The 72,089-nt window shown below is 41.8% G+C and overlaps 1 protein-coding gene across 1 annotated transcript; it reads right to left on the bottom strand.

The window, feature by feature from the left end:
- Positions 1 to 22,900: 22,900 nt before the first annotated feature.
- On the bottom strand, positions 22,901 to 52,570 carry LOC311120380 (NLR family CARD domain-containing protein 3-like). Its single transcript, XM_084194987.1, has 10 exons — positions 52,442 to 52,570; positions 52,084 to 52,312; positions 49,894 to 51,691; positions 46,878 to 47,046; positions 46,320 to 46,326; positions 46,126 to 46,228; positions 41,506 to 41,679; positions 30,468 to 30,645; positions 23,934 to 23,952; positions 22,901 to 23,490 (listed from the first exon to the last, which is right to left on the bottom strand). The coding sequence occupies exons 2-10, from the start codon at positions 52,292 to 52,294 to the stop codon at positions 22,964 to 22,966; spliced, it is 3,186 nt and encodes a 1,061-aa protein (XP_084051113.1). The 5' UTR covers positions 52,295 to 52,312; positions 52,442 to 52,570; the 3' UTR covers positions 22,901 to 22,963.
- Positions 52,571 to 72,089: the final 19,519 nt, after the last annotated feature.

The following is a 72,089-nucleotide window of genomic DNA, read 5'->3' as shown; positions in this document are numbered from 1 at the left end:
CATTAACATTGCTACCGGTATTTTGCTAAGGCAGTTGATTGTTTTGGAGATGGGACAAACAATGCCCACGATAGCTACATCATTAATTGTGTGTGTGTGTGTGTGTGTGTGTGTGTGTGTGTGTGTGTGTGTGTGTGTGTGTATGTGTGTGTGTGCCTGCCTGCCTGCGTGTGCCTTAGTCTACATCATAAATACAATGCAAGGTGGCAGGCTGTTGTGATGATGATTGTGTGTGTGCGTGTGAGTGCAATGTTGTAGTACACATTTTTCCATTGTGATGTTTGTAGTGAGAGGACTCTATGCCTGCATTAATTTTGCTCCATCAATGTTTTCTCTTCCCCTTTTTAGATGCTCCAGAAACCTGTCAGCCTGTCTGTGAGGCCGAGCCTGCTACACCAACATTTCGAGATGGCCAGACCCAATGGGAGGATCCGTCACATATTGATCACATTTACTGTTCAACAACACAGTCTGTTAAAGTAGACAAGGCCACACAGTGCGAGGCAGAAATGGGTCCTACTGTGACCAGCACCACGGTCATTGATGATGCTAGGTCCCGGCTGTATACAGGAGTGCTTATGGTTCAATTCTTCACCCTGGTGACGGTGTTGTTGCCTTTCAGTAAGCCATCAATTACCCTTCCTGTTGTTGACCAAATACTTATGACGTTGATGAAACTAAAACTAAACCTAATATTAGGAGATATTGCTCACCGCTTCAATGTGTCTACATCCATGGCAAGCATTGTGATTAGTCACTGGATTGACGTGATGGGTGAACAGTTCAAAGTCCTGATCCCCTGGCTTCCAAGAGAGACCATTCGTGCCACCATGCCCTTGTCGTTTCAGAGGAACTACCCTCGAACCACCTGCATCATTGACTGTGCCGAAAGTGCCATGCAGAGAGCCACAAACCACGACTCAAGGAGTGACACTTTCAGCCAGTATAAATCACGCAACACTGTGAAATATCTCGTCGCTGTGGCCCCTAATGGGCTAATCATGTTTATATCTGATGCCTATGCTGGCAGAAGCAGCGATAAGTTTATCACCATGGACAGTGGGTTCCTAGACTATCTGAGGGCTGGTGATGAGGTCATGGCGGACCGTGGGTTCACCATTCGAGCCTTGCTTGATGAGAGAAGGGTCAGTTTGAACATCCCTGCTTTCACCTACAGGCGCAATCAGTTGACCAATGAGGAGACGACACGCACCAGGCAAGTAGCCAATGTCCGCATACATGTGGAAAGAGCAATCCAGAGACTGAAGGTGTTTAAGATTTTATCCCAGAATGTTCCCATCAGCATGGCACCGAAACTGGACAACATCTTAACCATCTGTGCTGGCCTAGTTAACCTGAAGAGTTCACTGATCAGTGAGGTTTAGAATCTTGCCCTGTGTCCCTGTCTACCAACACCCAGCCATGTTGTTCATTAAATACAGATAAACACAACAAATACTGCGTGCATTGTATTTTTTTATATTATATATGAATATTTTCATAGTGATGTAATTGTGTGGGCTGCTTTTGTATTTTACTTTTTAATACCTGTTAAGATTTAACACGCAATCTTTCTTGTTGAAGCCATTTGTTTAGTTTCCTCAAAACAATTAATTAATCCAGTGTTATGTATGTACAGTATGAGCTTACTATGAATTATGAACTGTGTTAAAATAAATTGTAGCACTCTAAGGATTGAAATTTCATCAAACTTTATTTTCACTCAAACAGTAGGCACACTGATATATTGCACAGCATAAAGAGATCATGTAAACAATGGACATCTGTTGGCTCCTGTGGGCATGACCTAAATAAGGCAGTTTATTTTGGTTTTAAAATGCTGAGATATTTACTGCAGAACTGTAACCTTCCCTCAACAAAATCATCAACAATTTTCGGGAGCATGTGGGCAAAGCCTTATGATATGCCCCTGGACAAAGCCTTGGTCGTAGGGTACTTTGATTTCTAGGTGCTCAGTTTTGTTCCAGATCACCAACTTGGAGTGCTGAAGCCCTGTGCAGTGCATCCCAATTTGTACCTGCATGTAGTAGCCTTTTGGACCATTGCAGGCAATATGGTAATCTACCCTATCTCCGTTTGCCACAGTTGTGATTTCGCAGTTCTTTGTTGCCAAAAATTCTGCAAGTGACTTGTTTCCCATCACAGGTGATTTGATCTCCAACAGAATGTCGTTGTTTATCACTCCATCGGGAGATGCTGCAAGCCACGGTTCCTTTTCGCACACCACTAAGCCTTTGGTTTCAATGCTGTTGCCCAGAGTTTCCAAATAGTCCCTTGCAAGTTCCTCCCCCTCCGCTCCTTGACGGGTTGCGGCATAGTAGTAGAACCGTGTTCCCAAGCTAGCGTCGACATCGCTGTGTTTACACTTGCAGACGTTGTGCCAACAACTTCCGGCGGAAATGAAATGCATTTGTGTAGAGTTATGGCGCCACCCGGGATACAGCGCGTAAACTTGTGTATAGGAGCTGGTAGGGTGAAAAATACCCAAACATAAGGCCTGTTTTTTCGCGATTACTTCATAACCAGGGACAGAAGGTAATATTATGAAACTGGGCTCCATGGCGGATGCAATGAACTCATTTTATCAGAAATAAACGTTGTAAAAAATGTCACTTGAGGCTCCCCGAAAATAATATTCAAAAGTTCAGTCCTTGGACACAGAGGGGTTAAACACTAAAGTTACCGTCCATCTAGTGAAGAGAGGAGAACCGGACAGAGGGAGCGTAGGAAGCCAGCATCCGTCAACGAGAGAGGGAGAAGCCCTCCACGGTATTTAACAGGTGGAAGAAACAACCAGGGAGCTCCATCGGTCCACAAGAAATGCAGGCAGCCGGTGATGATATAGTGGTAGCTAGGATAACTAGGATGCTGCTGGTAGAGTAGCTAGCTTAGCTAGCTGTACCGACTAGCTTGGCTAACTACCAGGTCGTTTGTCTGTCCCTCGAGGATGATGACGAATCCGGTGAACCACACAATTAAACAAGAATAGCGAGTGAAAAGGATTGGCAAACACTGATACTGTCACTGAACAAAAAGGAAATTGAACAATACACTTCGGCGTCTCAACACTGTAACAAACTACGTCGTTATTCCGCAAGATCACCTCAGCCCACTCCTGTACGTGGACGCGGACAGTTCTGTACGGGGACGCGGGCAGTTCCAGAACGCGGACATGAGCAGAGCAACACAATAAACTAAACCAAGTCTTTACAGTGGCTTACATTAGTAATATTCATTTATTTATTTTTATATGTAAAACAAACATTCAAAGTTTTTTTATAACAATATTTTGAGATCTGTCTAGTCGTATAAGTGCTGAGAATTAAGACATTTTACTCTTATGGGTATAAATGAATGCATAGAATTTTGTCTTCATTTTGGCATATTAACTCATGCTTATTTCTGAAGCTAAACTCAGGTTTTCGCCCAGCGGCTAAGGAGTTGGAGCAGTGGCAGGAGTTGGACCTATGGCAGAAAGGTGGCTGGTTCGAATCCCGGGCCGGGCGCTGGAAAAAACGGGTGGACTTGATCTGACCACTGGAGGGCTGCTGGGTTCACATCCTCAAAACATTCACCTTTCGTTGATCAGAACTCTAGAGGTTCTTCTTCACTGAACCCCAAAATATATCTAACTTTTAGTGGTTCCATATATTAAGGAAGTGATAGAAGCCTTTTTGGTTCTATAAGGAACCTTATTTTCTAAGTGTATAATAAACACGCTTTTCTTTTGATTATTTAATTACCTACATCATTGTTTTTTCAAGTTATCCCTTTGGAGCGCAACATCACGTTGTTAAAAATTGAATCATAAATTGGCCATGGCTATAAATTGGGCAATTGAAGGCATCTAGGGCGAAATATGTGTTCGATGAAAATGAACATTGTATGCAACGTAGTAGGCAACATTATTGGCAAGGGACTTGATGCCTACGATGCCAAAGCTATTTAGAGTTGTTAAACGGGTGTGAAGAGTGTGTTGGTATAACGGTAATATTGTCAACATTCCGCTTGTAACATCCATCAGAATTGGTTAAAGAAATATGCATTCCATTATATTAGGCAATAATGAAGAGTAGGCAAAGTGTTCGTGTCGTATTAAAATTCTATCAAATGTCTTCCATTACAACGAGTCCAGTCAGGGTGCCGCGGAACCCCTGCAGTACCTCCACTGACCCCGGATTGAGAACTCCTGATTTAGCAGATGCTCTTATCCAGAGCGATTTACAGTAAGTGCATTCATCTTAAGATAGCTATTTATTTTGGAAATAAATGTAAATAAAATTGTCATCTCACCTCTTAGCTTTGGTGTCATGTTCCCCAGAGAGACTCATTTTAGAGGCAGGGCCCCCCTCCTCTCTCTCCCCAGAGAGACTCATTTTAGAGGCAGGGCCCCCCTCCTCTCTCTCCCCAGAAAGACTCATTTTAGAGACAGGGCCCCCCTCCTCTCTCTCCCCAGAGAGACTCATTTTAGACCACTGACCCCTAAACAGAGATGCAGCATGTTGGTTGTAGTTAACACAGTGACAACTAATTCTAGAATGTCCATTGTTCTCATTTAATAATTATCTCTTAGAAATAAAACATTTACTAACAGACATATCGAAACAGTCAGGTGATTTAATGCAATCAGATGAACATCTGGTTGTGACATCTCTTCTCCATGTTAACTGTCAGTAATAATAATAAGTCACTGTTTGTTAAGGTAGTTATAGACAGTGCAGCAACACAAGGTCATGTCTCACACTTATTTGTATTCATTAAAGGTAGGCTATTTATTGTCTTTCAATCTGAGAATGTAGACAGAAGGGCTAAAACGGGCATGATTAATCTGAGGGGAAATCATTGACCCATTCAGAATGGCTTTTTGCATCAAGTAAGAGATGTTATATTATGTAAAGTAGGCTAGGTTATAATATATAACAGAGGTTTGATAGTGATATGCAGATGGAGGTCTATACCTCAGCTATAGCCTACATATCCTAGATGACCAGCCTAAACCTGTTCAAATCAGTTCCCATAACGTTACAGGCCTACCAGCAGCAGGACAGAGCATGTAGCCTAGGCATGACATGTTTCACATTTCCAACAGAGACCATCAGGTTGGTCAGCATGATAAGTGATCATATATCAAACCTACTCTGACTATTGAATGTCTGTAAACGACCTAACTTTCTAATATAATAGTTCTATGTAGCCTAGACTTACCAGAGTCTGCCCGTCTTTCCTTCAAATCAACACATTTATCCTAATTTTAATGTTGCCGAGAAATGTGTCCCACAATTTCAACAGCCATTTTGTAAGTGCGTAGGCTACACACTTACTTTTAATTTCATATGAGGAAACTGGTGCGGCCGCCTGTTTTCTTGCAGATGAAGTAGCCTCTCATAGGGAACTCATTCAACCAGCCTAAACAACAGTAAATAAAATATGTAAAATGGTCAAGAAACAATGGTGTAAAGAGAATCCTGTCCTCCTAATATAGCCATGTACATTAAAGAGAGGTGTATTGCTACATATGTAGGATCTTAATTTGAGCCCGTTTGCTACAGCAGGAAAAGAATCCTGAAGCAACACGACATTTGAATTATTATGTGGATTATAATGAATTGACATTTTTCAAAAGGGAAAGGTGGAAAAGTGGAAATTACAAACTTCCGAATACTTTTTAACCCTCAAATACACAACAAGTTTTAGTTCTCCTGCAACAGGCTGATTAAATTAAGATCCTACATCTGTACAGAGCATGTCATTCTCTAAACCAAGGCAGTTTGCATTATTAGCAATGACGTTGCAACTGTCAGCTGCTGTAAACCTATGTGATTGGATGTTATAGACCCCCATCTGAACAGTTTCTTTCCCCATGCTGTAGCCCTCACCGACTGGCCATCTGGCCCATAGAGACTAAAGGACTGTATAGTCCTTTAGTCTCTATGGGCCAGATGGCCAGTCGGTGACACCACATCAAGCCATCTCTGAACTGTACACTACCATCTGGCCCATAGAGACTAAAGGACTATACACTCTATGCTGCTCACCACATCAAGCCATCTCTGAACTGTACACTACCATCTGGCCCATAGAGACTAAAGGACTATACACTCTACGCTGCACACCACATCAAGCCATCTCTGAACTGTACACTACCATCTGGTCCATAGAGACTAAAGGACTATACACTCTATCATACTATTTCATCCTTCCACAAGATATAGTCCCGAGCCTGCTGGTCTTTCGTTCTATCGGTTCGGTTACCATTAGTTAAGTATTTTCGTTCTAAATGTTCCAAATTAAGATCCTACATATGTATGTTTAAATGTACTTGGTGAATAAAGGTGATTTATTGATTTAGCAAAAGTTGAGTCTCTAGATTCCCTTGCTGCGCTGGGGAAATAATGAAATGGTTGTCATGGTGATTTAAACTGGGACTGGTTATCTCCAAACTCTGAGACCATGTCATTTGTTATATTTCACCCTATTGATAAAGGCAGCTAGAAGGCTGAACCCAGAAGACAACTCTAAATCAACACTAACTGATCCTCAAATCTTTTCGCTGATATTATTGTGTCTCTGTGTTCAACAGGTAGTCTATGACATCAGTAGTGTATCAAACAGGGCAGGGAAGAGAACCCAGGTCGATGGTGAGAAAGGCAAACACCCTACGCATCGCACCAATAGGGTTAACCCACATGGTGGGAATTGGAATGTGGCTCACACTGCCCCCTCCGAACGGGAAGTCGACTACTCACACGTCCGGGCCAGTCTGATGGCCTCACAGCCGCCATTTCACTTCTGACACCAATGTAGTGAACAGCAGGGCAGGGAAGGAAACCAGGGTTGCTCGTGTGAAAGGCAATCACCCTACGCATCGCTCCATTGGCACCAATAGGGTTACTTGGTTGGAAATGTTCCCTCTAAGCTGTGCCCGTGCGAAGGCTCACAGCTCCCCCGGGACTGCCACGCAGAATAAATATCAGCGTGCGCAGTGAAGCATGAGATTGAACTTTACTGAACTTTCTAGAGATTTCATCATTAGTTATCACTATCAAAGTTTCCCTTTACTGTGGGAATTGTGATCGTATCAACGCAATTTTAGCCACTCAAAAGTTTGGACACGCCTACTCATTCAAGGGTTTTTCTTTATTTTTACTATTTTCTACATTGTAGAACTATGTAGAAACTATGAAATAACACATATGGAATTATGTAGTAACCAAAAAAGAGAAACGACAGTCCATCATTACTTTAAGACATGAAGGTCAGTGAATCCGGAAAATGTCAAGAACTTTTAAAGTTCTTCAAGTGCAGTCGCAAAAACGATCACGCGCTATGATGAAACTGGCTCTCATGAGGACCGCCACAGGAATGGAAGTTCCTCTGCAGCAGAGGATATGTTAATTAAAGTTACCAGCCTCAGAAATTGCAGCCCGAATAAATGTTTCACAGAGTTCAAGTAACAGACACATCTCAACATCAACTGTTCAGAGGAGACTGCATGAATCAGGCCTTCATGGTTGAATTGCTGCAAAGAAACCACTACTAAAGGACACAAATAATAAGAAGAGACATGCTTTGGCCAAGAAACATGAACAATGGACATTAGACCGGTGGAAATCTGTCCTTTGGTCTGATGGGTCCAAATTTGAGATTTTTGGTTCCAACTGCCGTGTTTTTATGAGACGCAGAGTAGATGAACGGATTATCTCTGCATGTGTGGTTCCCACCGTGAAGCATGGAGGAGGAGGTGTTATGGTGTGGGGGTGCTTTGCTGGTGACACTGTCTGTGAATTATTTAGAATTCAAGGCATACTTAACCAACATGGCTACCACAGCATTCTGCAGTGATACGCCATCCCATCTGTGTAAGGGCTATTTGACCAAGAAGGAGAGTGATGGAGTGCTGCATCAGGTGACTTGGCCTCCACAATCACCCGACCTCAACCCAATTGAGATGGTTTGGGATGAGTTGGAACGCAGAGTGAAGGAAAAGCAGCCAACAAGTGCTCAGCATATGTGGGAACTCTTTCAAGACTGTTGGAAAAGCATTCCAGGTGAAGCTGGTTGAGAGAATGCCAAGAGTGTGCAAAGCTGTCATCAAGGCAAGGGGTGGCTACTTTGAAGAATCTAAAATCTAAAATATATTTTGATTTGTTTAACACTTTTTTCGTTACTACATGATTCCATATGTAGAAAATAGTAAAAATAAAGAAAAACCCTTGAATGAGTGGGACATTTGTTCATATCCTTTGATAGTTAGTGAGTTATTATCCCAGTTATAGATAATTTGTTCATATCCTTTGCTAGTTAGTGAGTTATTAGCCCAGTTATAGATCATTTGTTCATATCCTTTGATAGTTAGTGAGTTATTATCCCAGTTATAGATAATTTGTTCATATCCTTTGCTAGTTAGTGAGTTATTATCCCAGTTACAGATCATTTGTAGTCAGCAATAGGGGATTGATTACTTTCTACAACAGCACAAAACGTGTACATTTCTAGACATCTTTGAAAAGCGAGTCAGGTAAAGAGTTTTTTCTGTCTTAAAGGGGCAGTGTTGTATTTTGAGACATGCTTGAATAAACTAAGTAGCCAATAGGCAGAGGGTAGCATAATTTGTCTGATTCTCTGAAATAATGGTATGAGATATTGATGCATTTTATTTAGTAAAGTGGTTTCTTGCATCAAACACAACAACATTTTCAGTCACCTCCTCCTTGTGTGAAGGAAAAGTAGATAAACAGGTTAATGTCAAGCTCTGCATGTTTTGTTCAAAATTCTCATGGAATGTAGGCTTACATTGAACACCACACATTGGCTGCTACTGTAGGCTGAATGATAGAACAGCTATTTCCATGTTAAATGTTATTGGAGGCCTTTTTTACATTATGATCAAATAGCCTACTTGGTCTCTGTTAAAATTGTAACTCAAAGTGGGTACAGCCTCAGTGTTCACAGTAAACTCACGCCGGAAGTTGCACAGATCGCTACACTATAGTAGAACTATGATACAATTACATTTATCATACGAAATGTGAAATGTAGAACCAGGATGAATTAATATTGATATATTGAATTCACAGGAGGTTGGTGGCACCTTAATTGGGGAGGACGGGCTTGTGGTAATGGCTGGAGCGGAATAGGTGGAATGGTATCATTAATATGAGCCGTCCTCCCCTCAGCAATCTCCACTGATTGGATTTGACTTGCCCACGTCCAGTTAGCGCCATTTTGTATGCTTAAACTGTCATGTCATTATATATTTTCCGTTCTGCTGAGAGAGCACCTTCCTGATGACTAGCACTCTGTACATTCCAATGGATGAGGCCTGTGCTGGAATGTGAAGCTAACTGAAGCTAGCTTTAGAAAACCAGTATATCTAGCTAGCATCATAGTCCACCCCTCAGGCTAAGTTCAGGTTACAGCATCAGGCAGCCATCAACAGCCGAGTTGTAGGCTACTACCTTGTTCGTATTCATTAGTTTACACAGCAGCCAACAGTTTTGCAACAATGCATAAACAGTTTACTCCAAACGCTGTACAACGTGACCTAAACGGTTTCTGTTGCCAAACGTTTTGCTACGGTGGGCACTAATGAACACACACAACCTGTTTTGAGGAAGTGTAAGTTGTTGTTAGTCTTTCCACAGTATTTATTTGTCTCTCTTTCACACAACATACCTTCCTGAGTGAAAAGAGTTAACAGTAGATTAGAAAGAGAAAATGTTGTTGCTTGTTGTGTTTTAAGCCTGTTTTAAGAAGACAAGTCTATAGACCTATGATACAGTACACTCTTAGAAAAAATAGTTCCAAAAGGGTCCTCTGGCTGTCCCCATAGGAGAACGCTTTTGGGTTCCAGGTAAAACCCTTCTGGCTTCCATGTAGAACCCTCTGTGGAAAGGATTCTTCATGGAACCCAAAAGGGTTCTACCTAGGACCAAAAAGGGTTCTACAAAGGGTTCTCCTATGGGGACAGCCAAATAACCCTTTTAGATTCTAGATAGTGTAGGAGCGATCTCCCTGGGGCACACAGATGGAAACAGAACGAATTCACCCCACGCATCGAATTTATATCCAAAACATTTTAAGGAGAGTAGGCCTATTATAACACTGTCCACAAAACATATAATCAACTATATGAATACACATAACAATATCATCAACTATATGAATACACATAACAATATCATCAACTATATTAATACACATAACAATATCATCAACTATATTAATACACATAACAATATCATCAACTATATGAATACACATAACAATATCATCAACTATATTAATACACATAACAATATCATCAACTATATTAATACACATAACAATATCATCAACTATATTAATATCATAACAATATCATCAACTATATGAATACACATAACAATATCATCAACTATATGAATACACATAACAATATCATCAACTATATTAATACACATAACAATATCATCAACTATATTAATACACATAACAATATCATCAACTATATTAATATCATAACAATATCATCAACTATATTAATACACATAACAATATCATCAACTATATTAATAAACATAACAATCGTCGTCTTACCTTTTATGTGTCTCTCAATAGAAGTAGAGTCTGGAATGATCATTCGGTGGTGGAAAGTTCCTTTAGTTTGTTCTGCTCATTTCCATATCAGGTTCTACCTGTTCTCTCTCCCACTCCCTGTCTCTTTATAGCTCTTACAATGTGCCTTGGCATACATTCTACAAGTGTCTGGAACTCCAAATGTAGTTCTGATTTAGTGTTTCAAATGAAAACAATTTGATTAAACAGGTTGACATGGTTAAAATACATTAAGACTGAGTAATGCTGAAATATTGGTGAGGGTTAGGCCTACTCCAATACAACATTGAAAACATGAAAACACGACTACATAATACCATTAAATACAGTTGGAATATAGTTACAACACTCAAACTGTTTCCATCAAACAGAAAAACAACAAGAAAGCTGGATAAACACATTTAGATTTTCTACATACTGCACTTTGCTTGTGCATTACCCATACAGCTGTTTAAGGTCATACAAAGGCAGAGTGCAGTATCAGCATTTAAGGGGTCATAGGTCAGATCAGTGGTCATGGTTGATATGATTGGACCAAAAAACCCAACTTTAAAGCCATTTTTCTCAGATTCACTGTTTGCGTAGACTGCTCTTTGCCTTTGTAGGGCAGTAGTTCAGGTGGCTTCCCTTGCCCTTAGTCTGCCTCCTGTCCCTCCTATCGCCATGGAGACACCTTCCTGAAAACAATGACTCCATACTTTGCTGAAACCTGTTCTGCCAGTTCATGTCCTTAAAGATGAATGTTGGAATGTTCCAATGTGGTTACCCCAAAAAGATGCCAAGATAGATCACGCATCCACAACTTGTTTCCTGCTTGTAGCAGGCCGCATTTACAGGAATCCTTTTCTCTAACTATGAGTCATATGATTTCATGAGAATATTTTTCTGGAGTGAGAGTGTAATGCAAGTCAAGGCGTCCTTGGATGAATGTCAACAAGATTTATAACCAGCATTGTTAAATTAACTGTTGTAATAAATAAATAAAATATTTGTAAATGTATTGTCACAGACACCGGATAGATGCAGTGAAATGTGTTGTTTTACAGGGTCATAGTAGTACGGCGCCCCCTGGAGCAAATCAGGTGTAAGTGCCTTGCTTAAGGGCACAGACAGATTTTTACCTTGACGGCTCAGGTATTCGAACCAGCAACCTTTCAGTTACTGGCCCCACTAGGTAATCTTACCATACCAGTTCACGCCCTCAAAGAAGACACTGTTCAAGTGCTCAAATGTAGTCCATGAAGAGGTATTAGGATTATGTGCACAGCTATTCTGCCGTACAATTGCAAACTGCTGCTACACATTTGGTCAAATATGAGTTCAGACCTAAATCAGGCTTCATAGTATCTGTTATATCTTGTGACAAAGTGTCCTGGTTCAATTATCTTCTGTTTCAGAGAAAATGGAGGGTCAAATTTGATGTAACTACAAAATCCCAGTAAAAACCAAGGAAAGAGCAGTAAGTGAAGTTACTGCCATCTGGCTTTGTTCCACCATGTTCTACTGCAGTTACTACGGTTTTCCTTGGTATTCTATCAGGCTCTGAGTTCAGGCCATCCCGACCATGACACTCACCCTCACACACTCCATGAGACAGCCAGTGATCCAGTTATCACCAGAATAAACACGGCACAATCACGCAGAAAAATTATGGTTTAACTCGCATTGAAATGCAAAATACCCAGATAATGTTAAGAAAGATAGCAAACAAAATATTGAAACGCTCGCTAACATAAAGAAAAGGACAGCATTGATAGTAATACAAAGTCACATAAGTATAAACATTCTCCGTGATGAAATAGTTCTTACCTTATGGATAAAAACAGCTTGAGGGTTGCTACAATACAACATTCAAAACATGAAAACACAACTACATAACACCATTAAAAACAACAAGAAAGCTGGATAAACACATTTAGATTTTTTAGATACTGCACTTTGCTTTTGCATGACCCATACAGCTGTTTAAGGTCATACAAAGGCAGAGTGCAGTATCAGCATTTAAGGGGTCGTAGGTCAGATCAGTGGTCATAATAAGATGATACATCAGTGCATTTACACGTATCTACCTACGACATATTTGGCTGAACAGCAAAAACAACTTTAAAAGCTTTTTTGTCTTCAGTTGGACTGTTTTCTAGTTGATGCTCTTTGCCTTCGTAGGGCCGTTTATTCAAGCAGTCAACAGACAACAACTCTTAATGCGATCACGGGGAAAACACTTTTGAAAGCAGTTTTGACCTTTGTTAAAAAAAAAGAGGGGGATCCAAGCTTTCCATTGATAACACGTTTATTTCTATACTCCTATAATTGCGCTAATGCATTGTTTTTAAAAATGCAGTTACAACTGGAGTATCAAGCATGGTTTAGGCACATTTGCAACAGAGCTCTTAAAGGGGTAACGGCATCTTAAAACCGGAGTGTCAAGCATGGTTTAGGAACATTTGCAACAGAGCTCTTAAAGGGGCAACGGCATCTTAAAACCGGAGTGTCAAGCATGGTTTAGGCACATTTGCAACAGAGCTCTTAAAGGGGCAACGGCATCTTAAAAGGGCAACTTTGTAATAGAAACCCCCCCAACAACAATTCTGAGTGAATAACAATAATAATAATAAATAATAATAGTAATCAGGAAGTTGTGTCCAATGGGGTAAATGCAAATGGATAAAACCCCATGCTTCATTTATAGCCACTATGCTGCATCCGTTGGGCTACAGGTGATCATGCTTATTGCTAATAGAACATCTGATAATAGACCATGAATATAGGATATATGGTTCAATATGTTAAAATCATTTAACATCTGATAATAGACCATGAATATAGGATATATGGTTCAATATGTTAAAATCATTTACCATCTGATAATAGACCATGAATATAGGATATATGGTTCAATATGTTAAAATCATTTACCATCTGATAATAGACCATGAATACAGGCTATATGGTTCAATATGTTAAAATCATTCACCATCTGATAATAGACCATGCATACAGGCTATATGGTTCAATATGTTAAAATCATTTACCATCTGATATTAGACCATGCATATAGGCTATATGGTTCAATATGTTAAAATCATTTACCATCTGATAATAGACCATGCATACAGGATATGTGGTTCAATATGTTAAAATCATTTACCATCTGATATTAGACCATGAATACAGGATATATGGTTCAATATGTTAAAATCATTTAACATCTGATAATAGACCATGAATATAGGATATATGGTTCAATATGTTAAAATCATTTAACATCTGATAATAGACCATGCATACAGGCTATATGGTCCAATATGTTAAAATCATTTAACATCTGATAATAGACCATGCATATAGGATATATGGTTCAATATGTTAAAATCATTTAACATCTGATAAAAGACCATGCATATAGGATATATGGTTCAATATGTTCAAATCATTTAACATCATCTTTACCAATATCTTATTGGGCTCATTCATGGAGGTGGAAATGATATTTTAGATGGTGTCAGCATCACTGTATTTCCATTCATTCTGGAGTAGAACAGCCTTTTTCTTGTCACCAGAACTGAGCTTCTTAGAACTGAGCTTCTCAATAAGTTTCCCCAGGAGCACCCTGGGAACCCTGGGCAAGGGGACTGGAATTGGTCAAATTTGCAGTTTTAATACATTTACAGAAAATGATCCTCTTTTCCTAAAAGCATGACGGTCATGACTTGTTTACATGAAAGGGGAGATGAATTTAGCACAAGACAATCAATCTGAGGTTGACGTAAGGATTATTTTTTGTTGCTTTAACCCCTGAGATTTGGCTGTTCTATGAGTATGAATGGTCTGAGGCAGGCGTTAGATTACAAGCGTTATCCAGTGTAACCTTAATAACGATGGTTTTGGGGAACAGCTCAGAGATTTAACGATGCTCCTACAAAGGTTCTAATGATTAACTTGGCCTTAAGATGCTTTTGGGAAACCGGATCCTGGACAAAAACATCTGCTAAATGACTAAAATGTCAAATGTAAGGTTTTAAATACAAATATCATATTACTGTATTTTTTGAAAACTTTTTTAAATATTGATTTCACAACTATAATATTTGTACAGTTCTTTATTAAAAATGTAGTTATTTTTACATTTCACTGTGTAAAACCTAGTAGTGCTACTTATTTCTCTGAGAGTGAGGCAGATATATTATTACTGTGTAAAACCTAGTAGTACTACTTATTTCTCTGAGAGTGAGGCAGATATGTAGCATTTTGCAAAAAAAAACATGATTATTTGTCTATCTGAAATGAAAGCATCAAATTATAGATTTTAAACAAATACATGTCTGTCATTGAACAATCCCATACCATGATTAGATAGTGAAAAAACACACCAATCTCTTTCATAATTTCTTTCAACAATAAAGGCAAATTTACCAACACTTCTGAAAAGTGATATATAGCGTTTTGGAATGAAACTCTTCTCATGTTTCCCCATCTGAGCTCAGAGTAGATGAGAGACTGAGGGGCGGTTTCCCAGACAGAGTTTAATTGAAGTCAGGACCAGGTAAATTCTACTGAAGTACCTCCCCAATATCCCCACACGTCTTATTACCTGTTCTGTCTGTGTCCCGTATACTCCCTCTCCGGCGTTCCAGGTCACCAGTCTGCTCATTATTATGCACACCTGTCACCATCGTTATGCCACCTGCGACCAATCAGACTCACCTGGACTCCATCCCCTTCCTGATTACCTCCCCTATATCAGGCACTCCCTTTGGTTCCTTCCCCAGGCGTTATTGATTCTGTTTCGGTGTTTCATGTCTGTACGCTACTCCTGTTTCTTGTTTTGTTCTATGTATTATTCAATTCACTTCCTGTACCTGCTTCCTGACTCCCAGCGTTCACGTTGCAGTCTGGCTGTAGCAGGCTGCCTAGTAAATTAAATGTCTTTGGCCCCATTACACTAAAACATGGAGGCACAATGTTGTCCTCATCCATGTCATTTACAAGAACAAAATATTCAAACCGTTCTGTATATGAGCTCCACTGCTCAATACTTTCATCAAACTGTCCAATGTTTCCAACAATTCCAGCCATTTTTCATTTCTCAATAAGCTCCTGATTGTCACTCACTTCAATATTGTCCTCAACCATGGCAATATTTCCCTCAGTCACGTGATCTTCATTTACTTCACTCACTGACGTTTCCTCCTCAAGTTCGCTCATTTAGCAGATTTAATTAAAAGGTTTGTCTTCACATTTGAATAAATGTCCTTTCCTTTAATCATTGTATATTCCTCCCTTTTTAATCAAGTTGTTTTCCCGCTCCGACATCAGTCTCAAGTCCTTTTCTACCGTCCATGACGATGCTAAATATGCTTTAGTATCAAAAGTAAATGTCATTGCTAAAGTAGTATTTTTACTTAAGTACTTCACACCACTGGTTAATGCGCTTTCTTAGCTAGCTCGACTATGCACTTGCCTCTGCTAGCAATACACTGTGCTAACATTAGCCTAGACTGGACCACAGAAAATAACAGTTTTAAACAGTTGTAAAAACCCACTTCTTCCAGACAGAATAGTTCCTGTAGATTCAGACTTACTCATCACCATTCTTTCGTTATGTCTCGTTGGATTCATAACCACGTCTGTACAACAATTGAATAATGATGAGACAGGAGACAGGAATCAGTTCAACCATTTATCTGGAACGTGATCATCTCAACACATACAAACACCCATGATGCTCTGCAGCACAACCCCAATATACAACAAATACATAAGTAAATGGACACAAAACATAACTCATAGAGGAATTTAAATGTTCATTTCTAGAAAGTAGGGCCATGGGATAGGGTCAGAAAGGTCAGTATGTTTGATAACTGGTTACAGAGGTGACATAACAAGCATAAGGTCCATTATAACACAGTGAAGTAGAGGTGGGAGCTAAAAGCAGACATGGACAGTGAGACGGTGTGAGGAGGTCAGGGGTGAAACACTAGATCAGGACAGGTAGAAATGGCAGGGCTGGTTGTGTTCAGTGTGTGTGTCCAGTGTGTGTGTGTGTGTCCAGTGTATGTATGTGTGTCCACTGTGTGTGTGTGTGTGTGTCCAGTGTGTGTTTGTTCATTGTGTGTGTGTGTGTGTGTCCTGTGTGTGTGTGTGTTCAATGTGTGTGTGTCCAGTATGTGTGTGTGTTCAGTGTCAGTGTGTGTGTGTGTTCAGTGTGTGAGTGTGTGTGTTTCCAGTGTGTGTCCAGTGTGTGTCTGTCCAGTATGTGTGTGTGTGTGTGTTTGTGTGTGTGTGTGAGTCCTGTGTGTGTTTGTCCAGTGTGTGTGTGTGTCCAGTTTGTGTGTGTGTTCAGTGTGTGTTCAATGTGTGTGTGTCCAATGTGTATGTATGTGTGTGTCCAGTGTGTGTGTGTGTGTGAATCCAGTGTGTGTATGTGTGTGTGTGTCCAGTGTGTGTGTGTGGATGCGTGTCCAGTGTGTGTGTGTGTCCAGTGTGTGTGTGTCCAGTGTTTGTGTGTGTCCAGTGTGTGTGTGTGTGTTAAGTGTGTGTGAGTGTGTGTCTAGTGTGTGTGTGTGTGTGTGTTCAGCGTGTGTGTGTTCAGTGTGTGTGTGTCCAGTGTCCAGAGTGTGTGTGTGTGTGTGTGTGTGTGTGATCAGTGTGTGTGTGTCCATTGTGTTTGTGTATCCAGTGTGTGTGCCCAGTGTGTGTGTGTGTGTTCAGTGTGTGTGTGTGTGTGTGTGTGTGAGTGTATGTCTAGTGTGTGTGTGTGTGTGTGTGTGTGTTCAGCGTGTGTGTGTTCAGTGTGTGTGTGTCCAGTGTCCAGAGTGTGTGTGTGTGTGTGTGTGTGATCAGTGTGTGTGTGTCCATTGTGTTTGTGTATCCAGTGTGTGTGTCCAGTGTGTGTGTGTGTTCAATGTGTGTGTGTCCAGTATGTGTGTGTGTTCAGTGTCAGTGTGTGTGTGTGTTCAGTGTGTGAGTGTGTGTGTTTCCAGTGTGTGTCCAGTGTGTGTCTGTCCAGTATGTGTGTGTGTGTGTGTTTGTGTGTGTGTGTGAGTCCTGTGTGTGTTTGTCCAGTGTGTGTGTGTGTCCAGTTTGTGTGTGTGTTCAGTGTGTGTTCAATGTGTGTGTGTCCAATGTGTATGTATGTGTGTGTCCAGTGTGTGTGTGTGTGTGAATCCAGTGTGTGTATGTGTGTGTGTGTCCAGTGTGTGTGTGTGGATGCGTGTCCAGTGTGTGTGTGTGTCCAGTGTGTGTGTGTCCAGTGTTTGTGTGTGTCCAGTGTGTGTGTGTGTGTTAAGTGTGTGTGAGTGTGTGTCTAGTGTGTGTGTGTGTGTGTGTTCAGCGTGTGTGTGTTCAGTGTGTGTGTGTCCAGTGTCCAGAGTGTGTGTGTGTGTGTGTGTGTGTGTGATCAGTGTGTGTGTGTCCATTGTGTTTGTGTATCCAGTGTGTGTGCCCAGTGTGTGTGTGTGTGTTCAGTGTGTGTGTGTCCATTGTGTTTGTGTATCCAGTGTGTGTGCCCAGTGTGTGTGTGTGTTCAGTGTGTGTGTGTTCAGTGTGTGTGTGCCCAGTGTGTGTGTGTGTGATCAGTGTGTGTGTGTCCATTGTGTTTGTGTATCCAGTGTGTGTGCCCAGTGTGTGTGTGTGTGTGTTCAGTGTGTGTGTGTGTGTGTGTGTGTGAGTGTATGTCTAGTGTGTGTGTGTGTGTGTGTGTGTGTTCAGCGTGTGTGTGTTCAGTGTGTGTGTGTCCAGTGTCCAGAGTGTGTGTGTGTGTGTGTGATCAGTGTGTGTGTGTCCATTGTGTTTGTGTATCCAGTGTGTGTGTCCAGTGTGTGTGTGTCCAGTGTTTGTGTGTGTCCAGTGTGTGTGTGTGTGTGTTAAGTGTGTGTGAGTGTGTGTCTAGTGTGTGTGTGTGTGTGTGTGTGTATGTGTTCAGCGTGTGTGTGTTCAGTGTGTGTGTGTCCAGTGTCCAGAGTGTGTGTGTGATCAGTGTGTGTGTGTCCATTGTGTTTGTGTATCCAGTGTGTGTGCCCAGTGTGTGTGTGTGTGTGTGTGTGTGTGTGTGTGTGTGTGTCCAGTGTGTGTGTGTGTCCAGTGTGTGTGTGTGTCCAGTGTGTGTGTGTCCAGCGTATGTGTGTGTGTCCAGTGTGTGTGTGTGTTTGTGTGTGTCCAGTGTGTGTGTGTCCAGTGTGTGTGTGTGTGTGTCCAGTGTGTGTGAGTGTGTGTGTAAGTGTGTGTGTCCAGTGTCTGTGTGTGTGTCCAGTGTGTGTGAGTGTGTGTGTAAGTATGTATGTGTGTGTGTCCAGTGTCTGTGTGTGTGTCCAGTGTGAGTGTGTGTGTGTGTGTCCAGCGTATGTTTGTGTGTCCAGTGTGTGTGTGTCTGTGTGTGTGTCCAGTTTGTGTGAGTGTGTGTGTAAGTGTGTATGTGTGTGTGTCCAGTGTCTGTGTGTGTGTCCAGTGTGAGTGTGTGTGTGTGTGTCCAGTGTGTGTGTGTGTGTGTGTCAGGTGTGTGTGTGTCCAGTGTGTGTGTGTCCAGTGTGTATGTGTGTGGGTCCAGTGTGAGTGTGTGTGTGTCCAGCGTATGTGTGTGTGTCCAGTGTGTGTGTCCAGTGTGTGTGTGTGTTTGTGTGTGTGTGTCCAGTGTGTATGTGTGTGGGTCCAGTGTGTATGTGTGTGGGTCCAGTGTGTGTGTGTGTGTGTGTGTGTGTGTGTGTGTGTGTCCAGTGTGTGTGTGTCCTGTGTGTGTGTGTGTCCAGTTTGTGTGTGTCCTGTGTGTGTGTGTGTGTCAGGTGTGTGTGTGTGTCCTGTGTGTGTTTCCTGTGTGTGTGTGTGTCCAGTGTGTGTGAGTGTGTGTGTCCAGTCTGTGTGTGTGTGTCCAGTGTGTGTGTGTGTCCTGTGTGTGTTTGTTTGTGTGTTTTTCCAGTGTGTGTGTGTGTGTGTCCAGTGTGTGTGTCCAGTGTGTGTGTGTCCTCTGTGTGTGTGTGTGTGTGTGTCCAGTGTGTGTGTGTGTTCAGTGTGTGTGTGTGTGTCCAGTGTGTGTGTGTGTCCAGAGTGTGTGTGTGTGTCCAATGTCCAGTGTGTGGGTGTGTTTTTCCCAGTGTGTGCCCAGTGTGTGTGTGATCAATGTATGTGTGTCCTATGTGTGTGTGTGTGTGTGTGTGTGTGTGTCCAGTGTGTGTTTGTCCGGTGTGTGTGTGGTCAGTGTGTTTGTTCAGTGTGTGTGTGTGTGTCCAGTGTGTGTGTGTGTCCAGTGTGTGTGTGTGTGTCAGTGTGTGTGTGTTTGTCCAGTGTGTGTGTGTCTAGTGTGTGTGATCAATGTATGTGTGTCCTGTGTGTGTGTGTGTGTGTGTGTGTGTGTGTGTGTGTCCAGTGTGTGTTTGTCCGGTGTGTGTGTGTTCAGTGTGTTTGTCCAGTGTGTGTGTGTGTGTGTGTCCTGTGTGTGTGTGTGTGTTCAATGTGTGTGTGTCCAGTATGTGTGTGTGTTCAGTGTGTGTGTGTGTTCAGTGTGTGAGTGTGTGTGTTTCCAGTGTGTGTCCAGTGTGTGTCTGTCCAGTATGTGTGTGTGTGTTTGTGTGTGTGTGTTTGTCCAGTGTGTGTGTGTGTCCAGTGTGTGTGTGTGTTCAGTGTGTGTGTGTCCAATGTGTATGTATGTGTGTGTCCAGTGTGTGTGTGTGTGTGAATCCAGTGTGTGTATGTGTGTGTGTGTCCAGTGTGTGTGTGTGGATGCGTGTCCAGTGTGTGTGTGTCCAGTGTGTGTGTGTGTCCAGTGTTTGTGTGTGTCCAGTGAATGTGATTGTGTGTGTGTGTGTGTGTGTGTTCAGTGTGTGTGAGTGTGTGTCCAGTGTGTGTGTGTGTGTGTGTGTGTGTGTTCAGCGTGTGTGTGTTCAGTGTGTGTGTGTCCAGTGTCCAGTGTGTGTGTGTGTGTGTGTGTGTGTGTGTGTGTGTGTGTGATCAGTGTGTGTGTGTCCATTGTGTTTGTGTATCCAGTGTGTGTGTCCAGTGTGTGTGTGTGTGTGTGTGTGTGTGTGTGTGTGTGTGTTCACTGTGTGTGTGTGTGTGTATGTGTGTGTGTCCAGTGTGTGTGGGTCCAGTGTGTGTGGGTCCAGTGTGTGTGTGTGTGTGTCCAGTGTGTGTCCAGTGTGTGTGTGTGTGTCCAGTGTGTGTGTCCTGTGTGGGTGTGTAAGGTGTGTGTCCAGTGTGTGTGTGTGTCCAGTGTGTGTGTGTGTGTCCAGTGTGTGTGTGTCCAGTGTGTGTGTGTCCAGCGTATGTGTGTGTGTCCAGTGTGTGTGTGTGTTTGTGTGTGTCCAGTGTGTGTGTGTCCAGTGTGTGTGTGTGTGTGTCCAGTGTGTGTGAGTGTGTGTGTAAGTGTGTGTGTCCAGTGTCTGTGTGTGTGTCCAGTGTGTGTGAGTGTGTGTGTAAGTGTGTATGTGTGTGTGTCCAGTGTGTGTGTGTGTGTCCAGTGTGTGTGAGTGTGTGTGTCCAGTGTGTGTGTGTGTGTGTGTGTGTCAGGTGTGTGTGTGTGTCCAGTGTGTGTGTATCCAGTGTGTATGTGTGTGGGTCCAGTGTGTGTTTGTCCGGTGTGTGTGTGTTCAGTGTGTTTGTCCAGTGTGTGTGTGTGTGTGTGTGTCCTGTGTGTGTGTGTGTGTTCAATGTGTGTGTGTCCAGTATGTGTGTGTGTTCAGTGTCAGTGTGTGTGTGTGTTCAGTGTGTGAGTGTGTGTGTTTCCAGTGTGTGTCCAGTATGTGTGTGTGTGTTTGTGTGTGTGTGAGTCCTGTGTGTGTTTGTCCAGTGTGTGTGTGTGTCCAGTGTGTGTGTGTGTTCAGTGTGTGTGTGTCCAATGTGTATGTATGTGTGTGTCCAGTGTGTGTGTGTCCAGTGTGTGTGTGTCCAGCGTATGTGTGTGTGTCCAGTGTGTGTGTGTGTTTGTGTGTGTCCAGTGTGTGTGTGTCCAGTGTGTGTGTGTGTGTGTCCAGTGTGTGTGAGTGTGTGTGTAAGTGTGTGTTTCCAGTGTCTGTGTGTGTGTCCAGTGTGTGTGAGTGTGTGTGTAAGTGTGTATGTGTGTGTGTCCAGTGTCTGTGTGCGTGTCCAGTGTGTGTGTGTGTGTGTCCAGTGTGTGTGAGTGTGTGTGTCCAGTGTGTGTGTGTGTGTGTGTGTGTCAGGTGTGTGTGTGTGTCCAGTGTGTGTGTATCCAGTGTGTATGTGTGTGGGTCCAGTGTGAGTGTGTGTGTGTCCAGCGTATGTGTGTGTGTCCAGTGTGTGTGTCCAGTCTGTGTGTGTGTTTGTGTGTGTGTGTGTCCAGTGTGTATGTGTGTGGGTCCAGTGTGAGTGTGTGTGTGTGTGTGTCCAGCATATGTGTGTGTGTCCAGTGTGTGTGTGTGTTTGTGTGTGTCCAGTGTGTGTGTGTGTCCAGTATGTGTGTGTCCTGTTTGTGTGTGTGTCCAGTGTGTGTGAGTATGTGTGTGTGTGTGTGTGTGTGTGTGTCCAGTGTGTGTGTGTGTCCTGTTTGTGTGTGTGTCAGGTGTGTGTGTGTGTGTCCTGTGTGTGTTTCCTGTGTGTGTGTGTGTGTGTGTCCAGTGTGTGTGAGTGTGTGTGTCCAGTCTGTGTGTGTGTGTCCAGTGTGTGTGTGTGTCCTGTGTGTGTTTGTGTGTGTGTTTGTCCAGTGTGTGTGTGTGTGTGTCCAGTGTGTGTGTCCAGTGTGTGTGTGTCCTCTGTTTGTGTGTGTGTCCAGTGTGTGTGTGTGTGTTCAGTGTGTGTGTGTGTGTCCAGTGTGTGTGTGTGTCCAGAGTGTGTGTGTGTCCAATGTCCAGTGTTTGATCAATGTATATGTGTCCTGTGTGTGTGTGTGTGTGTGTGTGTGTCTGTGTGTGTCTGTGTCCAGTGTGTGTTTGTCCGGTGTGTGTGTTCAGTGTGTTTGTTCAGTGTGTGTGTGTGTGTCCAGTGTGTGTGTGTGTGTCCAGTGTGTGTGTGTGTGTGTCCAGTGTGCGTGTGTGTCTAGTGTGTGTGATCAATGTATGTGTGTCCTGTGTGTGTGTGTGTGTGTGTCCAGTGTGTGTTTGTCCGGTGTGTGTGTGTTCAGTGTGTTTGTTCAGTGTGTGTGTGTGTGTGTGTGTGTGTGTACAGTGTGTGTGTATCAAGTGTGTTTGTGTGTCCAGTGTGTGTCAGTATGTGTGTGTGTGTGTCCAGTGTGTGTGTGTGTGTCCAGTGTGTCAGTGTGTGTGTGTGTGTCCAGTGTGTGTGTGTGTGTGTGTGTCTAGTGTGTGTGTGTGTGTGTGTGTGTGTGTTTGTGTGTGTGTGTGTGTGTATGTCCAGTGTGTCCAGTGTGTGTGTGTGTGTGTGTCAGTGTTACCATGGTTATTATCTACAGGGACACTGAGGAGTCTCCATAACAAACCCTAAACCCTGGATAGAGGGGCTCAGTGAATGTGGAGTGGAATGTGTTCAGGTGGGTCAGTGTGTCAGAGGAGACTCTGTAGAAGGACAGAGTGCCGGCTGGCCAGTCCAGATACACTCCTACTCTGTGGGGGCTGGAGGAGGGGACGTCTATGGTAGTGAACTTATTATTGTGCCTGGCAGAGTAACGGTTGCCAGAGCAGATCAGACTCCAGGACTTGTCATTGTATCCAATCCTACAGTCATCACCCCATCCTCTCCTGCTGATTCCTTTATATGCCACTCCTATATCAGCCCCACTCCCCCTCCACTCTACCTCCCAGTAACAGCGCCCAGTCAGACCCTCTCTACACAGCACCTGTTCCCAGTCCTCAAATCTCTCTGGGTGATCAGGATACGGCTGCTCCTCTCTCCTCCATGTCACCTTTCTGTTCTCCTCAGACAGAGAGAGGAATCTGTTTACTGTGTTTGGGTCCAGTGTGAGATCACAGACATCTGATGGATGAAACCAGACACAATATTAGAAATCATCATCATTCACATTAGAATGTTAACTCACTTTTCACTAATTCATTTAATGTAGATGTTTCTAGGTATCAAAAGGAGAAGTTAAGGTAACTTGAGACTTGTTGAATGATCATATGTTATACTGTTTGGTAATATAAAACACACTTATTCCCATTAATTACACACACACACACACATCCTGAACACACACACACACATTTCTAAAGTAACACAAACACGCCACATACACACAGACACACACATTGTCAAAGCAACTCTTTGTAAACTTTAGTGTCCCTGATTTGTGCTTCTGTAGAACTACAGCTGATATTTAATATGACAAAGTAAGTAATGATGGTGGTCTTTGACTTTGACTTCACTTGAATTAAGACTTATTCTTAGTCATATTCTTCACAGCAGTCAACACTCACATTTTCTAAGTCCAGGTTTCATTGTGTTCTCTCCACCATGTTCCACACTGTAGCGGTAAGCAGAAGAACACACAGTCATTGAGGGATACACCTGAACTCACACACACACACACACACACACACACACACACACACACACACACACACACACAGTCAGCATATAACTTTGTCCAAGCGGTGGTAAGAATGCTTGTCCAGTGTGTGTGTCCAGTGTGTGTAACTTGTGTGTGTGTGTGTCGAGTGTGTGTGTACAGTGTGTGTGTGTGTCCAGTGTGTGTGTGTGTGTCTAGTGTGTGTGTGTGTGTGTGTGTCCAGTGTTTGTGTCCTGTGTGTGTCCTTTTTGTGTATGTGTCCTTTTTGTGTATGTGTGCGTGTGTGTGTGTCCAGCGTGTGTGTGTGTGTCTAGTGTGTTTTTTTCCAGTTTGTGTGTGTGTGGATGGGTGAGTGTGTGTGAGTGTGTGTGTGTCCAGTGTGTGTGTGTGTGTGTGTCCAGTTCGTGTGTGTGTGTGTCCAGTATGTGTGTCTCCAGTGTCTGTGTTTGTGTGTCTTCAGTGTTTGTGTGTGTGTGTCCAGTGTGTGTGTGTGTGTCCAGCGTGTGTGTGTGTGTCTAGTGGGTTTTTTCCAATGTGTGTGTGTGTGTGTGTGTCCAGTGTGTTAGTGTGTGTTGGTCCAGTTTGTGTGAGTATGTGTGTGTCCAGTGTGTGTGTGTGTGTGTCCATTTGTGTGTATGTGTGTCCAGTGTGTTTGTGTGTGTGTGTGTGTGTGTCCAGTGTGAGTGTGTGTGTCCAGTGTGTGTGTGTGTGTGTCCAGTGTGTGTGTGTCCAGTGTATGTGTGTGTGTCTCCAGTGTGAGTGTGTGTGTGTGTCCAGTGTGTGTGTCCAATGTGTGTGAGTGTGTGTGTGTGTCCAGTGTGTGTGTGTGTGTTTTCAGTGTGTGTGTGTCCAGTGTGTGTGTGTTTTCAGTGTGTGTGTGTCCAGTGTGTGTGTGTGTCCAGTGTGTGTGTCCAGTGTTTGTGTGTGTTTGTGTGTGTATGTGTCCAGTGTGTGTGTGTGTGTGTCCATTGTTTGTGTGTGTGTGTGTCCAGTGTTAGTGTGTGTGTGTGTGTGTGTCCAGTGTGTGTGTGTGTGTGTGTTTGTGTGTTTGTGTGTGTGTGTGTGTGTGTGTCCAGTGTGAGTGTGTTTCCAGTGTGTGTGTGTGTGTGTGTTTGTGTGTGTGTGTCCAGTGTGTGTGTGTGTGTCCAGTGTGTGTGTGTGTGTGTGTGTGTGTGTCCAGTGTGTGTGTGTGTGTGTGTGTGTGTGCGTGTGTCCAGTGTGTGTGTGTGTGTGTCCAATGTGTGTGTGTGTTTGTGTGTCCAGTGTGTGTTTGTCCAGTGTGAGTGTGTGTGTGTGTGCGTGTGTCCAGTGTGTGTGTGTTTCCTTTTTGTGTGTGTGTGTGTCCAGTCTGTGTCTGTGTGTGTGTGTCTAGTGTGTTTTTATTTCCAGTTTGTGTGTGTGTGGGTGGGTGAGTGTGAGTGTGTGTGTGTGTGTCCAGTATGTGTGTGTGTGTGTGTGTCCAGTGCGTGTGTGTGTGTGTGTGTCCAGTATGTGTGTGTGTGTCTGTGTGTGTGTCCAGTGTGTGTGTGTGTGTCCAGTGTGAGTGGGTGTGTGTGTGTGTCCAGTGTGTGTGTGTGAGTGTGTGTGCGTGTGTGTGTGTCTAGCGTGTGTGTGTGTCTAGTGTGTTTTTTCCAATGTGTGCGTGTGTCCAGTGTGTGTGTGTTGGTCCATTTTGTGTGAGCATGTGTGTGTCCAGTGTGTGTGTGTGTGTCCATTTGTGTGTATGTGTGTCCAGTGTGTGTTTGTGTGTGTGTGTCCAGTGTGAGTGTGTGTGTGTGTGTCCAGTGTGTGTGTGTGTGTGTGTGTGTCCAGTGTGTGTGTGTGTGTGTGTGTGTGTCTCCAGTGTGAGTGTGTGTGTGTGTCCTTTGTGAGTTTGTGTGTGTTTGTGTGTGTGTGTTTGTCTAGTGTGTGTGTGTGTGTCCAGTGTGTGTGTGTGTCCAGTGTGTGTGTGTTTTCAGTGTGTGTGTGTCCAGTGTGTGTGTGTGTCCAGTGTGTGTGTGTCCAGTGTGTGTGTGTGTGTGTGTGTGTGTGTGTGTGTGTGTATGTGTCCAGTGTGTGTGTGTGTGTGTGTGTGTGTCCAGTGTTTGTGTATGTGTGTGTCCAGTGTTAGTGTGTGTGTGTGTGTTTGTGTGTGTGTTTCCAGTGTGTGTGTGTTTGTGTGTGTGTGAGTGTGTTTGTCCAGTGTGTGTGTGTGTGTGTCCAGTGTGTGTGTGTATGTGTGTGTGTGTCCAGTGTGTGTGTGTGTGCGTGTGTCCAGTGTGTGTGTGTGTCCAGTGTGTGTATGTGTGTGTGTGTGTCCAGTGTGTGTGTGTTTCCAGTATGTGTGTGTGGGTTTGTGTGTGTGTCCAGTGTGAGTGTGTGTGTCCGTGTGTGTCCAGTTTGTGTTTGTGTGTGTGTGTCCAGTGTGTGTGTGTGTGTGTGTGTCTGTCCAGTGTGTATGTGTTTCCTTTTTGTGTGTGTGTGGGGCCACTGTGTGTGTGTGTGTGTCCAGTGTGTGTGTGTGTGTGTGTGACCAGTGTGTGTGTGTCTGTGTCCTTTGTGTGTATGTGTCCAGTGTGTGTTTGTCCAGTGTGTGTGTGTGTCCAGTGTGTTTGTGTGTGTTTGTTCATTGTGTGCGCTTGCATGTGTGTCCAGTGTGTATGTGTGTAAAGACACACACACAGACACACTGGACACACACACACAGGACACACTGCACACACACACTGGACCCACACACACACACACACACACACACCACACAGTCTTCATATAACTTAGTCCAAGTGGTGGTCAGAATGTTTGTCTTAACTAGCCTGATAACTCCAACATGTCTGATATGAACATTGACATAAACCCTCTACATACTTGAGTTTCTCCAGTCTGCAGTGTGGATCCTCCAGTCCAGCAGAGAGCAGTCTGACTCCTGAGTCTCCTGGGTGATTGTAGCTCAGGTCCAGCTCTCTCAGGTGTGAGGGGTTTGACTTCAGAGCTGAGACCAGAGAAGCACAGCCTTCCTCTGTGACTAGACAGCCTGACAGCCTGCAAAGAGTCAAATCATATTAAAACCACACTGCTATTCTTTGGTGGTCAAAATAGTGGCAGTATATTTTTTCAAAATGTTCAGATACATCAGTGTCCTGAAACCTGCCGTATCTATTCATAAATGAATGTTTCATTATTAGAAATGACAAATTATCAAAGTATTGCTTGTAGATAGAAAAATGTATATGACAAATATTTGAGTAGACTGACCAGAGCAGTTTAAAAAGCAGTATCAGTCAAAAGACAGACAGTGAGGTATCAGATTTAGATTGTATTGAGTATACAGTCCACACCATATCTAGTTTGACAGTGAAACTAACATTTTAAATGTGGCTCTATACTCCAGCATTTTGGATTTAAGATCAAATGTTTCATATGAGGTGACAGTATATAATGTCACCTTTTATTTGAAGGTATTTTCATACATATCTGTTTCACCGTTTAGAAAAATGAAAGCACTTTATGTATCAAGTCCTCCTATTTGAAGAAGTCATAAGTATTCTGACCAATTCACTTATAGTGTATTAAAGTAGTCAAAAGTTTAGCATTTGGTCCCAAACCCGTTGGTTGCATTTGCAGTTTGTTTTGGTTGTGTTTTGGGTTATGTTTTGCCCAATAGTAACTGAATGGTGGATGATGACTGGAGTAATTTTCTGTCTAAGTGAGTAGATAACATGTTTCTAAAAACTACTAAATTAATCCTAATGATGCCATGATTAATAAAAATAATGAATGAATCATGAATAATAATGAGTGAGAAAGTTACAGAGGCTACAACAAAACATGCTAACCTCTCACCATTAACCTCAAATAAAAGGTGATATTCTGTTCTGTTGCCTAATATGAAACATTATATCTCAAATCCAAAATGCTGGAGCATAGCACCAAATTTAAAACTGTAAGCTTCACTGTCCAAACACATATGGTGTGGACTATGTGTGCCTGGTAAACACATGTGGATCTGGTGAACAGTTATCACTTGTTGACCAACTACAGGAATACTGACCTCAGAGTCTCCAGTTTACAGTGGGGATTCCCCAGTCCAGCAGAGAGCAGCTTCACTCCTGAATCCTTCAGGTCATTGTTACTCAGATCCAGCTCTCTCAGATGTGAAGGGTTTGACTTCAGAGCTGAGACCAGAGAAGCACAGCCTTCCTCTGTGACTAGACAGCCTGACAGCCTGCAAAGAGTCAAATCATATTAAAACCACACTGCTATTCTTTGGTGGTGAAAATAGTGGCAGTATATTTTTTCAACATATTCAGATATATCAGTGTCCTGAAACCTGCCATATCTATTCATAAATGAATGTATCATTATTAGAAATGACAAATTATCGAAGTATTGCTTGTAGAGAGAAAAATGTATAGTACAAATATTTGAGTAGACTGACTAGAGCTGTTTAAAAAGCAGTATCAATCAAAAGACAGACAGTGAGGTATCAGATTTAGATTGTATTGAGTATCCAGTCCACATTATATCTATTTTGACAGTGAAGCTAACATTTTAAATGTGGCTCTGTACTCCAGCATTTTCGATTTGAGATCAAATGTTTCAAATGAGGTGACAGTGTATAATGTCACCTTTTATTTGAGGGTATTTTCATACATATATCTTTCACCATTAGAAAAATAAAAGCAGTTTACGTATCTAGTCCCCCTATTATAAACAAATATAAAAGTACAAATACAGTGGTGTGAAAAAGTGTTTGCCCCCTTCCTGATTTGTTATTTGTTTGCATGTTTGTCACACTTAAATGTTTCAGATCATCAAACACATTTAAATATTAGTCAAAGATAACACAAGTAAACACAAAATGCAGTTTTGAAATGAAGGTTGTTATTATTAAGGGAAAACAAAATCCAAACCTACATGGCCCTGTGTGAAAAAGTGTTTGCCCCCACTGTTATAACACAACTCAACTGTGGTTTATCACACCTGAGTTCAATTCCACTAGCCACACCCAGGCCTGATTACTGCCACACCTGTTCTCAATCAAGGAATCACTTAAATAGGACCTGCCTTACAAAGTTAAGTAGACCAAAAGATCCTCAAAAGCTAGACATCATGCCGAGATCCAAAGAAATTCAGGAACAAATGAGAAAGAAAGTAATTGAGATCCATCAGTCTGGAAAAGGTTATAAAGCCATTTCTAAAGCTTTGGGACTCCAGCGAACCACAGTGAGAGCCATTATCCACAAATGGCGAAAACATGGAACAGTGGTGAACCTTCCCAGGAGTGACCGGCCGACCAAAATGACCCCAAGAGCGTAGCAACGACTCATCCAAGAGGTCACAAAAGACCCCACAACAACATCCAAAGAGCTGCAGGCCTCACTTACTCAGTTAAAGTCAGTGTTCATGACTCCACCATAAGAAAGAGACTGGGCAAAAATGGCCTGATGGCAGAGTTCCAAGAGGAAAACCACTGCTGAGCAAAAAAAACATTAAGGCTCGTCTCGTTTTTGCCAGAAAACATCTTGATGATCCCCAAGACCTTTGGGAAAATACTCTGTGGACTGACGAGACAAAAGTTGAACTTTTTAGAAGGTGTGTGTCCCATTACATCTGGCGTAAAAGTAACACCGCATTTCAGAAAAAGAACATCATACCAACAGTAAAATATGGTGGTGGTAGTGTGATGGTCTGGGCCTGTTTTGCTGCTTCAGGACCTGGAAGACTTGCTGTGATAAATGGAACCATGAATTCTGCTGTCTACCAAAAAATCCTGAAGGAGAATGTCCGGCCATCTGTTTGTGACCTCAAGCTGAAGCAAACTTGGATTCTGCAGCAGGACAATGATCCAAAACACACCAGCAAGTTCACCTCTGAATTGCTGAAGAAAAACAATATGAAGACTTTGGAATGGCCTAGTCAAAGTCCTGACCTGAATCCTATTGAGATGCTGTGGCATGACCTTAAAAAGGCAGTTCATGCTCGAAAACCCTACAAGGTGGCTGAATGACAACAAATCTGCAAAGACGAGTGGGCCAGAATTCCTCCACAGCGCTGTAAAAGACTCATTGCAAGTTATCGCAAACGCTTGATTGCAGTTGTTGCTGCTAAGGGTGGCCCAACCAGTTATTAGGTTGTAGGGGGCAATCACTTTTTCACACAGGGCCATGTGGGTTTGGATTTTGTTTTCCCTTAATAATATCAACCTTCATTTCAAAACTGCATTTTGTGTTTACTTGTTTTATCTTTGACTAATATTTAAATTTGTTTGATGATCTGAATCATTTAAGTGTGACAAACATGCAAACAAATGAGAAATCAGAAAGGGGGCAAACACTTTTTCACACCACTGCAAAACTGTAAGCTTCACTGTCCAAACACATATGGTGTGGACTATGTGTGCCTGGTAAACACACGTGGATCTGGTGAACAGTTATCACTTGTTGACCAACTACAGGACTACTGACCTAAGAGTCTCCAGTTTACAGTGGGGATACCCCAGACCATCAGAGAGCAGCTTCACTCCTGAATCCTTCAGGTCATTGTTACTCAGGTCCAGCTCTCTCAGGTGTGAGGGGTTTGACTTCAGAGCTGAGACCAGAGAAGCACAACCTTCCTCTGTGACTAGACAGCCTGACAGCCTGCAATAGTAAATTAATATTAAAACCACAGTGCTATTCTTTGATGGTGAAAATAGTGGCAGTATATTTTTTCAACATTTTCAGTTATACCAGTGTCCTGAAACCTGCCATATCTATTCATAAATGGATGTTTCATTATTAGAAATGACAAATTATCAAAGTATTGCTTGTAGAGAGAAAAATATAAAGTACAAATACTTGAGTAGACTGACCAGAGCAGTTTAAAAAGCAGTATCAGTCAAAAGACAGACAGTGAGGTATCAGATTTAGATTGTATTGAGTATACAGTCCACACCATATCTATTTTGACAGTGAAGATAACATTTTAAATGTGGCTCTGTACTCCAGCATGTTGGATTTGAGATCAAATGTTTCATATGAGGTGACAGTATATAATGTCACCTTTTATTTGAGGATATTTTTATACAAGTCTCTTTCACCTTTTAGAAAAATAAAAGCACTTTACGTGTCTAGTCCCTGTAGTATATTAAGATTATGACTATTCTAGAGGAACAAAGAGGGGATGTTTATCTTAGTTCAAAAGTAGCCATTTGTAGGGTGACGCCCCAGGGGAGACAGGTGATTGGACAGCAGAGGGAGCAACCCATATTTTTACATTGTTTATAAGTATATGCTGGAGGCAGGGGGTGTTAGAAACAGACAGATTATTTTGGGACGCTGTTTCTCCAGACACTGCGGGTCTGTAAACTTATGCTGACATCTTGTGATATGAATAAAACTTCTAATCAAAGTGCAGCCTAAGCGGACTCTTTGTTTGACAGCAATGAGCACCAGCAGCGACAAGATACATTACAAACGGGGGCTCGTCCGGGATCTGTACGCATCGTTCTTTGTCCCATTCCTGAATCTCGAGGTGACTACCGCTCAAGCCGGCTATAAGGTGAGATTTCTCACAAAATTTGGGCATTAGTTGTTCCGCTGATTTATGAGAGGGCATTGAAGGGTGTACAGTGTAAATTACTTGGGTTTGTGCTGATGTGGTGTTATTGCTGTCGACTAAGGGTCTGTAATAATTATTCTAAAATTTGGTTGCATTGGTAAACGGCACAAATAATAGGAAGTCTAGAACAATTGATTGGTAGTGAATAAAGGCAGATATACGTATACATTAGGGCACTGCACCGTGTAAGACCCCGGGGTGGGCCATCCAGGATGGGCCGAAAATCCTCTTGCGCGTTAGATGTGTATTAGGTGTGTTTTAAAAACTCGGGTTGATGGAATTTATTGGATTGTGATTATTGCTCATCTTTAGTCCGACGGGATGTCTGCTTGGGGTAATCTCTCTGTAGATGGTCATTGAACTCACGGCATCACAAACGGTAGAGAATAAGACAAAGGAAAGGGCAGTGCAGGTTTCTTGTTACATGTTGCACGCCACATGATAAATGCTAATGCTAAATGCTGGTTGTGTTTCATTCCACATTGTACATAAAGGCTAAATGCTAATGCTAATGCTAATGCTAAATGCTGGTTGTGTTTCATGCCACATTGTACATGACGGCTAATGCTAAATGCTAATGCTAAATGCTAATTGTGTTGCGTGCTACAGGCTAACGTGTGACCTAAGAGGGCCATTGCGATGGAATAAAGCCTCTTAAATTATGTCTGTGTGTGTAGATTTCAGGGTTCTATGCGATTGTGAGCTCTGTTAAGTGTTATTGTTTGATTATAAGGGGTAAAATAGAGGGGCTGTAGCGGAATGCTAACGTTCTATTGTCTGGGAATCGTATCGTTGAATGTATTGCGCATGCGTTTAATTTTACGACACTACACTACAAAACGTGGGAGTTTATGGCACGAGATTATGAGACGTTTGTTTTACGGTACTAAACTACAACACGTTGTTTACTAAAACTAACAAGGGGAATTTTGGGTAAATGGGTCATTCTTCTGTTACACTGCAGGGGGAGACAGAAACACAGACGAGGGAACAAAGAGGAGAGATTTTAACACGAATGGAATCTTCTAGTTGTTAAAGCGGCTGTTGTTTGAAAATGAAACTATTTCTTGAGACATATTGAATTGATAAATGAGAGAGATATGTTGACGGATTAAAAATAAAAATAATTAAATAAAATAAAATGACGGATTAAAATAAATAAAAAATGTTATTGAGCTATATATATTTATTCCTGAGTTGATTCTTAGAGCGAATGTGAACGAAGAAATATTGAATGCTGGAATTAACTCAGTGATTGTATTAACTACTAAAACCTTTTTCTGTATCTCTGTTCTTTTGTCATATGAGAGGAACGATAGGACGAGACGAGAGGAGAGAGAGGGAGAAAGAAAGAGAGGTGCTGACGTGACATCACGTGACAAGGGGAGGATCGAGTCAAAAGGTTTTGAGGCTGGTTCTGTTTGCAAAATCTTCCCCTACAGGATATTTGATGTAATGACAATTTCACAGAGGCTTGGCAACAGACTGATCATTTGAATAAAATTTGCATTTTAGAGTCTCTGGGCATCACTTGGTTTGATTACAGTTGTGTTGGAAACCGAGTACTGACATTATTCTGTAAAATTTAAATAATTGGGTGCTTATAAAGCAAGGGGGTTTATGGGTATTGTAGTCTGAAGTTGACTACTTGCATTTTGCTTTCCGGATGGGTTGTGGTAAGAAAGCCACTAATTGATAAATTGGTAAGATAGGATATAGAAATAAAACATTTTTTTTTATTATTCATAATTTTTAATTGATTTTTTAATAGATTTTTTATTTTAATTAAACATATTTTTTGATTAAAATGTTTTATTGAATTTTTTAATATTCATATTTTTGTTGATTGATTTGTATTAATAATTTGTTGTTTGGGGTTGTTTGGTTTATATTAATAATTAAATGGGGGAAGCCATAGGCTATATAGTCTAAAATAAAATAATTCACAATAAAGTAATATAAAATTGTTGTTACAATGGGGAGAAAGGACAGCAAGGCTATGAAGGTAATTACACCTGCTGGTATAGTACAAAATAGTAATCCTTTAACTAAAGTATTGCTAGGTTATCCGGCAAATGAAACAAAAGTTGCCCTTCATTCTCAAACAAAAACTGATAAAAGATTCCAGCGATAAGATAAACAAAGGTATAGAGAAAATGCTAAAGGAAGAGAAGGCGACAGAAAAACTAATGGCAGAAGTTAGTACACCTTTCTCACATACGGATTCAGCAAAAAGACCCCCACCTTATGAGAAGGAAGTAGAGCTTAGGGATGTTTATCCTCAGCTTCCAGTGATCATCCAGGAGGGTGATTATTGCATCAGAGATGAAGATGAATGAATAATAGATGGAGGACAAGCAGAAACGACAATGAAGATGAATCCAAAACTCCAGAAGTAAGAAAAAACCGAGATGTCTGGAAACTAAGAGAAGAATGAGGTTCGGGAAGATGAAGACTTAGAGATTAAAGGTGCTTTATGTTCAAGAGGATTTTATTCAACAATGATTAGCAAAGAAGAAATAGAGATATACACTGATGCGTATCATGCCTGGATAAAGAGAATAGTTTAGAAGAAGTAACACAACTGGATGAACAACTCAAGAAGAGAAGATACAGAAGGAGAAACTGCTGAGAAATGGATCCCAAGAATTGGAGGAGAAGAATACATTGAGGCCACTAGTAAGAAGATGATGGAAGATGATATTTCGAGGACAGAACATAGAATATAAGCTGTTGAAGAATCCTGATATGTCAACAACAAGAAAGAACAGGACCAAGAAACTCTCAGAAAACTAAATCAAATACAGCTTACAACTGGTGGAGAAGGGGAAGAGAAGCTTTGGTTATGAAGAATCAGAGTGAACCAAATCAACAATCACTGCTACAGCTTCAACTGAACAAGGCCAACCGCAATTGTACCAGCCACCAATGGGGTACCAGTGGTTTCATATCCACAGACAGTTTCTGGACAGACACAGAATTGGAGAGGAAGAGAACAAGAAGGCTTAGAAGGAGGAGGAAGATTTCAGCCACACTTCCAGCAACTTTTAGAAGAGTGTTATAATTGTGGACAGGTTGGTTACTTTACCTGTTAATGCAATGCGCCAGGAGGAAACAACAGAGGAAATTTCTGAGGAAGATAAAGGAGCAAGTGAAGATCACCTGTTCTCTAGGTGTACCCTTAAAGGATTCTAGAGTGCCTAGAAGATACGAAGGGGGGTGTCAGCTGATAGCACCGATTAGAGAAGAAGAGAAAATATCTAACAATTGATGTAAAAACAAAGGACTAGGAGAGGTGAATAGTGGAAAAACTTTTATCTGTGTTCAGCCTAAAGAGGTTAAACATCTCACTATGTAAAATTAACTAATTAGGATAGGGATTTGAGGTAGTAAAACAGTTAATTACTCTTAAGGAACCAATTGAGCTCTGCTATAAAAATCAAAGAGAAATTAAAATAGACATACTAATATTAGAACATATACCTATTGCATTGTTGGAAAGAGATGCATTGTGTAAATTGAACTGTACAATAAGATGTACACTAGACGGCTGTCTGGTAGAAGATTTTTAAAAGAATAGGGTTTTTGGGAATCATATTTGCTTGTAAAAATATGGGTTGCTCCCTCTGCTGTCCAATCACCTGTCTCCCCTGGGGCGTCACCCTACAAATGGCTACTTTTGAACTAAGATAAACATATATATTTGCATATATCATAGGAAGGATGATAATCTATTTGACTGCCTATTAGACAATCTGTCTGAAAAATAAAGTTAAAAGGGGTGACTGTTATTCTGGGTTACATTCCTACACCAAGAGATTTCAGACTAGGCTAAAAGGTGTTTAGTCGTTTGCCAAGTCTGTGTGTAAAGAAGTCAGAAGCAGGTGGGGACTTCCCAATCACATATTCTAAAAATTTGGTGGTAAAGGATTTTGTGAATAAATCAGTGGAAAAAGGTTTTAAAGGTTAGGAGAAAAGATTAGATTAAAAAGTTAAGAAAACTAAGATTGAAGGAACTCTAAGACAGTAAACTAAGTTTCAAAGTTAGTAGTAAGAGAGAGCGAACAGTGGTGAAGGACATTTTAGAGTTTAGTGGGAAGATAGATATGGTAGGAGTTTAGATCTGTTAGGAGCAGATGCATTGAGAAAGTATGCGTTGCTGAATGATAAGAGAAGATTGAGTGTAATTGAGTATCTATACTTACAGTTCCCAGCAGGAAGATCAAGGTAATTGTGGGTGTGTTTTTTTTTAAATCAAAAGTTTGAAAGTCAGGGATTAGAGGTAGGACTGAGAGCTAAAAAAAAGTGACACTAGTGGTGATAGAGGGAAATACAAGTAAGGAGTTAAAAAATTAAATAAAAAAATAAATGAGTGAGTTAAAAAAAATAGATGAAGTGACAACACTTCAGCATATTAAAACAACAGTGAGAAGCAATTTAACTCTTTCAACATTGATAGTTATTAAAGCCATAAATATATCGCATTTGATTATAAGGGAACCAATAGCTCCAGCACCAATTTTAGGGGGAAAAAGACTGTTATTAGGGTTAGGATGGGGACGTTCCTCCCACATGGAGAGATAATTAGGGAGAAGAAGTATTGTTATCAGGACCAGATGTAGAAGCTGTTGCACCTAGTCAAAGGAGGTATAGTTTGTACAACGATATGAAGTGGAAGAGGGTTATGAGTGATTGTTCATTTATTTTGCGTAAATGATAAGAGAAGATTAGGGAGAATATATGTGTACTTATCTAGTGCAAACATTAAAATTTGTTCCGGTTAAGAATTATTGGTTAAAAGGCTATGTAATTCGTAAAGTGACGCTTATAATGGAAGAGTTGAAGTCTGTTGAAGCTTCCACAGTCACCGAAGGAGTTCAGGAGAAGTATATTACAGTAGCCACTCCAACAGTAAATAATACACAGAGGATATCGGTAACTTTCCCACTAGAAGTAGTTAAGGGTGTTAATACATCAACTAAATCAACTACTTTAATGGTAACTTCAGAAAGGATTAATGGTACGACGGCAATAGCAAATGTAGGAAGTATGACACAGACACAAACAACAACCTTTCTGAAATGTTACGGATGGAGAGTGTTGTCAATGATAGTAAGGATAGGGTTAAAATAGGAGAGCAGATAGTGGTAGAGAAGAATATAGATTCATCTGAAATAGTGAAGGATACTATCATGGAGGTACAGGATGAGGTCTTTGATTTTAATGACAGACAAGGAGAGGTATCTGATCAGTACCGCTCGTTAGGGAAGAGAGAAACTAAATGCATATGGGTTTGATTCTTCTGTTGTGAAAATTAGAGATAGTTGGGCAGGTAGGAATCTTTGGTTCCAGCAGCTAGCTCATTCTCTAAGATCAGTGAGGAATCTTGAGGGTCCATGTCTGTTGAGAATTCCAGAACAGATAAAATAATGTCGTTGTCAAAACATTTGTTTAAGCCTAGGTTTAGGTGTTCTGGGTTAAATGAATTACCCTATGTGAATTTGTTAGATGGGAAGGAAAATCAGGTAACAGCGAACCCTGAAGCATTGAAGGTGAAACCATTGAGGGCTAAAAGTTGTTTTTATTCTAATAAAACATATGATGTAAGGGGTATGTTTATGGGAATATCAGATTGTGATGATTATATGATGACTTTGGGTAAGCGTGACCTTAAGGGTAGTAATGAGAAATATAATGTTACTTTTTATGTTCCAGTTAGTAAGAAGAGCAGGACTTTGATGGCAATGTGACTATTGGGAATTTTAGAGATATTTGGAGGGTTTGTGGTGATAAAGCATATATATTCTTACCCTATGGATGGACAGGATGTTGTTACATGTCAACGTTGAAGCTTCCATATGAGGCTTTTACCATTAAAAGAGGGGTAGCACCGGACACAGATAAATCTGAATCTAGGTTTGGAAGTAGGGTGAAAAGGGACATGGCGACATTTCATAGTCTTGAAGCCTATCATTGGAGGATAAGTCTAAGAGAGAAGGGGGGACTTTTTCCATGGTATGGTGTAACATTTTTGGCAGATCATATTGATAATATTACCTATACTTTGATTCCAGATAGTTATAGATGCATTGAAGAATATAAGGGATGCGTTTGGTAGATCTGAAGGAGCTGGATGGTCAGCGAAGTCTTGGTTGCAAGATCAGTTAGGCCCAGTAGGAGCAGTGATGGTTTACGATTTAATAGCAGTTTTGATAGCACTGTGTGTGATGTTTGTAATTTGTTACTGACCTTTGAGAAAGCTATGATATTGAGATAGGTTGGAGTAGTGATGCCTGGAGACAACACTCAGATGCCGTTGTTGACTGTTCCTGATCTGGATGAAGAGGGACAAGTGGGACTGGATGGAGTATTGATGATAAATATCCTTTTTGAATATTTGATCATTTTTCAAAACATTTTCAATATTAGTGTAATTTTAGTATGATGTTATGAATCAAAGGGGGGAAGTGTATGAATGAATCACATTATCCTATTTCATTATTCTATCATTTATGTATAATTTTTATATTCTTAGTTGATATTGATGTTTAATTTGAAAGTGTTGTTTTGCAAAAGATACTGTTTGGTCTTTTCTTTTCTTCCAGAAGCATTTGGGGGAATATGTAGAGATTGAAATACTCAAACAAGGACAATATGAAGGGACAATATGAAAGGAGAATGACTGGAGGAGATGGAACAAGGAAGGGGTGGAAAGGTTCCGATTCCATCATCAACAATGCATTGGAAGTCGAGACTACGGGGGAGATGAAGTGTAGTGGACTACATTCCAGTGTCTGCAATGAAATATAGACATATTTGCATGTGTAATACATAATTTGTGTCATAATCTTAGGTATTAATTTTTGTAGAATGATATTTGATGTTATTGGATACATGTGGGGATCTTAGATGTTTTTGTTTATTTCGTGAATGCTTAGGGACAGGGAGTCTAGGCAGGGATAGAAGTCCACTGTAGGGTCCGATGGGTTGACCAGCCTTAGAGTGGACATTTTTTTGGATAGTATTTTGTTTGCAGGGGCTTACATGTGTATTTAATTGCATCATAGTTTCAAATGCATTTATAAAGATGTATGACGTCATCGGGAGTACCTAGATGGTTGCCTGGGGCAGAGGGGCCGTGAGAGAATTTTACTGTCTTGATTGATGGATGGATATCTGGAAAGATGGCTGCCAGACAGTTTTTTCGCTCTCACACTCCATAAAGATTTGTTCATTTTTCATAGTAATGTATTCACACTTTATAAACATTTGTTCATAGTTCATAGAAAGGTATTTACACTCTAGAGGAAAATGTTTTTGGTTTAATGTTAAAGATACTTAATAAGATAAATTGTTACTTGTCATAATCCTGTTCTTTTTGTTTTCGAGACTTTTAGTTCGTCTAGAAGGGGGGAATATGTAGTATATTAAGATTATGACTATTCTAGAGGAACAAAGAGGGGATGTTTATCTTAGTTCAAAAGTAGCCGTTTGTAGGGTGACGCCCCAGGGGAGACAGGTGATTGGACAGCAGAGGGAGCAACCCATATTTTTACATTGTTTATAAGTATATGCTGGAGAAAGGGGGTGTTAGAAACAGACAGATTATTTTGGGACGCTGTTTCTCCAGACACTGCGGGTCTGTAAACGTGTGCTGACATCTTGTGATATGAATAAAACTTCTAATCAAAGTGCAGCCTAAGCGGACTCTTTGTTTGACAGCAATGAGCACCAGCAGCGACAAGATACACTACATGCCCCTATTTCAAGAAGTCATAATTATACTGACCAATTAACCTATTGTGTATTAAAGTAGTCAAAAGTTGAGTATTTGGTCCCAAACTCATTGGTTACATTTGCAGTTTGTTTTGGTTGTGTTTTGGGTTATGTTTTGTCCAATAGTAACTGAATGGTGGATGATGACTGGATTAATCTTCTTTCTAAGTGGGTAGATAACACTACTGAATGAATCCTGATAATGCCATGATTAAGAAAAATCATGAATGAATCATGAATAATAATGAATGAGAAAGTTACAGAGGCTACAACAAAACAGCTAACCTCTCACCATTAACCTCAAATAAAAGGTGACATTATATACTGTCACCTAATATGAAACATTCTATCTCAAATCCAAAATGCTGGAGCATAGCACCAAATGTAAAACTGTAAGCTTCACTGTCCAAACACATATGGTGTGGACTATGTGTGCCTGGTAAACACATGTGGATCTGGTGAACAGTTATCACTTGTTGACCAACTACAGGAATACTGACCTCAGAGTCTCCAGTTTACAGTGGGGATTCCCCAGTCCAGCAGAGAGCAGCTTTACTCCTGAATCCTTCAGGTCATTGTTACTCAGGTCCAGCTCTGTCAGGTGTGAGGGGTTTGACTTCATAGCTGATTCCAGAGAAGCACAATCTCCCAATGTAATTCGACAGCCTGACAGCCTGGAAAGAGAAAAATCATATTAAAACCACACTGCTATTCTTTGGTGGTGAAAATAGTGGCAGTATCTTTTTTCAACATATTCAGATATATCAGTGTCCTGAAACCTGCCATATCTATTCATAAATTAATGTATCATTATTAGAAATTACAAATTATCAAAGTATTGCTTGTAGAGAGACAAATATAAAAGTACAAATATTTGAGTAGACTGACCAGAGCAGTTTAAAAAGCAGTATCAGTCAAAAGACAGACAGTGAGGTATCAGATTTAGATTGTATTGAGTATACATTCCACACCATATCTATTTTGACAGTGAAGCTAACATTTTAAATGTGGCTCCATACTCCAGCATTTTGGATTTGAGATCAAATGTTTCATATGAGGTGACAGTATATAATGTCACCTTTTATTTGAGGGTATTTTCATACATATCTGTTTCACCATTTAGAAAAATAAAAGCACTTTGCCCGTCTAGCCCCCCTATTTGAAGAAGTCATAAGTATTCTGACCAATTCACTTATAGTGTATTAAAGTAGTTCAAAGTTTAGTATTTTGTTCCTAACTCGTTGGTTGCATTTGCAGTTTGTTTTGGTTGTGTTTTGGGTTATGTTTTGCCCAATAGTAACTGAATGGTGGATGATGACTGGAGTAATTTTCTGTCTAAGTGAGTAGATAACATGTTTGTAAACACTACTAAATTAATCCTGATGATGCCTTGATTAAGAATAATCATGAATGAATCATGAATAATAATGAATGAGAAAGTTACAGAGGCTACAACAAAACATGCTAACCTCTCACCATTACCAATAACAGAGGGGGATGATCCTTGTTCCTCTGTAACTTTCTCATTCATCATCATTCACGATTCTTCATGATTCTTCATGATCATGGTAGCATCCACATGAATGTAGAAGTGTTCAGATAAATCTTCTGTTCTTACTGACAATACAAGTGAAGTGACTCCAAAATGACAGGACATTATTCACCATTCAGTTTATATTGGGGAAAACATCATCCAAAACACAACCAAGTCAAACTGCAAATGTATTCAACAAGTTTGTAGAATCACAAGCTTGATGTAATCACTGTGGGTAAGGAATATGGGACCAAATACTAAACTTATGACTACTTTAATACAATATAAGGTACTATGTCCAAATTATTATGACTTTTTCAAATGAGAGAACTAGACACATCAAGTGTTTTCATTTCTAAACAGTAACACAGATATGTATGAAAATACCTTCAAATACAAGGTGACATTATATACTGTCACATAATATGAAACATTATATCTCAAATCCAAAATGCTGGAGCATATCACCAAAAGTAAAACTGTAAGCTTCACTGTCCAAACACATATGATGTGGACTCTGTGTGCCTGGTAAACACATGTGGATCTGGTGAACAGTTATCACTTGTTGACCAACTACAGGAATACTGACCTCAGAGTCTCAAGTTTACAGTGTGGATCCTCCAGTCCAGCAGAGAGCAGTCTGACTCCTGAGTCTCCTGGGTGATTGTAGCTCAGGTCCAGCTCTCTCAGGTGTGAGGGGTTTGACTTCAGAGCTGAGACCAGAGAAGCACAGCCTCCGTCTGTGACTAGACAGCCTGACAGCCTGCAAGAATAAAATCCTATTAAAATCACACTGCTACTCTTTGGTGGTGAAAATATGTTTGTTCAACATTTTCAGATACATCAGTGTCCTGAAACCTGGAATATCTATTCATATATGTATATACAGTTGAAGTCGGAAGTTTACATACACCTTAACCAAATACATTCAAACTCCGTTTTTCATCACTCCTGACATTTAATCATAGTAAAGATTCCCTGTCTTAGGTCAGTTAGAATCACCACTTTATTTTAAGAATGTGAAATGTCAGAATAATAGTAGAGAGAATTATTTATTTAAGCTTTTATTTCTTTCATCACATTTCCAGTGGGACAGAAGTTTACATACACTCAATTAGTATTTGTCACGCCCTGGCTCAGGGGACTCTCGTATGTTGAGCCAGGGTGTTAGTTTCTATGTTTTGGTTGTGGGTTCTAGGATATTGTATTTCTGTGTTTGAGTGACTCCCAATCAGAGGTAACGAGTGTCAGCTGTTGGCTCGTTGTCTCTGATTGGGAGCCATATTTAACTATCTGTCTTTCACGTTGTTTTTGTGGTTTCTTTTTCTCAGTTTGGTTTGTGTATGTAACCAGAGACATCACGTTTTCGTCCGTTATTTTGATCGTGTGATCAGTTTAATAAATAATACTATGTTCACCTTCAACGCTGCGCATTGGTCCTCCTCCTCATTGGTAGACGATCGTGACAGAAGAAACCACCAAGATGGGACCAAGCAGCATGAAGAGGAGAGTGGAAGGACCTTGGATCAGGGGAGTAGGAGTTTCGGCTGGGCCACGCTTAGTGAAGAGGAGAGAGGCTGGTCGATGAAGCAATGGATCGAGGTTCTGGCGAGAACTAGGGAGGCCTGGTCCACGGGGAGAAGAGAACCCCAGAACATTTTTAGGGGGGGGCTCACGACGTGGACGACGGGGCAGCAGGAGGCCGCGATGGAGCGGTCCAGCGGGTGTGAAGAGGAGGCCGCCGGGTTACGGGGGCCACTGGTAGAAGAGGGGATGGAAGGTGTGGAGGCACGGCGAGAGGTACTGGCGTGTGTTGCCAGTCCGGTCCGGCCCGTTCCAGATCCCGGTGTAGAGCCAGTGGTGTGTGTCCCCAGTACGGTCCGGTCTATTCCTGCTCCCCGCACCGAACCTGCGGTGCGCGTCGCCAGTCCAGTCCGGTCCATTCCTGCTCCCCGCGTCAAGTCTGTGGTGCGTCTCGTCAGCCCGGCTCTGCCCGTTCCTGCTCTCCACACCAGGTCTGTGGTGCGCGTCGCCAGCCCGGTCCGGCCCATCCAAGCTTCCCGCACCAAGTCTATGGTGCGTTTCGTCAGCCCTGTCCGGCCCGTTCCTGCTCTCCGCACCAGGTCTGTGGTGCGCGTCGCCAGCCCGTTCCGGCCCATTCCTGCTCCCAGCACCAAGTCTGTGGGGCGTTTCGTCAGCCCTGTCCGGCCCGTTCCTGCTCCCCACACCAAGCCGGTGGTGTGCGTCGTCGGTCCGGCACGGCACATGCCTGGTCCACTGGAGCCGGATCCGCCGCCTAGGCGGAGTGCCCACCCAGTCCCTCCCCTGTTGTGTTTCGTTGGCGCGGTCGGAGTCCGCGCCTTTAGGGGGGGGTACTGTCACGCCCTGGCTCAGGGGACTCTCGTATGTTGAGCCAGGGTGTTAGTTTCTATGTTTTGGTTGTGGGTTCTAGGATATTGTATTTCTGTGTTTGAGTGACTCCCAATCAGAGGTAACGAGTGTCAGCTGTTGGCTCGTTGTCTCTGATTGGGAGCCATATTTAACTATCTGTCTTTCACGTTGTTTTTGTGGTTTCTTGTTCTCAGTTTGGTTTGTGTATGTAACCAGAGACATCACGTTTTCGTCCGTTATTTTGATCGTGTGATCAGTTTAATAAATAATACTATGTTCACCTTCAACGCTGCGCATTGGTCCTCCTCCTCATTGGTAGACGATCGTGACAGTATTTGGTAGCATTGGCTTTAAATTGTTTAACTTGGGTCAAATGTTTCGGGTAGCCTTCCACAAACTTCCCACAATAAGTTGGGTGAATATTGGCCCATTCCTCCTGACAGAGCTGGTGAAACTGAGTCAGGTTTGTAGGCCTCCTTGCTCGCACACGCTTTTTCAGTTCTGCCCACAAATATTATATAGGATTGAGGTCAGGGCTTTGTGATGGCCACTCCAATACCTTGACTTTGTTGTCCTTAAGCCATTTTGCCACAACTTTGGAAGTACGCTTGGGGTAATTTTCCATTTGGAAGACCCATTTGCGACCAAGCTTTAACTTCCTGACTAATGTCTTGAGATGTTGCTTCAATATATCCACATAATATTTTCCTTCCTCATGATGCCATCTATTTTGTGAAGTGCACCAGGCCCTCCTGCAGCAAAGCACCCCCACAGCATGATGCTGCCACCCCCGTGCTTCATGGTTGGGATGGTGTTCTTCGGCTTGCAAGCAACCCCCTTTTTCCTCCAAACATAACAATGGTCATTATGGCCAAACAGTTATATTTTTGTTTCATCAGACCAGAGGACATTTCTCAAAAAAGTACGATCTTTGTCCCAATGTGCAGTTGCAAACCGTAGTCTGGCTTTTTTATGGCGGTTTTGGAGCAGTGGCTTCTTCCTTACTGAGCAGCCTTTCAGGTTATGTCGATATAGGACTCGTTTTACTATGGATATAGATACATTTATACATGTTTATATAGGCCTCCTGTACCTCAGTTGGTAGAGCATGGCGCTTGCAACGCCAGGGTTGTGGGTTCGATTCCCACGGGGGACCAGTATGAAAAATGTATGCACTCACTAACTGTAAGTCGCTCTGGATAAGAGCGTCTGCTAAAATGTAAATATAGGACTTGTTTTACTGTGGAAATAGATACTTTTGTACCTGTTTCCTCCAGCATCTTCACAAGGTCATTTGCTGTTGTTCTGGGATTGATTTGCACTTTTCGCACCAAAGTACGTTAATCTCTAGGAGACAGAACACATCTACTTCCTGAGCAGTATGACGGCAGCGTGGTCCCATGCTGTTAATACTTGCGTACTATTGTTTGTACAGATGAACGTGGTACCTTCAGGCGTTTGGAAATTGCTCCCAAGGATGAACCAGACTTGTGGAGGTCTACAATTCTATTTCTGAGGTCTTTGCTGATTTCTTTTGATTTTCCCATGATGTCAAGCAAAGAGGCACTGAGGTTGAAGGTAGGCCTTGAAATACATCCACAGGTACACCTCCAATTGACTCAAATGATGTCAATTAGCCTATCAGAAGCTTCTAAAGCCATGACATAATTTTCTGGAATTTTCCAAGCTGTTTAAAGGCACAGTCTACTTAGTGTATGTAAACTTCTGACCCACTGGAATTGTGATGAAGTGAATTTTAGTGAAATAATCTGTCTGTAAACAATTGTTGGAAAAATGACTTGTGTCATGCACAAAGTAGATGTCCTAACCGACTTGCCAACACTAGAGTTTGTTAACAAGACATTTGTGGAGTGGTTGAAAAACAAGTTTAATGACTCCAACCTAAGTGTATGTTAACTTCCGTCTTCAACTGTTTACTCTACTGGCTGTGTAAGGGCTATTTGACCAAGAAGGAGAGTGATGGAGTGCTGCATCAAATGACCTGGCCTCCACAATCACCCGATCTCAACCCAATTGAGATGGTTTGGGATGAGTTGGAACGCAGAGTGAAAGAAAAGCAGCCAACAAGTGCTCAGCATATGTGGAAACTCCTTCAAGACTGTTGGAAAAGCATTCCAGGTGAAGCTGGTTGAGAGAATGCCAAGAGTGTGCAAAGCTGTCATCAAGGCAAATGGTGACTATTTGAAGAATCTCAAATATAAAACATATTTTAATTTGTTTAACAATTCTTTGGTTACTACATGATTCCATATGTGTTATTTCATAGTTTTGATGTCTTCACTATTATTCTACAATGTAAAAGTTTGTAAAAGTAAAGAAAAACCCTTGAATGAGTATGTGTGTCCAAACTTTTGACTGGTACTGTATATAAATGAATGAATGTATCATTATTAACAGTAGATAACATGTTTCTAAACACTACTAAATTAATCATTGTGTGTGTGTGTGTGTCCAGTGTGTGTGTGTCCAGTGTGTGTGTGTTGTCCAATGAGTGTGTGTCCAGTGTGTGTGTGTGTGTGTCCAGTGTGTGTATGTGTGTGTGTCCAGGTTGTGTGTCCTGTGTGTGTGTCTCCAGTGTGTGTGTGTATGTGTGTGTGTCCAGTGTGTGTTTGTGTGTGTGTCCAGTGTGTGTGTGTGTTGTCCAATGAGTGTGTGTCCAGTGTGTGTGTTTGTGTGTGTGTCTAGTGTGTGTGTGTCCAGTGTGTGTGTATAGTGTGGGTGTCCTGTGTGTGTGTGTGTGTGTGTCCAGTGTGTGTCCAGTGTGTGTGTGTTCATTGAGTGATACAGGAATACTGACCTCAGAGTCTCCAGTTTACAGTGGGGATTCCCCAGTCCAGCAGAGAGCAGCTTCACTCCTGAATCCTTCAGGTCATTGTTACTCAGGTCCAGCTCTCTCAGGTCTGAGGGGTTTGAGACCAGAGAAGCACAGCCTTCCTCTGTGACTCCACAGCCTGACAGCCTGTAAATAGTACAATTATATTAAAACCACACTGCTATTCTTTGGTGGTGAAAAATGTGGCAGTATATTATTTAAACATTTTCAGATATATCAGTGTCCTGAAACCTGCCATATCTATTCATGAATGGATTTATCATTATTAGAAATAACAAATTATCAAAGTATTGCTTGTAGAGAGAAAAATATAATTATTTTAAAACCACACTGCTATTCTTTGGTGTTGAGTAATTTTCTGTCTAAGTGAGTAGATAACATGTTTCTAAACACTACTAAATTAATCCTGATGATGACATGATTAAGAAAAATCATGAATGAATCATGAATAATAATGAATGAGAAAGTTACAGAGGCTACAACAAAACATGCTAACCTCTCACCATTAACATCAAATAAAAGGTGACATTCTGTACTGTTGCCTAATATGAAACATTATGTCTCAAATCCAAATTGCTGGAGCATAGCACCAAATGTAAAACTGTAAACTTCACTGTCCAAACACATATGGTGTGGACTATGTTTGCATGGTAAACACATGTGGATCTGGTGAACAGTTATCACTTGTTGACCAACTACAGGAATACTGACCTCAGAGTCTGCAGTTTACAGTGGGGATTCCCCAGTCCAGCAGAGAGCAGCTTCACTCCTGAATCCTTCAGGTCATTGTTACTCAGATCCAGCTCTCTCAGGTGTGAGGGGTTTGATCTCAGAGCTGAGACCAGAGAAACACAACCTTCCTCTTTGACTCCGCAGCCTGACAGCCTGACAGAGAGATCATCATGATTTCACAAACACACTGTTAATTTAACACCAGTAGTGTAGAAGGAGTCAGGCGCCTGAAGTAGTGAGTAGTCATGCTGTACTTCGCTCCGCAGGTAATATGACACATTACATTACAATGGAACGATTTGATTAGTGTAATGTTAGCTAGCTATATAGTTGTATTTGTATCAAAGATAAAGGTGTAGTATAGAGAAACTATCGAGGTTAGCTAGCCAGCTACATTCGTTCACAGCGACGCCGTTTTTCAAACAAAGTCAACACCGCAGCCATTGCTAGATAGCCAACACTACCAGCTAGCAGTACTGTAGCAACTAAATACAATATCCTTTTAGCCAGCTACATTCGTTCGCAGCGACGCCGTTTTTCAAACAAAGTCAACACCGCAGCCAATGCTAGCTAGCCAACGCTACCAGCTAGCAGTACTGTAGCAACTAAATACAATATCATTTTAGCCAGCTACATTCGTTCGCAGCGACGCAATTTTTCATACAAAGTCAACACCACAGCCATTGCTAGCTAGCCAACACTACCAGCTAGCAGTACTGTAGCAGCTAAATACAATATAATTTTAGTCAATGAGAATTTTGCAACATAAAGCTTCCCTTTCTGAACATTCTAGATGTGTATTCCACTTGTGTAGCTAGCATGACTGACTTTGTGCTAGCTAGCCAACGTTTAATAATTTCTGCGTTATGAAAGGAACTAGACACGGACACGAATTATCTGTTTAGTGTGTTAACACACTATTGGTAGTTTGTTGTAACCAAGTATTGGTGCTAAACCGTGTGTTATTGGATGCTAGCATGCTAGTTAGCTATGGCGTCATAGGATACGGTGCCCAGGGCGGTTTTCATGGAAGAATACTGTACCAAGTTAGCTAGCTGAATAAAGTAAGTTAGAGTCTATTCCTAGAGACATTGAACCGCTGTAGTTTACAACAATTATAATTTCTAAAGTGGAAGTAGGGAGAGTTATATTCGGGTGTTTCAGTGAAACAATTATAGTTTCTGAGGTGGAAGTTGGGAGAGTTATATTTGGGAGTTTTGGTGAGGGAGGCCCACTCTCTCCTTTCCCAGATGTTTAGTTCATTTTATTCCGATCTCCTCTGCATTATTGTAGCCATTTACTGCAGCCTGTCAACGATGCCTCTGCCTATCCCTGTTCTCTCCTCTCCACACACGCTACACAAACGCCTCACACCGCGTGGCTGCTGCCTCTCTAACCTGGTGGTCCCTGCACGCACCACCCACCTGGAGTTCCAGGTCTCAGGCAGCCTCTGGAACTGCCGTTCTGCTGCCAACAAGGCAGAGTTCATCCCAGCCTATGCTACCCTCCAGTCCCTCGACTTCTTGGCGCTGACGGAAACATGGATTACCACTGAAAACACTGCTACTCCTACTGCTCTCTCCTCGTCTGACCATGTGTTCTCGCATACCCCGAGAGCATCTGGTCAGCGGGGTGGTGGCACAGGAATCCTCATCTCTCCCAAGTGGACATTCTCAATTTTTCCCCTAACCCATCTGTCTATCTCCTCATTTGAATTCCATGATGTCACAGTCACTAGCCCATTTAAGCTTAATATCCTTGTCATCTATCGCCCTCCATGTTCCCTTGGAGAGTTCATCAATGAGCTTGACGCCTTGATAAGTTCCTTTCCTGAGGATGGCTCACCCCTCACAGTTCTGGGGGATTTCAACCTCCCTACGTCTACATTTTACTCATTTCTCTCTGCCTCCTTCTTTCCACTCCTCTCCTCTTTTGACCTCACCCTCTCACCATCCCCCCCTACTCACAAGGAAGGCAATACGCTTGACCTCATCTTTACTAGATGCTGTTCTTCTACTAATCTCACTGCAAATCCCCTCCATGTCTCCGACCACTACTTTGTATCCTTTTCTCTCTCGCTCTCCTCCAACACTACTCACTCTGCCCCTACACAGATGGTAATGTGCCGCCGCAACCTTCGCTCTCTCTCTCCCGCTACTCTCTCCTCTTCCATCCTATCATCTCTTCCCTCTGCTCAATCCTTCTCCCTCCAATCTCCTGATTCTGCCTCCTCAACCCTCCTCTCCTCCCTACATACACAACTCATCTTCTCCTTTCCCCCTTCTGATAACCAGGTTGCGAATCGCATCTCTGCATGTCTGACAGACATATCAGCATGGATGACGGATCACCACCTCAAGCTGAACCTTGGCAAGACGGAGCTGCTCTTCCTCCCGGGGAAGGACTGCCCGTTCCATGATCATCGCCATCACGGTTGACAACTCCGTTGTGTCCTCCTCCCAGAGTGCGAAGAGCCTTGGCGTGACCCTGGACAACACCCTGTCGTTCTCCGCTAACATCAAGGAGGTGACCCGATCCTCCGCACACTCCACTGGCTTCCAGTTGAAGCTCGCATCTGTTACAAGACCATGGTGCTTGTCTATGGAGCTGTGAGGGGAACGGCACCTCCGTACCTTCAGGCTCTGATCAGTCCCTACACCAAAACGAGGGCATTGCGTTCATCCACCTCTGGCATGCTGGCTCCCCTTCCTCTGCGGAAGCATATTTCCCGCTCAGCCCAGTCAAAACTGTTCGCTGCTCTGGCACCCCAATGGTGGAACAAGCTCCCTCACGACGCCAGGACAGCGGAGTCACTCACCACTTTCCGGAGACTTTTGAAACCCCACCTCTTTAAGGAATACCTGGGATAGGATAAAGTAATCATTCTACCCCCCCCCCCCCCAAAAAAAAAAAATATATATATATATATATATACAATTTTCTCTAAACTTAATATTTCTTCCTGATGATTAGTACTTAAATGTCATTTTATGTACTCACAGAGCAGCTCTGGAGGCCTTGACCACTGGCAGCAGCCTCAGAAGACCTTCCTCTGATCTGGAGTATTTCTTCAGGTCAAACACATCCAGCTCCTTTTCCGAAGTCAGCAACACAAAGACCAGAGCTGACCACTGTGCAGGTGACAGTTTGGCTTCTGGGAGACTTGCTGATCTCAGGTATCTTTGGATCTCCTCCACTAGAGAATGGTCATTCAGTTCATTCAGACAGTGGAACAGATTGATACACCTCTCTGGAGAGGGATTCTCCCTGATCTTCTCCTTGATGTACTTGACTGTTTCGTCATGGCTCTGTGAGCTGCTACTTGTCTTTGTCAGTAGACCTCGTAAGTGCTTCTGATTGGACTCCAGTGAGAGGCCCAGAAGGAAGCGGAGGAACAGGTCCAGGTTTCCTGTCTCACTTTTTAAGGCTTTATCCACAGCACTCTTGTAGAAGGTAACTTTACGCTTGTGTCTGATCCTCACAGAAAAGTTGCTGGACGTTGATTGAGGTTCATCCATTAGATTCTCATTGTTGTTGATGAATGAGATGAACACATATACAGCAGCCAGAAACTCCTGAATGCTCAGATGCACGAAGCAGTACACCTTGTCCTGGTACAGCCCACATTCCTCTTTAAAGATCTGTGTGCACAATCCTGAGTACACTGAGGCTTCATTGACATCAATGCCAGCCTCTTTCAGGTCTTCTTCATAGAAAATCAGATTGCCCTTCACAAGCTGTTGAAAAGCCAGTTTTCCCAGTGACGGAATGCTCTCTTTATTCCAGTGTGGACCTGTCTCTTTTTCCCCAAGATACTTTTCATTCTTCTGTTTGGTATGAAACTCCACAAGGTTTGAGTACATCTCAGTCAGAGTCTTGGGCATCTCTTCTCTCTTATGTTTCAGCATGTGTTCAAGGACTATTGCAGAAATCCAACAGAAGACTGGAATGTGGCACATGATGTGGAGGCTCCTTGATGTCTTTATGTGTGAGATGATTCTGCTGGCCAGGTCCTCATCACTGAATCTCTTCCTGAAATACTCCTCCTTCTGTGGGTCATTGAACCCTCGTACCTCTGTCACCTGGTCAACACACCCTGAAGGGATCTGATTGGCTGCTGCAGGTCGGGTAGTTATCCAGAGGAGAGCAGAGGGAAGCAGATTTCCCTTGATGAGATTTGTCAGCAGAACATCCACTGAGGTTGACTCTGTGACGTCACAACAGATCTTGTTCTTCTGGAAGTCTAGGGGCAGTCGGCACTCATCCAGACCATCAAAGATGAACAGAACTTTGTACTTGTCGTAGTTGGAGATTCTTGATTCTTTGGTTTCCTTTGAGAAGTGATTGAGAAGTTCAATCAATGTGTGTTTTTCCTCTTTCATCAAATTCAGCTCCCGAAAAGGGAATGGAAATACAAATTGGACATCCTGATTTGCTTTTCCTTCAGCCCAGTCCAGAATGAACTTCTGCACAGAGACTGTTTTTCCAATGCCAGCGACTCCCTTTGTCAGCACAGTTCTGATAGGTTTGTCTTGTCCAGTTAAGGGTTTGAAGATGTCGTTACATTTGATTGCAGTCTCTGGTCTTGCTTGTTTCCTGGTTGTTGTCTCAATCTGTGTCAGCTCATGTTCATTATTGACCTCTCCTGTTCCACCCTCTGTGATGTAGAGCTCTGTGTAGATCTTATTGAGAAGTGTTGGGTTTCCTTGTTTAGCGATCCCCTCAAATACACATTGAAACTTCTTCTTTAGATTAGATTTGAGTTCACGTTGGCAAATCACAGCAAGATCATCTGAATCTAGAAATAACACAGAGGATATTAATATTACATCTGTTTTAATGCCTACAGTATTCTAGGACTGTTATAACATTTTTTTATTATAATAATTTATTCGCTTAACTGACTGTATAAATGTGTAAATTTTTTCATAATGCATTACAGACTGGTGTGACTGATTAAATTATTATTGGTATTATCTCTTTCTCTCTCTCTCTCTCTCTCTCTCTCTCTCTCTCTCTCTCTCTTAATTAATCAACACAACACATCCCTGCTGCTACTTGATGAGGTCACTAGTTGTTTTGTTAAGGCTGCTACAATATCACTGAGTTACACAGCTACTTTAGCTGTACTTTAGCTACAGCTTTTAAATGTTCTAAAACAGCATTCAACATGAGGCAGACAGCTCTTACTTTTCTCCAGTGTGTCAGCAAGCTCCTTCTGGTTCATTTTCCTCAGGACGTGCAGTGTGATCTTCAGAGCCCCCTCTCTGGCACCGCTCTCCTGCTTCTCATCTTCAGCATCCACCACTTCCTTATCCTGCTTCTGACTCTCAAAGCCTTCTGGGAGTTCTGGACTAAGAATCCTCTTGAACATCTTCAGCTCGTTCTTCACAAATGTCATAATATTCTCTTCAAGCAACTGAAATAAATCAAGTAAATAGGTTAAGCAAGAGACTAAATGCTTTCTCATTAACACATGAATGAATGATTGACAGATCAACTTTACTTGAGGTAAACAAAAACAAATGTACATAACAGGACCACATACACTGAATATGGAGGCCAGGTCTGTTTGATGATCCTGGGAAGACTGACCACTGAGAATCTCTGACTCTGATCTCTCCTGTTGGTTTCTGTGGACAAAACATGAGATTACATCTCCTCATCCAGGGAGTACACTCACTCACACACACACACACACACACACACACACACACACACACACACACACACACACACACACACACACACACACACACACACACACACACACACACACACACACACACACACACACACACACACACACACACACACACACACACACACACACACACACACACACACACACACACACACACACACACACAGGGAGGGAATGTTGTGTTTGTTAAATATTGTTTCAGGACTATGAAAATGGAAAAAAGGATTAGCCTACGGATTATGAAAACAACAAAAAGAAATGGGAAAATGGGAGAGGAGAAATGACTAGATACAGTGTTGTTTAACTCACTGACCATGACCCATGAGTTCTTCTTACTTTTGTTCAGTAGAAAAGTCTCCCTCTCTGAAGTATATAGGAGGTTCCATAGACTTGTCACTCTTCATGGACACACAGCTGGGTACAGGGGAGGCTGGTCTCTCCTGCTTGATTGGGCTTCAACACAACAGAGACAAACATTACGTCTCTCATCTACTCTGAGCTCAGATGGGGGAACATGAGAAGAGTTTCATTCCAAAACACTATATATACATTTTCAGAAATGTTTGTAAATTAGCTTTTATAGTTTAAAGTAATTATGAAAGAGATTGGTGTGTTTTTTCACTATCTAATCATGGCAGGGGGTTGTTCAATGAAAGACATGTATTTGTTTAAAATCTATCACTTGATGTTTTTTTTTCAGAGAGACAAATAATCATGTTTTTGTGCAAAATGCTATATATATATAGAAAAAGGTATATCATACACTACAGTTGAGGAACAATGGGAAAGTAATTCTGCTTTGAAAGATGATAAACTTGTAACTTCACTTTTGAGAAAATAGCCTTTGTTTTCGTTCATCTACTGGAGAGCTCTTCTTTGTCTACAGTGGTGTTACTTTGGCATATATATATATATATATATATATATATATACAGTGGGGAGAACAAGTATTTGATACTTGGACATTTGGTTTTCCTACTTACAAAGCATGTAGAGGTCTGTCATTTTTATCATAGGTACACTTCAACTGTGAGAGACGGAATCTAAAACAAAAATCCAGAAAATCACATTGTATGATTTTTAAGTAATTAATTTGCATTTTATTGCATGACATAAGTATTTGATACATCAGAAAAGCAGAACTTAATATTTGGTACAGAATCCTTTGTTTGCAATTACAGCGATCATATGTTTCCTGTAGGTCTTGACCAGGTTTGCACACACTTCAGCAGGGATTTTGGCCCACTCCTCCATACAGACCTTCTCCAGATCCTTCAGTTTTCGGGGCTGTCGCTGGGCAATACGGACTTTCAGCTCGCTCCAAAGATTTTCTATTGGGTTCAGGTCTGGGGACTGGCTAGGCCACTCCAGGACCTTGAGATGCTTCTAACGGAGCCACTCTTTAGTTGCCCTGGCTGTGTGTTTTGGGTCGTTGTCATGCTAGAACCCAGCCACGACCCATCTTCAATGCTCTTACTGAGGGAAGGAGGTTGTTGGCCAAGATCTTGCGATACATGGCCCCATCCATCCTCCCCTCAATACGGTGCAGTCGCCCTGTCCCCTTTGCAGAAAAGCATCCCCAAAGAATGATGTTTCCACCTCCATGCTTCACGGTTGGGATGGTGTTCGTGGGGTTGTACTCATCCTTCTTCTTCCTCCAAACACGGCGACTGGAGTTTAGACCAAAACGCTCAATTTTTTGTCTCATCAGACCACATGACCTTCTCCCATTCCTCCTCTGGATCATCCAGATGGTCATTGGCAAACTTCAGACGGGCCTGGACATGCGCTGGCTTGAGCAGGGGGACCTTGCGTGCGCTGCAGGATTTTAATCCATGACGGCGTAGTGTGTTACTTATGGTTTTCTTTGAGACTGTGGTCTCAGCTCTCTTGACCAGGTCCTGCCGTGTAGTTCTGGGCTGATCCCTCACCTTCCTCATGATCATTGATGCCCCACGAGGTGAGATCTTGCATGGAGCCCCAGACCGAGGGTGATTGACCACATCTTGAACTTCTTCCATTTTCTCTGTTCAAATATTTTTTATTGAACACACACAAGAATGGTGTATAGGTATGAAAGACATGTGTACAGTTGTTATCTAAACATAAGAGAACAGACATGAACAACAAGACCCAGAGTTCTGGACACAAAACAAATATTACAAAACACGACATACAGAACAGGGACAAATAGAAAGAAAAAGGTTAAATGTAACCCCCCCACTCAGAGTTCTGGACACAAAACAAATATTACAAAACACGACATACAGAACAGGGACAAATAGAAAGAAAAAGGTTAAATGTAACCCCCCCACTTATACCCCCCTTTATCCCCCCCCCCCCCCTTATTCCACCCTATTCCCCTCCCGACTGCTCGAGTGTCGGGGCCAGCACACGCTGCCCAAAGGTAGATTACAATATGACAATTGAGAGTGCGTTAAAAAGTACAAATTCACAGCGCCGACTGGTCCAGGTAAGAGAGGAAAGGCTGCCAGATTTGATAATTTATTGTTCAGAATATATCTAATTCTTTCTAAGTGTACAGTTTTTGCCAATTCGCTGAGCCATAATTTGGTAAAGGGCGCTTCCCTCCTTTTCCAAAACAACAAGATTAATTTTTTTGCCGAAATGAGACTATAAGAGATGAGTTGTTTTTGGGAGTTAGTTAATCCGTTTAGGGAATCGGACACTCCCAGGATTATCAGAAGCGGGTCTGGGTCTATTGAAGTCTCCAGAACTTCAGAGAGGACCCCAAAAATTCCACACCAATAACCATACAGACTAGAGCATAGGGCAAAGCAGTGGAGTAGTGTACCCTGCTCAGCCTGACATTTATCACACATAGGGGATGTATCAGGAAATGTCCTATGCAGTTTTGTTTTGGAATAGTGTAATCTGTGTAATACCTTAAATTGTATGAGACGATGTCTGGAGTTAATGGAGCAGGTGTGGATATACTCCAAGCTATCCTCCCAGTCTGCCACCGAAATATCAGTCCCTAGTTCTTCCTCCCATTTTGCCTTAATGGCATCAGTAGAGGGTGCGCTAACAGATTGAAAAGCGTCATATAGACGAGATATCAGCTTGTCTGAGGTGGGGCATATTTTTATGCATCCGTCAAACATGGAAGGTTTAGCATTCTCAAATGTTGGGAGGTGTTTTCTAACATAGTCTCTAATTTGTAGGTATCTGAAAAAGTTACTTCTGGGAAGGTTATAAGTTTCCCTCAGCGCTTCAAAGGAAGCAAAGGTCCCTCATATATATATATCCCCTATGGTACTTATCCCCAACTCTCCCCATCGCTCAAAGGTGTTATCAAGGTTAGAGGGGGCAAAGGAGGGATTCCTGGCAACAGGGAGCATGAATGATATTGGTCTAAGCTCAAAGTGGACTTTAATTTTCTTCCAGATTCGGACTGTGCTACGTATAATAGGATTGTTACAGTAAAGTGACATCCCCAGATTGACAGGTGACAAAATCACAGCACCAATAGAGAAGGGGTGACAATCCTCCCTCTCCATGCTAAGCCAGCTGGATGGCGGGGGTGCATAATCCAGCAAAAACGTAACAGCGCGGAGGTTGCGGCCCAATAGTAAAATATAACATTTGGGAGAGACAATCCTCCTTCCATCTTGGATTTACACTGGTGTTTTTTTACCTATCCTGTGTGTTTTATAATCCCAGATGAAAGGATTGATAATAGAGTCCAGTTGTTTATGAAAGGATTTAGGTATGAATACTGGTATAGGTAGAGCAGTTGTAGGAGGAAGACCATTTTATTCTGTATCCCGAGAAGGTACCAAACAAATTAATCACCTCATGAATAGCTGGAATACTAGCTTGGGGTTCTGTTACATAGAGGAGGATATCATCTGCATATAGGGAAATCTTATTTAGAGTATCTTTAGTATTATAGCCGTGTATTGCTGAATGAGATCTGATCGCTTGAGCGAGAGGTTCAATAATTAGGGCGAAGAGCATAGGCGACAGCGCACAACCCTGCCTTGTCCCTTTGTGAAGGTTAAATCGGGGCGACAGTGATTGGTTAGTGAGTATTCTCGCACAGGGGTTCCTATATAAAAGCTGGATCCAATTTATGAACCCATCTCCAATATTACATTTCTGTAGGACCTTGAATAGATAGGGCCACTCAACTTGGTCAAAGGCCTTTTCGGCGTCAAGAGATATAACGGCAAGGTCCACGTTAGGTAACCTCTGAGAATACATAATGTTGAAGAGGCGCCTGAGATTGAAGAATGAGTTTCTGTTAGGGATAAAGCCGGTCTGGTCCGAATGGACCAATTTGCCAATTAAAGTGCTAAGCCTGTTAGCCAGAGTTTTTGCTAAAATCTTTTGGTCTGTATTAAGGAGGGATATTGGTCTGTATGACCCTACCTCTTCCGGATCTTTACCCTTCTTATGTATAACTGTAATAAACGCCTCATCCAAAGCCGATGGGAGACCTCGATCCTCATTGGCCCGAACCAACATTTTGTGCAGGTAGGGCGAGAGCATGTTGCTGAATGTTTTATAGAATTCACCAGGGTATCCATCTGGGCCCAGGGTCTTGCCACTCTTTAGAGATTTAATTGTTTCTCTAATTTCTTCAAGAGATATTTCCTTATTCAGGAAGTTAGAGTCTTCCTGGTTTAGGGCAGGAAGATTACAGTCCTCCAAAAAGTTTTGCATAATTAAGTGGTTAGGATCCGCTTTAGATGTATATAGAGTCTCATAAAACTGACGGAATCTGTCATTGATGTCTTTGGGGGAGGAGAGTAATTCCCCAGATGCAGATTTAACTTTGTGAATCATTCGGTCACTCACATTTTTTCGAAGTTGTCTGGCGAGCAATTTGTGTGGTATGTCACCAAACTCAAAATATTTTTGCTTGGCATAGAGAAAAGATTTAGCAATTTTAGCCGAGAGGATCTGATTGTATTTAAATTTTAAAGACATAATTTGTTTATGTTTCTCCATAGATGGATGTCTAGCATTCTCCCTGTCCAGTAAGTGAATTTGTCCCTCCAGTTCTACCAATTTTTTCCTGTTTTGCCTACTCCTGGCAGTCTGAAAGGAGATGATACAGCCTCTCAAATAAGCCTTCAGCGTTTCCCACAATAATGCTGGGGAAGTCTCTGTGTTGTCGTTGGTATCAAAGAAAAATGTAATTTGGTCTTTAAGATGTTCACAGAATGTTGGTTCTGTGAGGAGCTGAGGGTTCAACCTCCAGACCCTCTCGTTTGGTATGATGTCACCCAATCTCAGGGAGAAGGTGAGTGGACTGTGGTCAGAGATTATAATAACATGATATCTCACATTACAGGTATAGGGGAGTAGTTTAGCATCAACCAAAAAGTGGTCAATTCGAGTATATACATTGTGAACATGAGAGTAAAAGGAGTATTCCCTACCCATAGGATTAGAGATCCTCCATATATCAAATAAGTTTAAAAAAATTATGTAGGTATTCAAGAATTTGCTTGAATAGGAGGTAGGGGTTCGCCGGGTAGAGGATCTATCCAAATATTGGTCTAGTACACAGTTAAAGTCCCCTCCAATGACCAGATTAGTATGGGAGATATCTGGAATCAGGGCAAGGACTCTTTTGAAAAAAGAGGGGTTATCAATGTTTGGCCCATAGATATTTAGTAGAGTTACATAAGTAGAATGGATCTCTCCTATTACGATCACATAACAACCCTCTTTATCCACAATAGTGGTTTTATGTAGAAAGGGAATTCCTTTCCGTACCAGAATCGCTGTGCCTCTCGTTTTGGCAGAGAAGTTAGAGTGATACACTTGCCCCACCCACTTACATTTAAGTCTGTTATGAGATTTGTTTTTCAGATGGGTTTCTTGCAAAAATATAATATCAGACGAAAGTGCTTTCAAGTGGGCTAGGACCCTGCCTCTCTTAATTGGTTCGTTTAAACCCTTGACATTCCAGGAAGTGAATGTAAGTCCCGCCCTCCTCTCATTTGTAGTTCCTATGGTGGCCTGCATAACATGCAACTCACTAAAAAGGTAAGAAAGCGCACCAAACCATCATGATCAGCATATGTAGCACCTACACCCGAGCAGTATCCAACCCACCCCTCCCCCCCGCAAGCGCCTTTACTCTCCACCCTGTTCCCCTACTTTCCCCAACCTTTACCCCCCCCCCCCCCCATCAACCCACATTTAACAGGCATACACACATAGGACAGAAAAAAACATGAAAATAAAAATAACAAACACATTGTCTGGCTGATGCCAAAAAAGCACGGCGCGACCTCGAACAAGAGGTAAAACACAAATAAAATCCCAACTATGCGCTCACCTCTCACTATCCTAGAACTTCTACTAACATATGAACTGAGGAGGCTCCCGCACTTAAAGTGTTCAATTAGCATCTAATAAACCTTAACAGAATAAGTTGTAACTTAAACATATTGCGCACTTAAGGTTCATCTTGGGTCAATCCCTGAGATAAGCAAGATGTATCATCACAAGATTCTATTGCTAAGCAATGCCGGTCTAAACATAAACCATCAGTAACCGACATAGACAGCAGTACAGTTACATATTGTGGATTAGGAGATGGGAACAAGGATTTTGATAAATTGAAAGTACCCCTCAATAAAAAAAAAAAAAATGGAAATACAAAAATGGAAAAAAAATTTAAATAATAAAAAAAACTATTTTTATTTAAAAAAAAAAAAAAAAAAAAGTGATTTATATATACATATGTGCACACATACACATATACACATCCAAACACACACACACACATACATACATGTGCATACCTACATACATTCACACACACATACGTATATATATACGCACACACACACACACATATACACACGTATACACACACACATACATACACACACACACAAACCCCCAAAAAAATATACATATAAAATAAATATTCTTAAATATATACAGATACATACACACGCATCCACACCTACATCCATACACACACAACTACATACACAAACATGCATACCCCAGAATAATAATCTATATTCATTTAAAATATACACATACATAATACTAAAATGCTAAGAGAAAATAATAATAAAGTACAAATAATTATTATTATATGTACGCACAGGAATAATGTAAGAATTGAAAAATAAATAACGAAACAAAACAAAAATGGGGGAATATAAGTATATCCATCCGAAAGTGTCAATGATCCGACCTGGAAGGCATCCCAAACAGGCATCACTCTAAACCCAGTCGTAATGAAAGTGAAATTAACGTTAAGTGAGAGCTCTGACCGCCCTCCATTGGTCAGCTCATCATCGTATTACATGTTTGGTAGCCCTTGCTGAGACCGTTTAATACGGTTTCACCCGTTATGGTATGGTATGGATTCGAGTCCATGAGCAGACCTTAACACACAATGACAAGGCACTCTAACCTGTACGGGGGGATTGGTGTATATTCCCGGATAAACTTCTCTGCGTCCAAAACCGAGGAGAGCCAAATCTTCTCCACGGAAGGCGGGGTAATTCTTAGTCTTGCAGGGAAGAGCAAGGCTGGGCGAAGATGGAGTTTGTAGAGTTTGGTCATGACATCTCTGTAGCCAGCGCGGTGCTTTGCCACATCGGGCGCATAGTCCTCATTGACACGAAAGGGGTGCCCTTTATGTAACAGGTTGCCCCTCATTCGAGCCTCACGCAGGATAAGATCCTTGGTCTTGAAACTGTGACAACAGATGATTACTGGGCGAGGACGCTGGCCTGGTCCAGGCACTGGGACAAGGACGCAATGTGCACGGTCCAGTAGGGGATCCGACGCCAAAACATCCGGTCCCATTGCATCCTTCAGTAGCTTGGCGAAGAAGTCGGTGGGGCGAGAGCCCGCCTCCACCCCTTCCGCCAGACCCACAACGCGAAGTTTATGATCCCTGGATCTGCCCTCCAGGTCGACCACTTTCACAGAAAGCCTCTGCACATTATCCTGCAATGACGTGCATAGCTTCTCTAACTCGTCGATCCTACCAGCGTTGAATTCAGAAGCTTTCTCAAGGTCCACAATACTCTGGCCCTGTGAAGCGACCGTTCGAATGGTGCTCTCGATTTTAGTGTCCAGTTCAGCAATAGTAGCCTTAAGATCCTCCGCTATAGCAACACATAGTTCTCCCAAAGCCCGGGTAAGTTCTGTAAGTGTCACGTTGTTACCTGTGCCTTCCGCCATGTTTGTCTCATTGTTTGGTGGGGAGTAGGCCTCTGATGTGGATTTATTGTCCTTTGGTCGCTTATTACTAGGCATTTTCACATAGAAAGTTACAATATTGTATTAGAAAGCAAAGTTTGTTGTAACAAGTGCAATAAAGTAAGTTAGGTTAGATTATTTTGCAAAAAAGTTGCCGTTCACTCCAACATGCTAGCTCCGCCCCCCAACTTCTTCCATTTTCTAATAATTAAACCAACAGTTGTTGCCTTCTCACCAAGCTGCTTGCCTATTGTCCTGTAGCCCATCCCAGCCTTGTGCAGTTCTACAATTTTATCCCTGATGGCCTTACACAGCTCTCTGGTCTTGGCCATTGTGGGGAGGTTGGAGTTTGTTTGATTGATTGTGTGGATAGGTGTCTTTTATACAGGTAACAAGTTCAAACAGGTGCAGTTAATACAGGTAATGAGTGGAGAACAGTAGGGCTTTTTAAAGAAAAACTAACAGGTCTGTGAGAGACGTAATTCTTACTGGTTGGTAGGTGATCAAATACTTATGTCATGCAATAAAATGCAAATTAATTACTTAAAAATCATAAAATGTGAATTTCTTGATTTAGGTTTTAGATTCTGTCTCTCACAGTTGAAGTGTACCTATGATAAAAATTACAGACCTCTACATGCTTTGTAAGTAGGAAAACCTGCAAAATCGGCAGTGTATCAAATACTTGTTCTCCCCACTGTATATATGGTTAATTAACTAAATGTATGGATGGCGCCGGAGAAGATGGCTGCCGTTTTACAGCCCTCTAACCAATTGTACTATTATGTGTGTTTTTTCGTGTTATTTGAAATTTATTCTGTACATAATGTTTTTGGCATCATCTCTTATAACCAAAAAGAGCTTCTGGATATAAGGACAGCGATTACTCACCTCGTATTGGACTAATATTTTTTCTTCAATGAGTCGGACACGAAGGATATCCTACATGACACCTGACAAGGCCCATAACCCTGTCATTCGCAGGAGAAAGAGACACAGACATCGTGGACGTAGGGCGGGGTGCCTTGTAAGGATCCGACGGCGAACGAGTAAACTGCCTCTTCCATCAATCCTATTAGCCAATGTTCAATCATTTGAAAATAAATTAGATGACTTAAGATTATGGTTATCCTACCAACGGGACATTCAAAACTGTATTTTCTTCATCGTGGCTGAACGACGACATGGACAACATACAGCTGACGGGATATACGCTACATCGGCAGGATAGAACGGCTGACTCCGGTAAGACAAGGGGTGGCGGTCTGTGTATATTTGTAAAGAACAGCTGGTTCACAAAATCAAATACTAAGGAAGTCTCAAGGTTTTGCTCGCCTGAGGTAGAGTATCTTATGATAAGCTGTAGACCACACTATTTACCAAGATACTTTTCATCTATATTTTTCATAGCTGTCTATTTACCACCACAAACCAATGCTGGCACTAAGATTGCACTCAACGAGCTGTATAAGGCCATAAGCAGACAGGAAAACGCTCATCCAGAGGCAGCGCTCCTAGTGGACGGGGACTTTAATGCAGGGATACTTAAATCCGTTCTACCTAATTTCTACCAGCATGTTAAATGTGCAAACAGAGGGAGAAAAAATACTCTAGACCACCTTTACTCTACACACAGAGACGCATACAAAGCTCTCCCTCGCCCTCCATTTGGCAAATCTGACCATAACTTTATCCTCCTGATTCCTACTTATAATCAAAAACTAAAGCAGGAAGCACCAGTGACTCGGTCAATAAAAAAGTGGTCAGATGACGCAGATGCTAAGCTACAGGACTGTTTTGCTAGCACAGACTGGAACATGTTCCGGGATTCTTCAGATAGCATTGAGGAGTACACCACATCAGTCACTGGCTTCATCAATAAGTGCATCGATGATGTCGTCCCCACAGTGACCGTACGTACATACCCCAACCAGAAGCCATGGATTACAGGCAACATCCGCACTGACCTAAAGGGTAGAGCTTCCTCTTTCAAGGAGCAGGACTCTAACCCGGACCCTTATACGAAATCCCGCTATGCCCCCGACGAACCATCAAACAGGCAAAGAGTCAATACAGGACTAAGATTGAATCGTACAGCCGCGAGCTGCCCAGTGACACAAACCTACCAGACGAGCTAAACCACTTCTATGCTTGCTTCGAGGCAAGCAACACTGAAGCATGCATGAGAGCACCAGCTGTTCCGGATTACTATGTGATCACGCTCTCCATAGCCGATGTGAGTAAGACTTTTAAGCAGGTCAACATTCACAAGGCTGCAGGGCCAGACGGATTACCAGGACGTGAACTCCGAGCATGTGCTGACCAACTGGCAAGTGTCTTCACTGTCATTTTCAACATGTCCCTGACTGAGTCTGTAATACCAACATGTTTCAAGCAGACCACCATAGTCCCCGTGCCCAAGGACACTAAAATAACCTGCCTAAATGACTACCGACCCGTAGCACTGACGCCTGTAGCCATCTATAATTGGTTATTTTATTCTAGCACAAGCGAGGGGCATGTTGAGGTACATTTGCTAACCGGGAGGGTTGCATGATGTATTTATTGGCGGGCTGGAAGACGCACTCTTGTCTTTTCTATTCCGAGGTTGTTTAATCGCAATATTAGATATTTCATAATGCATGTATACTAGGGTTGAGGTTAGTGCGTCTGACTAGTGATTATTTACCCGGGGTTCAACACCTACTATAGTCACTATTTAATTGCTCTTCCAAAAGCATCGCAGGCCTAATACGAGATATATAGCTAACTAAAGTAATGAGTGACCATTTTAGAAAATCATGCATGCTATTCTGTGTCAATCATATTGCTGCTTGTAGCCTATAACTGATGCTTTGTGGTCTTATGCTGCCATCTATTGGAAATATTTAGCAATTAAAAGTTATTAATTCACATACAGACATTGGTGAGGCAGCTGAGAAATAAAGTGTATTAGATCAGTCTCAAACCTGTCCCACGCCAATTGCTGGACTTTCACACAGAGGTTACTAGGTCACCCAATTCAAACCACATTTGAAAAATAAAACAAATGTGTCTTATTTATCAAGTGTTCTGTTTTGCAATTATACATATAAGAAAATAACAACAAAATAATCAAAAACGCTATTTAATACTATAATTGTATTTACTAAGATAATATTATTACTAAAATAGTTTCTAAAAGTGTTCTAGGCTACCCTACCCTAGAATTAGGGGTTAGGGTTACGGCTAAAATAGGTTATAAGTAGGGTAAGAGTTTCTGTATAGCACTTTGTGACATCTGCTGGTGTAAAAAGAGCTTTATATATACATTTGATTGATTGTTAGGTTTAGGGTTTATATGGCAAAAAACAGTATGGGTTTATGGCACTCTTGCTCCTCCTTGTGGCCGTATGTGGGTACTACATAACTCATTCATGACACTTGCTAGGCTCATAATCTGAGGTAGCAACTGCATCAGATCTACAAATCCATTAGCTAGACCACCAGATTAGACAACAATCACCCCATTATACCCATTTGGTTTGCAACTCAGTGAACCTGCGAAGCATTCGCTCAATTTGATGCTATGAAGGAAGAGTTCGATGCATATCAAATTACCCAGCAGCCACTTAGAAACAACAAGTCCTCAAATAAAATGGTTATTTCTTAATTAAAAAATGTCTTCTGGCTATTTAAATCGACCACATCTTGAAAAAGAGGACAGGGACATGCGTTTTGTTTAGATTGTACACTTTTTTCTTAAAACAAATATGTTTAACCATGACCAGAAAATGTTTAATGTTTGATGGCTATCCGCCAGCCATCAACTCTTAAACTGTGTCTCACCTCACTATAGGTGACCACAACATGTACTCAGGTGAACAGTGTGCATGCTCACCAAGTAGCTACAACCTTGTTAATAATAAGTTACCTGAGGTAAACCTACAGGGTTAACGCAGGCAGGTCTCATTGATAACAATAGTGAAGCTGGCATTGTGACGCAGAACAATGGGCTGGGAATAGAACGTTCTGAAGGCGAGTCGGTGTCACAGAGCTCAATAGAACTAATATGAGCTGGTAGGGTGAAAAATGCCCAAACATAAGGCCTGTTTTTTCGCGATTACTTCATAACCAGGGACAGAAGGTAATATTATGAAACTTGGCTCAATGGCGGATGCAATTAACTAATTTTATCAGAAAATAATATTCAAAAGTTCAGTCCTTGGACACAGAGGGGTTAAATGGTAAAGTTACTGTCCATCTAGTGAAGAGAGGAGAACCGGACAGAGGGAGCGTAGGCCAGCATCCATCAAGAGAGAGGGAGAAGCCCTCCACGGTATTTAACAGGTGGAAGAAACAACCAGGGAGCTCCATCGGTCCACAAGAAATGCAGGCAGCCGGTGATGATGTAGTGGTAGCTAGGATAACTAGGATGCTGCTGGTAGAGTAGCTAGCTTAGCTAGCTGTACTGACTAGCTTGGCTAGCTAGCAGGTCGTTCGTCTGTCCCTCGAGGATGATGACGAATCCGGTGAACCACACAATTAAACAAGAATAGCGAGTGAAAAGGATCTGGCTACACTCATACTGTCACTGACCATTACGCAAAAAAAGCAAATTGAACAATAAACTTCGGTGTCTCAACACTGTAACGAACTCTGTCGTTGTTCCCCAAGATCACCTCAGACCACTCTGCGCTTAACTGGACAATACGCTTGGCGCCAAACCGTACGTGGACACGGACAGTTTCAGAACGCGGACATGAGCACTGCCACACAATAAACTAAAAGCAGTCTTTAAAGTCGGGTACATTAGTAATATTCTTTTTTTATTATGTCAAACAAAAAAAAATGTTTTTTAAAACAAGATTTTGAGATCTGGGCACGTATCCAAAAAGCGTCTCAGAGTAGAAAAATTGGTCCCCTCTCTCTCCCCAGACAGACTCATTTAATACTGGCTCGTTACAATATTTTGAGATCTGGGCCCATATCCAAAAAGCGTCTCAGAGTAGAAAATGTGTCGTATAAGTGCTGAGAATAAAGCCATTTTAGTCCTACTCTTATGGGTATAAATTAAAGCTATGCATGAAGCCTCTTTATTCATAAGTTTCCCACCTAGTTGGCAGATATTTAGGACACCTCATGAGCTGTACTAACCCGGTGGGTCAGTTAAGAGGTACCAGCAGGTGTCTTGATAATAGAAACATGCAGTGAGTCAGTGGTTCCTGTGCAACATGTAATTGCTTTGGAGCAGTGGCGACCTGTCATTCAGGGCAGAGCCCCACCTGTTTAGCAGATGCTCTTACCCAGAGCGATTTACAGTAAGTGCATTCATCTTAAGATAGCTAGGTGAGACAACCAGATAATACAGTCAAATATACAGGATACGAACATTCAATGTCAGCTAAACAATGGATATATAGCGTTTTGCAATAAAAATAATAATTATTATCTACATCTAAAATCTATTAATTAAACATCTGAGAACAGTAATATTGAAGGTACCCATAAGCAACCATTTCTGATTATTGTGGAAATAGCATTAAGGAAATAAACTCTTAATAATTCTTAAACAAAATTGTCATCTCACCTCTTAGCTTCGGTGTCATGTTCCCCAGAGAGACTCATTTTAGACCACTGACCCCTAAACAGAGATCCAACATGTTGGTTGTAGTTAACACAGTAATTATTGAATGTGAATTGTTATCATTTATTAATTATCTCTTACAAAACATTTACTAACAGACATATTGAAACAGTCAGGCTATTTAATGCAATCAAATGAACATCTGATTGTGACATCTCTTCTCCATGTTAACTGTCAATAATAATAATAAATCACTGTTTGTTAAGGTAGTTATAGACAGTGCAGCAACACAAGGCCATGTCTCACACTTATTTGTATTCATTAAAAGTCAGCCAATTATTATCTTTAAATCTGTTCTTTTCTAAACGTATCTGAGAATGTAGACAGAAGGGCTAAAACGGGCTTGATTGATCTGGGGGGGATCAGTGATCTATACAGAAATGTTTTTTGCAACAATTAAGAGATTTTTTATTATTTAAAGTAGGCTAGGTTATAATGTATAACAGTAATTTTTTGTGTAAAGCAGATCAAGGTCTATACCTCAGCCAGTGGCGACCCGTCATTCAGGGCAGGTGGCCTTTCCTGTTTTGCATGTTATTTTGGCATTAATACGTGTCACATATCAGTTTGCAAAAAATGTAAAAATAATATATATATAATTGAGTTAATAAAGCCGCAAAAAAACATGGTCTCTTTTTTGTTTTCTTGAGTAAGGCAGCTCCAAAATGCAGGTGTTTCAGCCTAGCTCAGTGCTTTCTGTGGTGGTGGGGCAGCCTAGCTCAGTGCTTTCTGGGGTGGTGGGTCAAGCCAGAAGACAATACAGAGCATTGCTTCGTGATTGGCTCAGTGTTCTGTCACTCATGGGGACACTACATCACCGCCAAGTCTAAGGGTAGAGCTAGAAAATTCAAGCCCATTGGGTGCTGCCACAGAGTTACATTAGAAGTGCCCATCCAAGAAGGTCATTGGCCAACAGATAAAATGACGTCAAATCACATTATATCTACAGTAGCTTTGATTGAACTGATCAGGTCAACATCATACTTTCAAAATCTTAGCCAGCAGTCATCATCATGAATCAAGTCGACAATCTACAGGCAAATCCTTTTTAATCCTTGTCATATGAAGAGAAATAATGAAGAGAAATGATAGGACAGCTGTCGGGACTCTGCTGTTGGGACTCTGCTGTTGGGACTCTGCTGTTGGGACTCTGCTGTTGGGACTCTGCTTTATGTCGGCCCTAACAGTTTGTGGCCACCGTTTCTCACCGTTATAGTGCAATGAATGTATTGTTTAGTGTTGTGTTGTGGAGTGGCTTTGCTGGCATGCATCCCCCTTTATTTATGTTTTGCCCCACCAAGATTGACATGCTAAAATCACCACTGACCTCAGCTATAGCCTAGATGACCAGCCTAAACCTGTTTAGATCAGTTCCCATAACGTTATAACAGTAACAGTAGCAGGAGCCTAGTCCTGATACAGATGGAGGTCTATACCTCAGCTATAGCCTACATATCCTAGATGACCAGCCTAAACCTGTTCAGATCAGTTCACATAACGTTACAGGCCTACCAGTAGCAGGACAGAGCATGTAGCCTAGGCATGATATGTTTCACATTTCCAACAGAGACCATCAGGTTGGTCAGCATGATAAGTGATCATATATCAAACCTACTCTGACTATTGAATGTCTGTAAACGACCTAACTTTCTAATATAATAGTTCTATGTAGCCTAGACTTACCAGAGTCTGCCCGTCTTTCCTTCAAATCAACACATTTATCCTAATTTTAATGTTGCAGAGAAATGTGTCCCACAGTTTCAACAGCCATTTTGTAAGTGCGTAGGCTACAAACATACTTTTAATTTCATATGAGGAAACTGGTGCGGCCGCCTGTTTTCTTGCAGATGAAGTAGCCTCTCATAGGGAACTCATTCAACCAGCCTAAACAACAGTAAATAAAATATGTAAAATGGTCAAGAAACAATGGTCTAAAGAGAATCATGTCCTCCTAATAAGCCATGTACATTAAAGACAGGTATATTGCTACATATGTAGGATCTTAATTTGAGCCTGTTTGCTACAGCAGGAAAATAATCCTGAAGCAACACGACATTTGAATTATTATGTGGATTATAATGAATTGACATTTTTCAAAAGGGAAAGGTGGAAAAGTGGAAATTACAAACTTCCGAATACTTTTTAACCCTCAAATACAAAACAAGTTTTAGTTCTCCTGCAACAGGCTGATTAAATTAAGATCCTTCATCTGTACAGAACTTGTCTTTATCTAAACCAAGGCAGTTTGCCAGAGACACGAACCATTAGTTAAGTATTTTCGTTCTAAATGTTCCAAATTAAGATCCTACATATGTTTGTTTAAATGTACTTGGTGAATAAAGGTGATTTATTGATTTAGCAAAAGTTGAGTCTCTAGATTTCCTTGCTGCGCTGGGGAAATAATGAAATGGTTGTCATAGTGATTTAAACTGGGACTGGTTATCTCCAAACTCTGAGACCATGTCATTTATTATATTTCACCCAATTGATAAAGGCAGCTAGAAGGCTGAACCCAGAAGACAACTCTAAATCAACACTAACTGATATTATCCTAAAATCCTTTCGCTCATATTATTGTGTCTCTGTGTTCAACAGGTAGTCTATGACATCAGTAGTGTATCAAACAGGGCAGGGAAGAGAACCCAGGTCGATGGTGAGAAAGGCAAACACCCTACGCATCGCACCAATAGGGTTAACCCACATGGTGGGAATTGGAATGTGGCTCACACTGCCCCCTCCGACCAGGAAGTCGACTACTCAGCCCCCTCACACGTCCGCGCCATGCGTTCTGATGGCCTCACAGCCGCCATTCCAATTCTGACACCAATGTAGCAAACAGCAGGGCAGGGAAGCAAACCAGGGTTGCTCGTGTGAAAGGCAATCACCCTACGCATCGCTCCATTGGCACCAATAGGGTTACAGTCACCCTACGCATCGCTCCATTGGCACCAATAGGGTTACAGTCACCCTACGCATCACTCCATTGGCACCAATAGGGTTACAGTCACCCTACGCATCGCTCCATTGGCACCAATAGGGTTACAGTCACCCTACGCATCGCTCCATTGGCACCAATAGGGTTACAGTCACCCTACGCATGGCTCCATTGGCACCAATAGGGTTACAGTCACCCTACGCATCGCTCCATTGGCACCAATAGGGTTACAGTCACCCTACGCATCACTCCATTGGCACCAATAGGGTTACAGTCACCCTACGCATCGCTCCATTGGCACCAATAGGGTTACAGTCACCCTACGCATTGCTCCATTGGCACCAATAGGGTTACAGTCACCCTACGCATGGCTCCATTGGCACCAATAGGGTTACAGTCACCCTACGCATCGCTCCATTGGCACCAATAGGGTTACTTGGTTGGAATTGTTACCAATGTTCCCTCTAAGCTGCGCCCGTGTGCAGGCTCACAGCTCCCCCTGAACTGCCACACAGAAGAAATATCTGCGTGCACAGAGAAGCACGAGATTTCTAGAGATTTCACCGTTAGTTATCACTATCAACGTTTCCCTTTACTGTGGGAATTGTGATCGTATCAATGCAATAGTAGCAACTCAAAAGTTTGGACACACCTACTCATTCAAGGGTTTTTCTTGATTTTTACTATTTTCTACATTGTAGAATAATAGTGAAGACATCAAAACTATGAAATAACAGATATGGAATTATGTAGTAACCAAAAAAGTGTTAAACAAATCAAAATATATTTTATATTAGAGATTCTTCAAATAGCCACCCTTTGCCTTGATAACAGCATTGCACACTCATGGCATTCTCTCAACCAGCTTCATGAGGTAGTCACCTGGAATGCATTTCAATTAAGAGGTGTGCCTTGTTAAAAGTTAATTTGTAGAATTTCTTTCCTTAATGTGTTTGAGCCAATCAGTTGTGTTGTGACAAGGTGGGGGAGGTTACAGAAGATAACCCTATTTTGGTAAAAGACCAAGTCCATATTATGGCAAGAACAGCTCAAATAAGCAAAGAGAAACAACAGTCCATCATTACTTTAAGACATGATGGTCATTCAATAAGGAACATTTCAAGAACTTTTAAAGTTTCTTCAAGTGCAGTCGCAAAAACCATCAAGCGCTATGATGAAACTGGCTCTCGTGAGGACCGCCACAGGAATGGAAGACCCAAAGTTACCTCTGCTGCAGAGGATAGGTTCATTAAAGTTACCAGCCTCAGAAATTGCAGCCCAAATAAATGCTTCACAGAGTTCAAGTCACAGACACATCTCAACATCAACTGTTCAGAGGGGACTGTGTGAATCAGGGCTTCATGGTTGAACTGCTGCAAAGAAACCAGTACTAAAGGACACCAAGAAGAAGAAGAGACTTGCTTGTGCCAAAATATATGGACAATAAATATTAGACCGGTGGAAATCTGTCTTTTGGTCTGATGGGTCCAAATGTGACATTTTTGGTTCCAACCTCTGTGTCTTTGTGAGAAGCAGAGTAGGTGAACAGATTATCTCTGCATGTGTGGTTCCCACCGTGAAGCACGGAAGAGGAGGTGTGATGTTGTGGGGGTGCTTTGCTGGTGACACTGTCTGTGAATTATTTAGAATTCAAGGCACACTTAACCAGCATGGCTACCACAGCATTCTGCAGCGATACGCCATCCCATCTGGTTTGCGCTTAGTGGGACTATAATTTGTTTTCAACAGGACAATGACATAACACACCTCCAGGCTATGTAAGGGCTATCTGACCAAGAAGGAGAGTGATGGAGTGCTGCATCAGATGACCTGGCCTCCACAATCACCCGACCTCAACCCAATTGAGATGGTTTGGGATGAGTTGGAACGAAGAGTGAAGGAAAAGCAGCCAACAAGTGCTCAGCATATGTGGGAACTCTTTCAAGACTGTTGGAAAAGCATTCCAGGTGAAGCTGGTTGAGAGAATGCCAAGAGTGTGCAAAGCTGTCATCAAGGCAAAGGGTGGCTACTTTGAAGAATCTAAAATCTAAAATATATTTTTATTTGTTTAACCCTTTTTTTGGTTACTACATGATTCCATATGTATAAAATAGTAAAAATAAAGAAAAACCCTTGAATGAGTAGGTGTGTCCAAACTGTTGACTGGTACTTTATATGCAAATAGACCATTGCTATATATGGATTTGTACCATTCACTTTGAACTGGACTGTTTTTACAGCATCAGCGGAGTAGATGTGCTTGTTTTGAGATCAAAGCAAGAGCTACATGTAGCAACGTGTGGACATTTGTTCATATCCTTTGATAGTTAGTGAGTTATTATCCCAGTTATAGATCATTTGTTCATATCCTTTGATAGTTAGTGAGTTATTATCCCAGTTATAGATCATTTGTTCATATCCTTTGATAGTTAGTGAGTTATTATCCCAGTTATAGATCATTTGTTCATATCCTTTGATAGTTATTGAGTTATTATCCCAGTTATAGATCATGTGTTCATATCCTTTGATAGTTAGTGAGTTATTATCCCAGTTATAGATCATTTGTTCATATCCTTTACTAGTTAGTGAGTTATTATCCCAGTTATAGATCATTTGTTCATATCCTTTGATAGTTAGTGAGTTATTATCCCAGTTATAGATCATGTGTTCATATCCTTTGATAGTTAGTGAGATATTATCCCAGTTATAGATCATTT

This window comes from Coregonus lavaretus (assembly GCF_964263955.1).
Source record: "Coregonus lavaretus genome assembly, contig: HAP1_SCAFFOLD_280, whole genome shotgun sequence".
Lineage (NCBI taxonomy): Eukaryota > Metazoa > Chordata > Actinopteri > Salmoniformes > Salmonidae > Coregonus > Coregonus lavaretus.
Note: the sequence above shows the minus strand (reverse complement) of the source record. Positions and strands in the feature narration are given on the sequence as shown.

What these genes read in the sequence shown, in the direction of transcription:
- LOC311120380 (XM_084194987.1), bottom strand. Translation starts at nt 52,294, where the DNA reads ATGACATTTGTGAAGAACGAGCTGAAGATGTTCAAGAGGATTCTTAGT. An exon ending in TGCTGACACACTGGAGAAAA is followed by an intron (nt 51,692 to 52,083) that starts GTAAGAGCTGTC and finishes TGTTATTTCTAG; the next exon opens with ATTCAGATGATCTTGCTGTG. An exon ending in AAGGCCTCCAGAGCTGCTCT is followed by an intron (nt 47,047 to 49,893) that starts GTGAGTACATAA and finishes TCTCTCTGTCAG; the next exon opens with GCTGTCAGGCTGCGGAGTCA.